The sequence below is a fragment of the Malus domestica genome, chromosome 02 (genome assembly GCF_042453785.1).
Source record: "Malus domestica chromosome 02, GDT2T_hap1".
In the NCBI taxonomy this organism is placed as follows: domain Eukaryota; kingdom Viridiplantae; phylum Streptophyta; class Magnoliopsida; order Rosales; family Rosaceae; genus Malus; species Malus domestica.
In genome coordinates this window covers 25,653,208-25,725,296 of record NC_091662.1, presented here as the reverse complement: position 1 = coordinate 25,725,296, position 72,089 = coordinate 25,653,208, and the positions used below count along the sequence as shown (strand labels likewise).

At 38.0% G+C, this 72,089-nt stretch overlaps 2 protein-coding genes and 1 long non-coding RNA gene across 5 annotated transcripts; 1 reads left to right on the top strand and 2 right to left on the bottom strand.

The window, feature by feature from the left end:
* Window positions 1-42,037: 42,037 nt before the first annotated feature.
* Window positions 42,038-45,307, bottom strand: LOC103406360 (UPF0481 protein At3g47200-like). 2 transcript variants are annotated; one of them, XM_008345356.3, is made up of 4 exons: window positions 45,081-45,307; window positions 44,447-44,577; window positions 44,123-44,176; window positions 42,038-43,736 (listed from the first exon to the last, which is right to left on the bottom strand). In XM_008345356.3, the coding sequence occupies exons 2-4, from the start codon at window positions 44,560-44,562 to the stop codon at window positions 42,278-42,280; spliced, it is 1,629 nt and encodes a 542-aa protein (XP_008343578.2). In that variant the 5' UTR covers window positions 44,563-44,577; window positions 45,081-45,307; the 3' UTR covers window positions 42,038-42,277. The 2 variants fall into 2 exon arrangements, with proteins under 2 accessions (XP_008343578.2, XP_070673273.1); XM_070817172.1 differs by lacking the exon at window positions 45,081-45,307 and having other exon boundaries at window positions 44,447-44,745.
* Window positions 45,308-46,214: 907 nt separating this feature from the next.
* On the top strand, window positions 46,215-48,556 carry LOC139193680 (uncharacterized). 2 transcript variants are annotated; one of them, XR_011578047.1, is made up of 2 exons: window positions 46,215-47,238; window positions 48,340-48,556. It is a non-coding gene; the product is annotated as an uncharacterized lncRNA (long non-coding RNA). The 2 variants fall into 2 exon arrangements; XR_011578049.1 differs by lacking the exon at window positions 48,340-48,556 and adding an exon at window positions 47,428-47,593.
* Window positions 48,557-50,082: 1,526 nt separating this feature from the next.
* Window positions 50,083-51,042, bottom strand: LOC103426877 (uncharacterized). The gene has a single exon (XM_070817167.1). It carries the CDS (start codon window positions 50,882-50,884, stop codon window positions 50,285-50,287), a length of 600 nt encoding a protein of 199 aa, XP_070673268.1. The 5' UTR covers window positions 50,885-51,042; the 3' UTR covers window positions 50,083-50,284.
* Window positions 51,043-72,089: the final 21,047 nt, after the last annotated feature.

Below are 72,089 nucleotides of genomic sequence, written 5' to 3'. Positions count from 1 at the left end.
AAAAGGGACGGTCAGAATTGATGCAAGAATAAAATCAAGAAGTACCTGCTTGGTTGTCGAGGTAGGCAGCTCGAGCTTCATTTTTGGTGGAGGGAGGAAAATAATAAAAGGAGGGAAAGAGGTCAGAAGACAGGGGGGTCTTGGAGCGGGAGAAGGGAGCTGCCCTTTGGGCAGCTCGCAGAAGGTCAGAAAGGAGAGTAGCTGCCTTGGCAGCTGGGGGGGAGAGACGTGGAGATACGGGGGAGATGTGAAAGAAGAGTTGCCATTTGGAAGCTGGAGCTGGAGGGCAAGTGAAAGCTGCTTGGCAGCGTGCAGCATGCCAGGAGAGAAGTGACGCAGGGAGAGGACCGAGAGGAGAGTGCTGCCATTGGGCAGCTTGAGGAAGGGAAGTCAGTGGCGAGGAGAAGAGAGTCCAGAGACGCAGGGTGAGGGGAGGTCACAAGCTGCCTTTGGCAGCGTGACTGGCAGAACACGGAGACTTGCGCGGAGACTTGCGGGGAGACTTGCGAGGAGCTGCCTTGCGCGAGAGGACAGAGAGAGAAGGCGGGAGCAGCGTGAGCCTCAACAGGGGTTCAAAGAGCACGGACAGAAACAGAAGCAGCAAGCTTCTCCTCTTTCGGTTAAAACTTTCCAACTTATATTTTACTTTTGGTTAAATGTTTTAATAATGTGTAATTAAATTTTATTTTGGCTAGAGGTTAATTCAAAGCCATGAATATATTTGTAATATGAATTGATTACCTTCGGTTGTGATTTCATAAGTTGTGATTTCAATTTACTTATCTGTTCGTATAAAAACTAATTTGTGTATGTTGGTTGAGAGTGCACGCTTAATTTACATGCATGAATTTGACGCTAGAATATAAGGGAATTTCACCTAATCGTTATGAACTTATATTCATAAGTAGTGAAGGTTGCTAGTCACAATCACGTTAAGTAAATTCTTGGCATAAGTTTCATGCAAATCATAGTAACGAGTGTCTCGTCAATGCTTATGTTTTTCATAGAACTTATTGATTCTTGCTTGTATCTCTATTATGCAACTCATGTAGGGAACTTGTAGGGAATGTTTTGGGTTGTCGTATGCAATCATCCAACCCAATAACTTGTGGAAAAACTGAGGGTTAATTTAAGCGTACCTAATTAACTTGGGGCATTGAAATTTACAATTTATTAAATGAACAACTGGAAATCATTTTGTATGCAAGTATAACATGTGTGGAGAAGAACCCTCTAGCTAGTCCGTCATTTATCATTTTACCTTAATTTTATGTTTTTGTCAATTCTGTAATTTAATTAAGTTTAATTTACTTTTCATCAAAACCAAACACCCATCCATTATTAAATTATATTATTTATTTAGTTTTCTTTATTGTTAGTCTTTTAATTTAATTTCCGTCCATTTCAGTTCCTAGTGTTTAATTTAATTGTTTTCATTATTTTGAGTCATTTTAAGTGTGTTTCGAGTTATTAGAGTTTTTAGCCTAGTTTTGTGTCCTTGAGTCTTATTTAATATTTTTAAGTTAATTTAATAGATTAGCAATCCCTCCTAATTCCCGGCCTAGAACGATACCCTACTTACATCTATACTACAATTGTCAAAAAGAGGGTTTAATTTGTGTGTCAAGTAATTCTCGCACCAAATTTTGGCGCCGTTGCCGGGGATTAGCAACTTTGCTAATCCTTTTATTTTTGTTTTTGTTTATGTTTATATTGGTGTTTGTGTATTTTACTTTTGATATTTGATTTATTTTTCTTTCTTTGATTTTAGGTTCAAATGGAGCCGAGGGAAATTTAAAGGAAAGATGCGTCCGGCTAAAGACGTTAAATCAAGCGCTTCTTGGGAGGCAACCCAAGCATTCAACGAAGGGAGACTTTGGAATCACTAACCCAATCAGCTTTGCATTCTTCCACCCTTATCTTTACTGCTTTCATTTTGTTTTGTTTAGTTAGTTGTGTTATTTGGTTGATTTCTGTGAGTTTGTGTTATTTAGTTTAAGTGTGGGGGAAGATTAACCAAAGTCTCTTTACATTAATTTACATTTAAAAAGAAAAAAAAAAAAAAAAAGATAAAATTTAAAATTAATGATAAAAAAAAAAATACATAAAAAAAAAAAAATTTAAAAATTTAAAAAAAAAAAAATTAAAAAAAAAAAAAAAAGTACAAATATTTTACAATAATGTAAACTAATAGTATTCATTGGTCGGGTGGTGCTTCGGTAGTAGGCGGGGCTTCAGCAGTCGGCGGGGCCACAGAAGGAGGAGGCAGCAGAGGTTGATCAGTTGGAGCTTCACTACGCGGTGCCGCTCCAGAAGACGAAGGCAGATGCGGTTGGAACAAACCCACAAACCTCCGATGATCAAGTAAAATTTGACCATCGGTGTCCTGCATCTGGTCAATCTTTCTTTTCATGCTGGTGGCATAATTGTGTGCAAGCTTGTGCAATTGTTTATTTTCATGCTTGAGTCCTCTAATCTCCTCTTTGAGACTCTGTATTTCAGCCACCAACGATTCAACGTGACGGGTTCGAGCAAATAGGCGTTGGGCCATGTTGGATACGGAACCGGCGCACTGCACGCTAAGTGCCAGAGACTCCTTAACCGCCAATTCATCAGACCGCCTAGCGAGCAGTCTGTTATCTCTGGGGGTGACAAGATTCCGGGCCACCACCGCAGCAGTCATGTCATTTTTCATCACCGAATCCCCCACGGTAAGAGGACCGGTAGGGGATATGAAGGATGGGCGCCATATATTGTCTGGTGAAGGCGGAGCTGCCTCTTCACCAATGTTCAAGTCAAAACGACGATCGGAAGGGCCAGACATTTTTCAGAGGTGGTGAAGAAAGAAGAGAGTCGGAATGATCAAGATTAAACAAGTGCAAGAAGGGAGTGTTTACAGGAGGGTGCTCAAGTGTGTTGTGGAACAAGCTTAACGCCTCTATAAAAAGAAGAAATCGGAGAGGCGCTCCTCAGAGAGGCGTCCTCTCGCAAATCGAAGAGTCGGGGCTCCGTTCTCAAAACGCCTGATTCTTTTCTCAAAAGAGGAGTCTCCTTTCTCAAAAGTCGGATTCTTTTCTCAAAAGAGGCGTTTCATTTCTTAAAAATTGGGCTTGCTCAGAAACCACGAGCCGAATCCCGGATTTCGAAGGATCACTTTGTCCAGACGTGTCGTCACTCGTCACATGCAACCGGTAACTTTGCGGAAATTACGGGCAGCTTTGTCAGAAAGCGCGTAATTTGTACTATTCATCCATCCACCGGCTGCCGACAATGAGTGAGAGAACAGTTCCGGTTGTGAAGAAAAGCCCTATAAGTATCTACCTTCGCCTTCCACAGCAAAGACACACCCTCTCCGCACTTCTTCATCTCCGAAAATGCATTCCCAAAGAATCCTCCTAAGTTACTCTGTGTTCCTCATTCCTTGGGATACTCCTGAAAACAACCCATTCAAAGCAAAAGTATTTCATATCATGAAGGTTGAAAGTAAGAGTATCTCATATCATGCTTTCTCCCTGTCCTTTCTCCAGCCAGCACTTGCTCTCGAGTACTCATCATCTTGTGTTTCCTCTTCGTCTCTTACGTATAAGGGAAGTGAAGATGATACCTCGAAGCATGTGGAGACAACGTGCTGATTCATCCTCAACTAGGGACAAGGAGAAAGAGAGCAAGAGGTGGGCACTTGGAAAGATTGAAGAAAGAAACAGACCAATACCTCTACCTCGTGCCTGCCCGCCATGCAGAGGAAACAAGCAGAGAAGAATGCAGCTTGCGCAATCATCCCAGCGGAAGGAGTCTGAGATGAAGAACAAGAGAAGCTGCCACATCTGCTTGGAGAACAAATAAGGAACTGCAACATTCCCAAAGAGCAAAGCCTTGCAGTACAATAGCATAAAATCATCACTTGCAAGTGAAAAGCTAAGTGTCACCCTGTTCAAGAGGAAAGCTGTGGAAAGTCAACAAGCACGACCAATAATTACTTATTAGTTTTATTCATTATCTTTTATCGTAATTTTCAATTTTTCGTTTGCAATTTTTTTTAATTAATTTTCTTGCGTTACTTAACTGAATTATTTCTTTTCTTTGCAGGAACTTTTGGTTATTTCCACCCTTGAAGTTGATTGCAGAATTTTAGCTTGGGGGTCATCGCTTGATTTTACTGCAAATTAGGGAAGTTTTCAGTCCACTTGTTTTATTTTGTTTCTTATTATTTATTTTATTTTATTTTTTTTTATTTGCATTATAGTGTTTTCTGACATTGGGGACAATGTCAAGTTTAAGTGTGGGGGTAGAAATCTCTAGAATTTCATTTGTTTCTGTGTTGTTAGTTTTTGTTTTCTTAAAAAAAAAAAAAAAAAAAAAAAAAAAAAAAAATCCAAAAATATTGTCTTGTTTCCCTTATTGTTTTGAATTAGATTTTTTGTTAGTTTCCCTACCCAATGATATAATTGGATCAAATTTGAACCATGATCATCAAGAACTTAGTTAACATGTGTTTTGTGAAATTCCTAATTCTCTTGTTAGTTTTGTACATGTTTGACCATCTTTGAAAAACCAAATGCACATAGCCTTGTTGATGTGAAACTAAAGTATGAATTAAAGCTTCATATGTGAATTTAGTGACCATATATAATTCCTATGTGAGTTTTTGAGCCTATTGAAAGTGTGTGCATTTTTCATACACTCCTATTATTTCATGTGTGATGAACTTATGTGAGATACATCTCTAGAACTTGCGTAACGATCTTTCGAAATGTTTGTCATTGATTGCATGAACTTGGAAATGATAGAGGCATTAGGTTTACCACTATGGCCCAAATAACCATGTTTCCCAAATAACCATGTTTCCCAAAGAAAAATGATATCATTAGATTGCCAATTTGAGCCATGTATGTTGAGCCTTTTATTTCTTATCACCAGATATGTCTACCCTTATACCTGAAACATTTTTCCTTACCCTTTCCAAGCAAGCTAGTGAGCAATGTGAGATTGTTTTATGAGAAACGTTTGTGAAGTACTGTGAAGATGTTTAGCAAAAGATTAAGTGTGGGGGTATTTCATGTTTGTATTTAAAAAAAAAAAAAAAAAAAAAAAAAGAGAGAAAAGAAAAAGAAAAAGAAAGATTGTATACGAAGAAAAAAAAAAAGGAAGAAAATAAAAAAAAAAAAAAAGTTTTTTTTAAAAGTTTCAGTTTAAGGGTATGGTTGGAGGTGCTAGAAGAATCGCTGGAAAAATTGAGTTCTTATAAATCTAAACAAAAGAATTGCTTGCAATATAGCTTGGAACTTGTGTTTTCCTATTCTTTCATTTCAATAACCCTATCCCTAAGCCTCATTACATCCAATAAAAGTCCTCTTGATTTAAGTTTTGCAATTATGACTGTGGAGAAGTGATCTTTATGCAAGCTTATGGTAGAAATTTCACATTTGTTTCTTTGAGCGAAACACATTAAAACTAAACACATGTGTGATTGAGTGCATATCCAGTGAGAAGGTCGCTAGTTTGCATATGATGATTTTAAAAATAAAAACTTGAAATTGCATTAGCATGGCTATCTCACACACTACACTTCAAGGATGATTTGAAGACTACTGCTAATATTTGAATAAGGAAGATGAACTTGGATTAGTTCCTTGATGCTAGCTATGGTTCTTGATGATTTGTTTTCTTAAATGAAATTCTATGAGGGTCAGATAGGGAGAAACTAATGTTTTTCTTGTTACTTCTTGTTCTTGTTTTCTTTGTTTTGCTCGAGGACTAGCAAAAGTTAAGTGTGGGGGTATTTGATCGGATGATATTTATATATATTTTTACTTCGAATTCACTCGTCTTTTCTTAGTTAGTTCCTTATATTTTTAATCTATTTACGTTATTTTTATGTTTTTAGGATTTGTTATGCAAAGAAAATAAAAATAGCACAAATGAGTTTTAAATAATAAACAGAAAGAATATTGGTTTTATTTTTGGATTGGGTTTTATTTTGGTTTATTTTGATTTATTGTGTTTGTAGGAGAAGAAAGTGGAAAGCACTGAGAAATTAAATAGAAAAACGTGGGACGGACAGACTGCAAAGGGAATAAGTGGCAGGTCCAAAGCTAGGCGTGAAAGCTGCTTTGCAGCTGGTCAGCAGATGGGATGGAATAAAAATATGAAGTGAAAAAAGGAAAGAAAAAGAGAAACAAATAAAATAAAGGAAAGAAAGATAGCAAGGCAGAAACGTGAAAGCAGGTGGGGGCTGACGTGGAGAAAAGGGACGGTCAGAATTGATGCAAGAATAAAATCAAGAAGTACCTGCTTGGTTGTCGAGGTAGGCAGCTCGAGCTTCATTTTTGGTGGAGGGAGGAAAATAATAAAAGGAGGGAAAGAGGTCAGAAGACAGGGGGGTCTTGGAGCGGGAGAAGGGAGCTGCCCTTTGGGCAGCTCGCAGAAGGTCAGAAAGGAGAGTAGCTGCCTTGGCAGCTGGGGGGGAGAGACGTGGAGATACGGGGGAGATGTGAAAGAAGAGTTGCCATTTGGAAGCTGGAGCTGGAGGGCAAGTGAAAGCTGCTTGGCAGCGTGCAGCATGCCAGGAGAGAAGTGACGCAGGGAGAGGACCGAGAGGAGAGTGCTGCCATTGGGCAGCTTGAGGAAGGGAAGTCAGTGGCGAGGAGAAGAGAGTCCAGAGACGCAGGGTGAGGGGAGGTCACAAGCTGCCTTTGGCAGCGTGACTGGCAGAACACGGAGACTTGCGCGGAGACTTGCGGGGAGACTTGCGAGGAGCTGCCTTGCGCGAGAGGACAGAGAGAGAAGGCGGGAGCAGCGTGAGCCTCAACAGGGGTTCAAAGAGCACGGACAGAAACAGAAGCAGCAAGCTTCTCCTCTTTCGGTTAAAACTTTCCAACTTATATTTTACTTTTGGTTAAATGTTTTAATAATGTGTAATTAAATTTTATTTTGGCTAGAGGTTAATTCAAAGCCATGAATATATTTGTAATATGAATTGATTACCTTCGGTTGTGATTTCATAAGTTGTGATTTCAATTTACTTATCTGTTCGTATAAAAACTAATTTGTGTATGTTGGTTGAGAGTGCACGCTTAATTTACATGCATGAATTTGACGCTAGAATATAAGGGAATTTCACCTAATCGTTATGAACTTATATTCATAAGTAGTGAAGGTTGCTAGTCACAATCACGTTAAGTAAATTCTTGGCATAAGTTTCATGCAAATCATAGTAACGAGTGTCTCGTCAATGCTTATGTTTTTCATAGAACTTATTGATTCTTGCTTGTATCTCTATTATGCAACTCATGTAGGGAACTTGTAGGGAATGTTTTGGGTTGTCGTATGCAATCATCCAACCCAATAACTTGTGGAAAAACTGAGGGTTAATTTAAGCGTACCTAATTAACTTGGGGCATTGAAATTTACAATTTATTAAATGAACAACTGGAAATCATTTTGTATGCAAGTATAACATGTGTGGAGAAGAACCCTCTAGCTAGTCCGTCATTTATCATTTTACCTTAATTTTATGTTTTTGTCAATTCTGTAATTTAATTAAGTTTAATTTACTTTTCATCAAAACCAAACACCCATCCATTATTAAATTATATTATTTATTTAGTTTTCTTTATTGTTAGTCTTTTAATTTAATTTCCGTCCATTTCAGTTCCTAGTGTTTAATTTAATTGTTTTCATTATTTTGAGTCATTTTAAGTGTGTTTCGAGTTATTAGAGTTTTTAGCCTAGTTTTGTGTCCTTGAGTCTTATTTAATATTTTTAAGTTAATTTAATAGATTAGCAATCCCTCCTAATTCCCGGCCTAGAACGATACCCTACTTACATCTATACTACAATTGTCAAAAAGAGGGTTTAATTTGTGTGTCAAGTAATTCTCGCACCAGTTCACCTCCCGCACCATATGCTAACCTTGAATTCAAGGTAGGTGCACATGCCTATCGTACATACCACTATAGGTGGTTCCGACTTGTAGGTGACACTTCACGTGATCGTATCACTTGAGCGTATTCATTTACACCCAGTCATGTTGTACAGACCACTACAGTGGTTCCAACTTGTGTGCAGGCATAGTGCCGTATAGGTCACTAGAGGTGACTCCGACTAGATTGAGATATGAGCTATAGACTTAGCCGTACTGGCCACAAGAGGTGGATCCGGCTGACATATCATTTGCATATGCAATGAGATACGAATATGTTGTACATGTCACTATAGGTGACTCCGACTTATATGCTAGCAATGATTAATGAGATATATGAGGAGATATGGATAAGTCGTATAGGTCACTAGAGGTGACTCTGACTGATAAGCTAGCATATGTGATGATTATGTGATAAGCTAGCATATGTGATGCACTAGCATAGCATATGTGATGAATATGTGATAAGCTAACATATGTGATGAATATGTGATGAGCTAGCATATGTGATGAAATATGTGATGAACTAGTATATGTGATGAGATATGGGTAAGTTGTACAGGTCACCATAGGTGACTCCGACTTGCGTACTAATATGAGTTATTAATTACATGATTATTTAATATTGCTGACGAGATGTTGTATTGTGGTATATTTATGATATTTTCTGGAAATTATACAGGTGTTGTAGAGAGGGATTATAATGTTATATATGGGCTTTATTAAAATTTTATTTACAGGGCCACTCACCTTTGTCTTGTCTTCACCCTCTAGGTCTTATTAGCTGAGCTTTTTTATTGTCGAAGACTCGTGGCGATTCTTAATATTGGAGATTATTTCGAGGGTACGGTTCTTAATTCACTCTTTTGTACTTGCTTAGCTCTAACGTCATGTGTGATGTGGGTTCATTCTCGCTCACCGGTGCACTTTGGTATTTAGGCACTCTTAGGTTTAAATTTATTCATTTTTTTCCACATCATGACACTTTATGGCTTCGTCACCTTCTAGGTGTCGGCCAACACAGCTCGATTCAGAGTCCTAGTGGACATTCCGGGTCGGGGTGTGTCAGTTTGTTATCAGAGCATAAGTTGGGCAGTATTGTGTTCATCACACGCGTGATGTGAGCATTCTTGGTTTGTATCTAATGTTCGAATTTGGTCACCTCGTAGAATACAGAAAAATATATATATATATATATATATATATATATATATATATATATATATATATATATTAGTTTTTCTTCAGTTTTGGGCTGTTTTGTGGTCTTGACGACATTTTAGAAAACCGATTTGGCATTTGATCTTAGAATCAAAACAAAATTCTTCATTGTGAAAGAAATGTGTAGATTTGAGGCAAGTTAATGGCCTAAGCTAATGTATTGGTAACTGTGTATCACCAGAGATTTTATCAACCAATTCCGTCATCATTCTTCCGTTGTTAGAATTGATCCTTTTGAAATTGGAAATCTCAACTAGTTTTAATTTCTTGGTAGTATTGTTAGAATATCGCCTAATAAAATTCTTGTGAAGTCTACTTTGTTAAGACTCTGGGAATGTCTCATATGGCAATGTGGTGTTAAAGTGGTAACACTTGGTGGAAGAACATTTTAGGAAATTACTTTTGGTCCCTGGTAGTTAATACTTTTGTGATGTTACCATTCGATCATCAAGAACCTTGTTAGCTCATTCTTAAATTTGATCTTGTTACTTTTGGCCTAAGACAACAATGGAGTTGCTTAGTCTTTCGGAATAATTCATTGTTTGTTTGACCCTTTGATATTCTAGTATGCCCCTGTTATGTTGATACCCCCAGTTTCACCTCTTGGTATTAAAGGTAATTGGGTTGATTTAGAGTCACCGGCCTTTTTCCCATATCATTTTGGATAGGGACACACTGTCCAGGAGGACCACTTAGACATTGAAATTGTACATTTAGTCCAGACATCTTGTACTCTAGATTTCATGAACTTGTTTTGACCCTTAAATTCTTGAGTGTTCATTTAACCTTCTCGACATAATTTTTTGCTCAATTAGTGAAGAATTCATGATAGGTCAAATTGGAGGGTGCGTGCGCCACTTTCATGTTGATGCTAACAGGAACCATTGAAATATAATCTTATAGCGATGGGTTAATTATTAGATTCACTAAGCCAGTAGGCAAGGCCGCTTATCTCCGGCAACATTTACTAGGAGCTATGGTTCGGACCCATTCTCGAAATTCATGAGACAACGAATGTTTGGTGAAGCTCATTTTCATTTTTGGCTCTGAGTTGGTTCATATAAATATTTTTCTGACTACATTATTTTATTTATACGGGTATTATATGTAACATCCCATATCGCCCAAGGGAGTGGATCCTGTAAGCCTTATATGTATATTCCCATCTCTACCCATGTTGGAGAAAAAAGAAAATGGTGGTGGAATCATGGTGTTGACAATGATAAGTGTGGCTAGAAATATAAAATGTTTGGCAAATGATAGTTGTGGTTGGAAATTTGGTATTTATTAAAGTCATTACAATTTATTGAATGAAAATATGGAATGGGATCTTGAGTTCACTTAATATAAACGTTTTCCGGCGAGTTTTTGTACTTGATGAGGAGAATCGACGAGAAAAGTTTACAATTATAAAATTGATTGGTTGGTTTGCCATCAATGAATTATGGCGTGAAATTCTAGTATTCTGTTAGCCACGATAGTCACGGCTTGAAATTTGATATTTGATTGTGCCAATATCGTTATGGCCATAATTTTTGGTATTCGTGTTGCTAAAAGTAATGGGAAGCGGCATTACCAATAATTACGATGTAAATTTTCCAAATAGCATGAATGAAATTTTATCGAGTGAGAATGGAATCATAAACTGAGGTTATGATTTGGTTATTATAATTTAAAATTATGGGAAGACCATGAAGTTTTCTCCATTTATTATTGTTGGATATGAATAAAGATTATGAAATGAAATTTTGAGTTTGCTTAATATAAACAAATTTTCAGTTGTGTGAGACATGAAATTTTATGATTATGGAAAGAAGTTATGGAGAAAGGGTATAATCATTAATAGGTTGTTTTGGTTGCCATGGGTCATGAGTGGTCATTGTTGGAAATTGATATTGCAAATAAAACTGATGACGAACATATTCGTTTAGCTATGTGGATAGTAAGAATTAACTCCGTTGACCATTAGGGTTGTAAAATTTGAATTTCTCATCCTTGGTTGGCAAAATGTCAATAGCACCCTAGAAGTGCAGCTCCCTAATTTATTCAAGCCGGGATGTGACATTATACTGCTATAATATCGAGGAAGGATGATAATATGAGCTTGGAGGCATGGAGGAGGGATAATTACATTCCGACCGCGTCAGGATGTCATTTTCTCTTTTGCACAAATATTCTAATATGATTTCTACTTTACATATTTATATTTTGTTTACTCCAGTCTTCGAGTGCTGTATAACAATAATTTTAAATTTTGGGGATGAAATTTCTTAAGGAGGGAAGATTGTGACAGCCCGTCCTTAAAAATGATAATTTTTATAATTTTTAAGGCGTGATTTGACGAAAATGCCCTTAGAGGCGAGGGTATTGACCTTCGTTGACCATCATATAGTGAGACGTACTAAATATATTTTTAGCGTATTCTTGAAGTACTCGATGATATGAACGAGTAAGCGCAAGCAGAAGTGAATTTGGAATTACGAACCGAAAGTATTTGGAAGAAATAACTATTCTATTTATATTATATTAATGTATGCTAAATTAGGAGGACAAGTGTGTGTGTGTGGGAGAGCAAGTGTGTGTGTGTGTATGTGACGGAAAAGGGGAAGAAAAAGAAGAGGAACGGGGGAAAGCAGGAGGGAGCAGGTGGAGGGAAGGGCTGTTGCCCAATTAGGAAGAGGAGAGAAGTGAAGGACCAATGGGAGGGAAAAGAAAGGAGGGAAAAGAAAAGAAGAGAAAGGAAAAGAAATCGGGTCCGTGCGACCCGTGGACTCCGGCGACCCAAATTCATCCCTCCGATGACATTTCCTGGTATATTTCTTCAAGCAACCAATTGGAAACCTCCCCATGACCTTCCCTCTTCCTATTACACCTAAAAATTCAAGGGTTTTGGCCTTGAAAATGGATGAACCCGCACGGTGGGGTGTGGCGGTGTTGTGTTCAAATCCCTTAAATTCTAAAACAAAACCCTCAAATTACTCCTATGAAACTTAGGAACAAAGCCCAAACAAGTTTGGAGGTGTCGGAGTTGCTATGGAGCCGAATTGAGGGCACCCAAAACTAGGGTTTCCGAAGGGTTTTAACAAAATTGGGGCTCTTCCAGGCCAAATTGGCCTTGGTCGCAGGCGACGATGGTTCGTGATGTCTCGATATGCTTACTAGGAAGTTGTAGCACGGACCTCATGTGAGTGGGTCTTTTCCTTTCTATTGTATATTATATGTGTGTGTGTGTGTGTGTGTGTATATAATTGATAATTCCATAAATGTTTATAAATTGATTATTGCTTAGGATTACTGTGAATGCTTTGAAATACTATTGTGAACTACGAATGGCTTGATCCCTGCTTAGGGTACGTAGGCAGTCTAACAAGACGTTAGATGCAGCCATATAATAAATGAGACTAAATAATTGAGACAATAGCCCTGTTTAGGGAATTGAGTAATGTGAGGAACATTGGTTGAAAATATAAGATTTAACCTTAAGACTTGGTGGTTAAATATTGGTCATAAATCAATGTGTGAAGAATCAAGAATCTGAAGTAAGGAAATGTAAATAATGATAGTTAATTAAACTAGTATCTAGTTGGGCTTATCATCGATAATTATTTCCGAAAATAAGTAGTTCGGGAGTACGTCGTTACGGATTATGCATTTTACGCCATATATATATATTTAGGAATATTATGTTATGGTTGAATTTTAATTGCATCATGGCATATTCATATGTATATTACTTGCATATAATTATTGTGAATGCTCTGAAGTGCAAAAGTGAACGCATGACAGACAGGTAAGTTCAGGTAAGTATACGGTATTAGTTGAACTGATGGGGTTATGGTATGACTACATTCATGTTTTAATCAACTCCTACATTGTCGTACAGGTTGCAATAGGAGGCAACTCCGGCATTTTCGTACATGTTGCTTATGAGTCGTACATGTTGTATTAAATGCATTTAAAGCTCATAAACATGTACGCCGGTGTTAGTTCTCCCGCCCGTGGCCAGGGCACAGTCCTTCACGTAATATTTACCTCCCGCACCATACGCTCACCTTGAATCCAAGGTAGGTGCACATGCCTGTCGTACAGACCACTATAGGTGGTTCCGACTCGTAGGTGACTCTTTACGTGATCGTAGCACTTGAGTGTAATCATTTACACCCAGTCTTGTCATACAGACCACTACAGTGGTTCTGACTCGTGTGTAGGCGTAGTGCCGTATAAGTCACTAGAGCTGACTCCGGCTAGATTGAGATATGAGCTATAGACTTAGCCGTATATGCCACAAGAGGTGGATCCGGCTAACATATCATTTGCATATGCGATGAGATACGAATATGTTGTACATGTCACTATAGGTGACTCCGACTTATATGCTTGCAATGATTAATGAGATATATGATGAGATATGGATAAGTTGTATAGGTCACTAGAGGTGACTCCGACTGATAAGCTAGCATATGTGATGAATATATGATGAGCTAGCATATGTGATGAGGTAGCATATGTGATGAATATGTGATAAGCTAGCATATGTGATGAATATGTCATGAGCTAGCATATGTGATGCAATACGTGATGAACTAGTATATGTGATGAGATATGGGTAAGTCGTACAGGTCACCATAGGTGACTCCGACTTGTGTACTAATATGAGTTATTAATTACATGATTATTTGATATTGCTGACGAGATGTTGTATTGTGGTATATTTATGATATTTTCTGGAAATTATATAGGTGTTGTAGTGAGGGATTATAATGTTTTATATGGGTTCTATTAAAATTTTATTTACAGGGCCACTCACCTTTGTCTTGTCTTCACCTTCGAGGTCTTATTAGCTGAGCTTTCTTATCGTCGAAGACTCGTGGCGATTCTTAGGATTGGATATTATTTCGAGGGTACGATTCTTAATTCACTCTTTTGTACTTGCTTATGCTTTAACATCACGTGTGATGTGGGTTCATTCCCGCTCACCGGTGCACTTTGGTATTTAGACACTCTTAGGTTTAAATTTATTCACTTTTTTCCTCATCATCACACTTTATGGCTTCCACCTTCCAGGTGTCGGCCAACACACTCGATTCGAAGTCTTAGTAGACATCCCGGGTTGGGGTGTGTCAGATGAACCCTAGACATGTGTATTTATATTGTGGGAAGATAGAAATTTTTAGGATAGAATCCTTGTTCTAAACTGGGAGAATCCTAGAGGATATCTACAAGTAGATATTACACCCTTTAAAGAGTTATGATTACTTGCAGTGCACATCAATTCCTAGATTATAAGAACTCTAAGACTTAAAGGATTTGATTGTGTCCATATCCAAATCAGATCGAGAATTTTGCAGAACAAGCATTGCCCAGAAATAGGGTGATGGTGGCACCATTACTCCGTCAGATCTAGCTCTACCTGGAGCCAATGAGTCTATGACCAGACTTCTAAGGTAATTATATTCGGATTAGTCTTACTGCAGCCCTAAAAATCATAGTCCCATATTTGGGTTTGGAAAACTTGTCCTTTGGCAAAGCCTTGGTGAATATGTTCGCAAATTGCTCCTTAGATTTGCAGTAAACAAGATTGATGATATTTGATTGCAGTGTTTCCCTTATATTACGATATTTGCTGACAATGTGTTTGGACTTTAGATGGAATATGAGATTTCTTGTCATTGCAATTGCAGAGGTATTGTCATAGTAAATTGGAGTTGATCAGTTTGTTCTTCTCCAAAATCCTGCAACACAAATCTCAGCCACATAGTTTGAGTTGTTGCTTCAGGTGCACTCATGTATTCAGCTTCAGGAATTGAAAGTGCAACGCTATGTTACTTTACAGAAGCCCACGAAAATATGCTACTAACAAATGAAAAAGCATAGCCTTAAGTGGTTTTCATATCACATTAATCCCCAATCCAGTCACTATCACATTATCCAATTAGTAATGCATGTTTCCCTTTCTTTTATTCAATTCAAAGTCCAGTGTATCTTGAATGTATTTGAGCACTCTTTTCTTTTTGCAGTTTCCAAAATGTTTCTTGGTTGGATTGTGCAGATATCTTGCTAACAAACTAGCTGCAAGCATGATATATGGTCTTGTTGCAGTAATGTATAATAGACTTCCGACAAGTTGCCTATACACAGTTTCATCAACAGGCTCACTTCCGTAATCCTTTTTCAGTTTTTCATTCTTCCAATGGGGTACACTCACTGGCTTGCTATCCTTCAATCCAAACTTTTCAAGTAAGGCTAGTGCATACTTTTTCTGATTTATAAAAATACCATTATGGGACTGCACAATTCTTATTCTCAAGAAGTGATATAGGAATCCCCAAATCAGTCATCTCATATCTCTTCATCATGTCAGCTTTGAACTTATTCAACAAATCAACATTATTGCTAGTATATGTTATGTCATCAACGTATATTGAAACAATGATTCACTTAGATTCACGTTTAGTTTTGATGTAGAGTGTTGCCTCACTTGGATTCGTTGTGAAACCACACTTGTGGCAATGTGTATCAATTTCTTCATACCAAGCTCTTTGTACTTGTTTAAGACTATAGAGAGCTTTCTTTAGTCTGTACACTTTGTCTTCAGCTCTAGCAACTTCGAAACCTTCAAGTTGATCAACATATACCTCTTCTTGCAGTACACCATTAAAAAATGCTGATTTAACATCTAACTGGTATATTTTCCAACTCTTTTATGCTACAAGTGCAATTAGAGTTCTAACTGTGTCTAACCTTGCCATTGGGCAAAGGTTTCATTGAAGTCAATTCCATGCTTCTGAGAATAGTCTTTAGCTATTAGTCTAGATTTGTGTTTTTGTATAGTGTCATCCAAGTTTAACTTGGTCTTAGTGGAACTAAATCCCATGTTTGATTTTTCTAGAGTGTTGATAGGAGCATATTTATGCGACTTAATTAGCTTGTTTCCTTGCATTTACGTTGGTAGTACTCAGTAATTTTAGTATTTTAAGCTATTTTCGTGCAATTTCAGGTTTTAAGGACAAAGTATGCAAACATGTGCATTTTGGAGCCTTTTGGAGCAGTTTTGGGCATGGAATGGATAGCTTATGCTCGGAGCAAGGTGGATGGATGAAATTGAAGATCAAAGAAGGCTAGGAATGAATAATGAGATGAAAGAAATGAAGAAATGAAAATGAAAAACAAAGAGTTCAGAATTGGAAGCCAAAGTGCCTAAAGTTGGAAGTTTCTATTCTTGGAGGTTTCCATTCTTGAAAGTTTCTATTCTTGGCTTGGAAGTTTCCTAATCCTTCCTCACCTATGTTCCAACCACAAAAGGATTCCAAAAATATGTTAGGACATTTAATTACATATTCTAGAAGCCCTAAACCTTCCCTAAAGTCCATGCCACACTAAATCTGCAAGGATCCTTCCTTGCCGCAATTCCCTTTCCCTTTCTCTTCCAAAATCTGCACATATCCCTCTTTCTTACCTATTTTTTGACCCAAAATTGCATTATCCTTTTGTCTCAGTCCTTGCCGCCCAAGGGGAGAGGATTCTTACCTATTTTATGCCTCAAAACACATTCCTAAATCTGTCCTACACTCTCTTTCGAATTTCCTTTCCTATTCTCTTTAATTCTTGCACCTTACTTGCCTATTTTTGAATGATTTCTGATTCCAAATTTAATAAATTTGTGGCCCTTCCTTCCCATATAAATAAGACCCCTTTCTGACCATTCTAAAGACTCCACCCTTCACCATAACCAACCTATATCCATCCACCACCACAAATCACCACAAAAACCTTCAACCATCCCTTGTGCTGCAGCAAAGAAGAAGGAAGGAGACCCTTGGACGTGCTTGCCATTCAAGACGTTGGATTGTTGGAGCGTTTCTAGGTGTTTTCATTCTTTGTTTTCAATGTCTAAATTTATGTATCTTTGTTTTGCGTTTATGAGGAACTAAGCCCTTCTTGGCTAGGGGGCTATTCAATACCATGATTATACTTGCATTATGAATTGATTACCTTCAGTTGCTATTTTATAAGTTGTGAATTCAATTTGCTTAATCGTTTGATTGATAACTTATTCTTGTATGTTTATTAAGAGTGCACACTTAGTTTTCATGCAAGGATTTGAAGCTAAAATATAAGGGAGTTTCACCTAATAGTTACAAACTTATATTTGCAAGTAGTGGAGGTCGCTTATAAACGATCGTGTTAAGTGAATTCTTGGCAAAAGTTTCATGCTTTTCATAGTTAAAATTGCCTTGTCAATGCTTATAGTTTTCATGAAACTTAATGATCTTTGATTGTACCTTTATTGTGCTTTTCACGTAGGGGACTTTTAGAGAATGCTTTGAATTGTTGTATGTGCTTTCCCATCCAATTCATTAACTTAAGGAGAACTTGAAGGTTAAAAAAGTGCTGTCACAGTTAACCTGGAGTATTGAGTTTCATGACTTATTGAGAGAAGCAATTGGAAATCAATTTGAATGCAAGTGTGTCATGTGTGGAGAAGAACTATCTAGTTAACCCATAACCCATCAATTCACCTAAATTTTTCTAAGAATCTGTTTAAATTGTTCTTGCTTTGTTTTCCTTATTTTCGTCCAAAACCAAACCCCATTTACTTTGTTAAGTCATATTAGTTAGAGCTTGTCGTAGATTGTGTTTTTAAGTGTTTTGAGCCATTAGAAAACCAAATTTTGTCCAAAATTGTGTTTAGAGCTCAAAACTGCCCAGTTTATGTTTTTAGGCAGTTTTGAGTGTTTTTAGCTTGTTTTGAGTCTTTTGAGTTTGTTTTAAGTCTTTTGAGTCTAGTTAAGTGTTTTAAAGCTTAGTTTTATGTATTTGAGTCAGTTTAGAGTGTTTAGCAATCCCTCATAATCCCCGGTTTAAGAACGATCCCTACTTATACATATACTACAATTGTCAACAAGAGGGTTTAATTTGTGTGTTTAGTTATTTTACGCATTAAGTGTAGCCATTTCTTCCTCCATTCCCATGTCAGATAGTGCCTCATTCAATGAACTTGGTGTGCTATCATTGGATATTTTTTGTACAAAAGCTTTGTCGGGTTTTGATAATTTCTATGATGACACATCGTTGACAATAGGGTATTTAGAGCCTTTCGTTGTATTTGATGAATATCGGTGGCTTTCCCCGGTTGTGCCTGAAAGGTAATTAATAATTCGAAGCAACGAATACATCAACAAGGATAGTAGAGCTTACTTAGGAATATTCTCAGGAGTATGGTCATCTAGTGGTATTATATTTGGAGACGAGGGGGAGTAGTATCAGTAGAAGTCTCAAAGTTGATATGTGGCAGCACTGTTACCGTGGGCGAGGACGACACTACCATGCCTGCCGTTGATTTTGTGGGTAGCACAACGACTGCTGTTGGTTGAGCTGACAACACAGCCACTATAAGCTCGGTTGTTGCCTAAGCTAATGGCAGCAAAAGATCAACAATATCATCCATGGTCCAATCCTTCTTGCCATGCCGTGTCTCCCCCTAAGAAGGAAGATTGGAAGAATCCGAAGGGTAATACATCTTGGAATCGGAAAAAGTAACATCCATAGTAACGTACATTCGACAGGAAGGAAAGTGGTAGCAACGGTACCCTTTCTGACGGAGTTCGTACCTCATAAAAATACAATGGAGAACATACGGTTCAAGTTTCGTTCGTTGCTTTGTTATGAAGATGAACAAATGCAACACATCCAAAAACCCGAGGTGGGAGTACCAAAATCGACGATAGATGCACGAATGTAGCAAGGACTTGTAAGGGGGTAAGAAAATCTAGGACTTTGGATGGCAGGCGATTAATAAGATAAGTGGCGGTCTGAAGAGCAACATCCTAAGACGAGCGAGGAACATGTGCCCCAATCAAGAGTGAGCGAGCCGTTTCTAAGAGATGGGCAATTTTTGCACTTAACCACCCCATTCTGTTGAGGTGTCTGAGGACAGGTAGTTTCGTGAAGAATTCTGTGATTAGTTAAATAATGTGAAAAATCATTATTAACATATTCATCGCCATTATCAGAGCATAAAATCCGTATTTTAGTAGAAAAATGTGTCTAAACGATGGTGTGGAAGGTCTTAAAAGCCGAAAAACATCACTTTTATGCTTAAGAAGATATAGCCATGTCATTTGTGTGCAATCATTTATGAACGTTACAAACCATCGAATTCAAGATGAATTTGTAATCGGAGATGGTCGCCAAACATTCGAATGAACAAGACGAAAAGGAATAACACTTTTATTAGAATTCAGCGGATAAGAAACACGGTGGCTCTTGGCAAGAATGCAAGTGTCACATTTAAAGTCTGAGACTGAACAACCAACAAATAAATCCGGAAACATATGCTGCAAATAACTGAAAGATGGATGACCTAAACAGTGATGCCATAACCATATCTGACGCAGCTTGTGATCAACGGCTCCTTAGGTGAGATTGACTTGTCATGTACTAACATTATCCACAAAATAGAGATCCCCTATTTTACTACCATGACCAATTATCTCATTCGTGAGAATATCCTGTATAAGATAAAACTTTGGATACATTAGCACACAACAGTTTAATTGTTCAGTAGCTTGGCCAGGAGACATCAATTTATGCTTTAGTGAAGGTACAAGTAATGTATGAGGCAAAAAGAGAGTGGACGTGAGGCGCACGGTACTAGTGCTAGTTACTGGTGAGGTGACTCCATTAGCATTAGTAATATTATGTAAAATTGGAACAGTATCACAAGCTAAATCAGTGGGATCATAAGTCTTATGGTATGTGGTACCAAAGTAAATGATCCATGCAGATGGAGTATCATCACTATTCATATTAAAAACATAACCACAGTTACCTGAGGACTCCGGAGGTATGTCAGAAGAACGCAAAATAGGAGGAGGATCATTTTGAGATATCAAACATAATTGGGACATGGAGGTGGCGAGATTAGCCTGCACAAGCTTGGCTTGCTCGTCTCGTTCCCATTGTTTCTGAAGCTTCAATGGTTCCCACCAGTCAGGATAGTAATGCAATTGGAAGCAATTATGGCGGCCATGCTTCTCACTACTACAGTAAGTACAACTACCAGTTGGGACGAGTGGTTTAGTACGAGGAAAGAGGGGACCCATGGTGGGCCATGAAGCCGTCTTACCAGCAAAGAGCAAGCCATATCTGGGCTTGAGGTAGTTGCCTGGGGTTACAGTCTTGGGCTCGGTGCAGGTGACTTCTCGGGGGCGTGGGGACGAGGTGGAGCTATGGCTCGTGCGGCAGGGCGAGCCACCATGGCTGGCCCACTTGGCAGCTGTCCTCCGGTATTCATCATAGCTTGTTGCATTCCCTCCTGGTGAACATAGGCAAAAGTTTGTTCAACGGAAAGAAGGGATCAGTTCGTAGAATATCACTACAAATTTTATCAAATATCTCATCCAATCTTGTAAGCAAAGTATACACACGATCTGTTTGAACAATTTTATTATAAATTTCAATATCAAACAATTTTATTATAAATTTCAATATCAGTACCACACTTCATCAGATTGGGTTGATGATAATCAATCTTTTGCCACAAAGATTGAAGATCACTATAGTATGTCTCCATCGATCGTCCATCTTGCCTTATGTGAGAGACCTTACAGATAAGATCATAGACTTGAGATATATCGTAGCCGTCATAATATGTGTGAGCCACCGTATCCCACAGTTCATTTCCCATCGGTAATTGAAGAAAGTACCCAATCAAATTGGGTTCCATAGAGTTGATGAGCCAACCCTTCACAATAGCGTTCTCCGTAAGCCATTTGGTGAAGGCCGGATCATCGGTAGGTCGTTGGGGATTACTCCCAAACAAGTAGCCTAACTTGTCTTTTCCAGTAACAAACATCTCAACAATTTGAGACCAAACTCCATAATTGGCACCGTTGAGTTTGATGCCAATCGAAGCAATAGACGAATCATGATGGACAATCTATGTAACAACTTGCGGTATAGATAGGGTAGGATTCATGGTAGGGTCGGTTAGGGTAGTAGTGTTTAGGGTAGAAGTAGAATCGGTTAGGATGAGGTTGTTTCCACCGTGGAGTGGTGGTCGGTGGGAGGGCCGAGTTTGCTTAAGGGAATGGGCAGAGCAGAAATCGTAGGATCTTTGCTCTAATACCATGCTAATTAGGGCTTATTTTGGGGTTTAATTTCCTGATATCATTCTTCTCACCAATGAGGAAAATATATAATGTACAGAGTGATTTACAAGGAAAGAAACATCAAATAACATCGTTCCTAATTACAATATGATTTTAAGGACCCAAATAGGTAACTAAACTAATTACAAAAGGTCAACTCTCCAACAAGAATTAGGTCCTAACATTGGTATCATCCACTGCTGATCCTAGTTGACTATCCGTGCATGCCCTCAACACCATAACCACTTATTTTTTCTGCTATTGATGCACATGTAGTTGCTCTCAAAACCTGTTTTGCTTCTTTGCAGACATCATTCTCTGACACTCTGGATGAGAAACTCACCGTCTATTTTGAACAGTTTCGACACCAGCTTTCTTATGATGGAGGGGGAAGTGGTTCTACCTACGATCCTGATAGTATTCCACCGCTGATCATTGCTGAGTCTGCCTATCTTCGTGAGGAGAGGTTAATCGTACACCTCATTGTGAGATTTGTGAAAGAGGTCAACCTCAATGTCATCAATGGTAGCATCACATTCAATTTCCTAGATTCAAGAATGAAGATGATCCTCTTGCTTGGATCTACAAGGTGGAACAATTTTTCATCTATTGTGGAACTGCTAAGCATAAAAAAGTAGTGACAGTCTATTTCCATCTGGAATGAGAGGCATTACAATGGTTCTAATGAATGGATTATTTACAAATAACTCCACAGTGGGAAAATTTCACCAAGGCATTCTGTAGAGAATTTGGTCCCTCATAATTCGAAGTTTGTGTTGAATCACTCTTTAAGCTATGCCAAACAAGTACTCTTAAGGATTATGTTACTGAGTTTCGTAGAACTACTAATTTGAGACACTTCATTAACATAATCCTTAAGAGTACTTGTTTGGCATAGCTTAAAACTGACCTTAAAACATAAAACTGGGCTTTAAACTTAACTAGACTCAAAGAACTCAAAATAAACTGAAAAACTCAAAACTAACTAGAATGACTCAAAACAGCTTAAAACAACTAAATAGACTCAAAACTAGACACTAGGAATGACTTGGACGAAAATTGATTGAAACTTGACTCAAAACACTTAAAAACATAAACTAAGACACATTCTAACTAATTAGACACTCTAAAGTAAAAGGGATTGGGTTTTTGATGAATTTTAAACAAACAAACAAATTGTAAAACTAAACAGATTGTAAAACAAATTTTGGGAAATAAGATGGTTGATGGATTAGCTAGAGGTCCATTCTTCACACATGACACACTTGTACATGAATCGATTTCCAATTGCTTTTTCAATAAATTATGAAGCTCAACACCCCAGATTAACCGTGATGCACTAATTAACCCTTAGATTTTCCTTTACTCATTGAATTGGATGAATGCATGCGACAACCCAAATCATTCTCCAAAGGTCCCCTACCTGAATGCATAATAGAGATACAATCAGAGATCATTACGTTCCATGAAAATCATAAGTGTTGACGAGACATTTGTAACTATGAATGCATGATACGTTTGCCAAGAATTCAATTAACGCGATTGTGACTAGCAACCTTCACTACTCATGAATATAAATTTGTAACGATTAGGTGAAACTCATTTATATTCTAGCATCAAATTCATGCATGAAAACTAAGTATGCATCCTTAATCAACATACAAGAATCAGTTTTGAAGAAAACAGTTAATTGAATTGCATTCACAACTTATCAAATCACAATTGGAAGAAATCAATTCATATTGCAAATATGTTCATGGCTTTGAAATTCCCCCTAGCCAAAAGGGGTTTAGCTCTTCATGTTCACAAAATAGAGATACATAAATTTAGACATTGAAAACAAAAGATTGAAAACACCTAAGAATGATCCAGCAATCCAAGCATGTACAATTTTACCCAGAATCAAGATATAAGCATATACATAATCAGATATGAAATATATCAACTCAATTCATACTTCACATAATCATAGTCATATGTATGCCATGCCAAGATATAACAGACTAAGCAATTTAGGTAATAATAATTTCATAGAAATGTAACATGTTAGCCGAAACCCCTGCGGTAGTCTGTACAGCTGAATTCATTGATTAAAAGTCACTCTAGCCGGAGTCACTACAATGACCTATACGGCAACATACTGCACAAGAGTTGGAACCAAATGAAAAGGTCTATACGACAATAATGGGTGTAATAAAATCATGCTTAATACTACTCTCACATAATAGCTGGGCGATAAATCGCTAGTCACCTACGAGTCGGAACCATAAATAAGGTCTGTATGACAAGACTGTGCACCTAAATTGGATCCAATATGAGCATATGGTGCGAGAGGTGACATAATAAACAGGCATGTGCCATATCTATGGCTAAATTACAATCACCCTAAGTGCAGTCTTATGAGCTCAACATTATTCAATCACATATCACGTATCACATCATCGATGATTCACATAACCAAACACAACTTACTTGAGCTTACCTAAGCGTCCATAGCACCACATTTATATATATAAAGCATGACATACCAATTCATATATGAATTATAAACTTATATGCATGGCATTTATGGCATATTATCATTTAAACATATATTTTTTTGGGAAAATATCAAGTATATAATATATACTGAAAACCAAAAGCCCACTCACTGGTAAGTCGAAGGGTTGTAGCCCCCGAGTCACCCTTGGATACGCTCGTCCTCGGGATAAGTCTCACCTATATGCGAAATAACTATAAAAATGTTATTTTAGAGCACATAGACAAAACTAGCTAATAACTTCTCATACAATGCTCAAAATGGGTATATGAATATAACACAGTGACCTACACAACCTCAGGATCATCCCTAAATTTTTAGATTAATTTTTGGACCCCTTACGTGTTGCCACGCGCAGGCCAAGGCAAGGCAATACGCGCCCCACTCGCGGCCAAGTGATAGGTATATACCGGGGAATATTCTGTTAAGTCCTAACGGAATCCATCCAAACTAACTGACGGCGTCGGAATATTCCATCAGACTTGACGGAATATTTCGTCGTCTCCTACCTCAGAACTCCGGCGACTATCGTCGGCGCCAGAAAACTGGGAAAATTTTAAGCCTTGATATCTTGACCATTTTTGCACCATTTTTCACGATCTTTATACCAAAATGAAGTGCATGAAGAATAAAACAAGATTATACCTCTTCCAAGCCTTAAAAACCACGGGATCTCGCCAGGAAAATTCGAGAAAAATCGGCCAAGGTTGTAACTTACTATCCCGACGTCCAAAACACTCCAACGACACACCCCGAGCTTCATGACAACCTTCTAAAGCTCCCTATGAGCTTGAAATTCCCTGAAACCAACATATTTACGTTTGCATGAATAGTGACAAAATCGGTGGTTCATGGTTCGACATGGAATCAAAGGTTTCCTTACCTAAAAATAGGACCAATCAAATCGTCTGAGCTTCACGAACACAATGGTGTGCTTCACACCCTCGATCTGTCAAGTTGCGAAAGGTTTTGGGTGTCGTTCGTACAAGAGAGAAGAGAGAGAGAGCAGGGGAATGAAAGAGAGAATGTGTGTGTGGCCTAGGATTGGTCAACAACCAAAATACACAATAAATTAATCCTAATTGGTTCCAAACAATTAGGATTTAAGGATATTGACCCAAAAATAACATTTAAACCACTTTACACAACTTAACGTCCATGGGCATTTTCGTCAATTTACGTCAACAAGCATTATTTTCCGGGACAGGTTGTGACAATCTACCCACCTTATAAAATTTCCTCCTCAAAATTATACACAACAAATACATCCACTAATAATCATAAAACAAGCGTGGATACATCTCTCTCATCCGATCCTCTGTCTCCCAAGTAGCTTTTTCCACTGAATGATTTTTCCATAATACTTTCACCAAGCGCACAGTTTTATTCCTTAGTTCCTTATCCTTCCAATCCAAAAGAGTCATTGGTTCCTCATCATAAGTCATATCCAGATTAATTTCCAAAGGTTGAGGAGGAATCACATGTAAAGGATCTGAAACATAATGTCGGATCATCGAAACATGAAATACATCGTGCACCTTGGACAACTCTGGAGGCAACTCAAGCCTGTAAGCAACCTCACTGACTCGCTCGGTGATCATATATGGTCCAATGTACCTAGGACTCAACTTTCCTATCTTTCCACATCGTACAACACCTTTCCAAGATGATAGCTTCAGAAATACCTAATCACCTTCATTATACTTTTGATCAGTGGCATGCTTGTCTACTAAGCTATTTTGTCGATCTTGGGCCGCTTTCAGGTTAGACTTAATTACCTAAACATTTTGAGTAGTCTCATCCACAATCTCAGGGCCCACTAAAACTCTTTCACCAACCTCTGACCAACATAGAGGCGTATGACAAGATTTCCCATAAAGTGCCTCAAATGGTGCCATACCAATACTCAAATGATAACTGTTGTTGTAGGCGAACTCCATCAAATCTAAACAATCATGTCAACTATCTCCAAACTGCAGCACTGAAGATCTCAACATATCCTTTAATGTCTGAATAGTCCTCTTAGATTGTCCATCTGTCTGAGGGTGATATGCTGTACTATAAAGTAATCTCGTACCAAGAGCTTCCTGGAATGCTATCCAGAACTTGGAAGTAAATCTAGGATCCCGATCCGAGATAATATTAATTGGCACACCATGGTACTTCACAATCTGTGATATAAATAACTTAGCTAATTGGCTTAATGAATACTTCTCCCTCACTGGAATAAAATATGTTGACTTCGTAAGCCGATCAACTACCACCCAAACGCTGTCATATCCATTATGTGTACGAGGAAGCTTGTACACAAAATCCATAGTAATATTTTCCCATTTCCACTGTGGAACGGGAAGTGGCTGCATCAACCCAAATGGCTTCTTCCTTTCAACTTTAACCTGTTGGCAAATGGCACACCTACTCACATATTCGGCAATTTCTCTTTTCATACCCAGCCAATAATAAAATGGTCTAATGGTATGATACATTTTAGTGCCTCCTGGATGCATTGCATATGCCGAAATATGTGCTTCATCCAAAATTTCTTTCTTTAACTTTGCATTATTTGGCACATACATTCTACTTTCCTGCATAAGCATACCATCCGTTTCTCGAATCCTGAAATCTTTCTTTTTGCCTTGATTCCTTGCTTGAATTATTTCCAGGGTCTCTTCATCATTCATCTGAGCCTTAAGCACACGATCAATTAAAATTGGCCTAACTTGAAAATTAGCAAGCAAGGCTTCTTCTCGATCTTCCACTCCTAACTCCACTCAAGTGGACCTCAAATCTACTAGAAGAGGAACATGACAATCATAAATGGCATTAGGTCTGGCTGGAGTCTTCCTAATAAGGGCATCCGCCACGGCATTTGCACGACCAGGATGATACTCAATTGTGTAATCATAGTCACTAAGTAACTCAATCCACCTCTGCTGTCAAAGATTAAGATCTCTCTGAGTAAAAAGATACTGAAGACTTTTATGATTTGTGAAGATCTTACATTTCTCACCATAAAGATAATGTCTCCAAATCTTCAAGGCAAAGATGATAGCTGCTAACTCCAAATCATGTGTAGGGTAATTCTTCTCATGAGGTTTCAACTGTCTCGAAGCATAAGCAATTACGCTACCATGTTGCATCAATACACAACCCAAACCATTCAAAGAAGAAGCATCACTATAAACCTCATAATTACCACTATCATCTGGAAGTGCTAGAACATGTGCATGAGTGAGATAGTACTTCACCTGCTGAAAACTTTGCTCACATTTATTATCCCACTCAAACTTAACATCCTTTCGAGTCAACCTCGTCAATGGCAAAGCAATCACTAAAAAAACCTTAACAAATCGTCTATAATAGCCCGCTAGGCCAACAAAACTCCGTACCTCAGTGACGGTTCGAGGTTACTCCCAATTCTCCACAACTGCCACTTTCTGATAATCCACTTGAATGCCTTGAGCAGAAATGACATGTCCCAAAAATGCCACTTGATTCAACCAAAGTTCACATTTGCTAAACTTAGCATATAGCTGGTGTTCCCTCAAACTGCTCAACACCAATTTCAGATGTCTAGCATGCTCAACCTTAGACTTAGAGTATACCAAAATATCGTCAATGAAGACAATAACAAACCTGTCCAAATATGGCTGGAATACTCGATTCATCAAATCCATAAAAGCTGGTGGTGTATTAGTTAACCCAAATGGCATCACAAGAAACTCATAATGACCATATTGAGTCCTGAATGCGGTTTTAGGAACATCTTCATTTTTAATCTTCAACTGGTAATAACCCAACCTCAAGTCAATCTTAGAAAATACACAGGCACATCTGAGTTGATCAAATAAATCATTTACACGAGGCAATGGATAATGGTTCTTAATGGTTACCCAATTCAATTGCTTATAATCAATGCACAACCTCAAAGTTCCATCTTTCTTCCTCACAAATAAAACTGGAGCTCCCCAAGGTGAAGTACTAGGCTAAATAAAACCTTTATCCACTAACTCTTGCAACTGGACTTTCAATTCCCTTAATTCAGCAGGCGCCATTCTATAAGGAGTCAAAGATATATGATTCGTACCTGGAAGTAGATTAATAACAAACTCCACCTCTCTATCTGGCGACAATCTAGGCAAATCCTCAGGGAATACATCTGGAAAATATCTGACCACGTGAACATCCTCCACACTACTAGGGGCATCATCATTCAGCACTACATGAGCCAAATATCTCTGACAACCTTTCGACAACAATCTTTTTGCTTTCATGGCTGAAATAATACCATACCTCACCCTACTAGGCTCTCCCACAAATGTAACTTCAGGTAATCCAGGACAATGAAATGTGACTATCTTTCCATAACAATCTATCTTGGCACGATTTTAGTGCAACCAATTAGTGCCCAAAATCACATCAAAATCCATAATATCCAACGACATAAGCTTAGTCGGCATAATAACATCCTCTACTATCACCGGACATCTTAGATATACCCGATCCATAAAACATCGATCCCCTCTAGGCATAGAAAACTCTAAATCATATCCTATAGGTGTAGGATGGGGTTGTGTCACTCGAGCAAATGTATGAGAAATAACAGAATGTGTAGCACCATAATCAATCAATACTCTAGCAAAATGACCAAGAATATTTAACGTACCCATGATTAAATCCGGATTGTTTTGGGCATCTTGCAGTGACATGTTGTGGATACGCCCCTGATTCTGCTGTCGTCTACCGCGACCTCTATTGGCATGAACACTATGTCATTGTCTCTGCTGACCAGACTGCCTCGAAGATCCTGCACTACTAGCAGCAATCTCTCCCTACTAGGGCTATCCCCATTGGTACCACTAAGATCCACCGGCTGAATGTGGCTGATAAGACATAGATCCTCCCTGATACTGAGAGTACCCACTCTGATACTGTCCTGAGGTGTAAGGAGCGGCGTCGCCCTGATAATGGTAGGCACCTCCTAGTCCATTCTGAGTATAACCACCAGATCTTGAAGCTTGCTGGGTCGGTGAAGGTGGTGGGAAGGAAGGCTGCTGGGGTCTCTGCTGACTCTGAGGGCATTAAACAGCCCTATGACCCATCTATCGACAAGTAAAACATCCACTGTTGCCTCTCCTACACTCCCCAAAATGCCTATTATTACACCTGCGGTATAAAGGAGCAACAGAACCACCTGAACCACCAAAATCTTTCTGCTCTGGAACCTAAGGCCTCCAGTCAATCTACCACCTCTCATCTGCATATTAGTACTCAATCATCCACTAAAAGAGCTGGAACTGCCACCGTTTCTCTTAAAATTATGGGTCTTGCGAAGTCCCTGAAATGCTTGCCCTTTTCCTTTATCATCTCGCCTCTATCCCCCATTCTTTCCTTCCTCATCCTCACTTTCACTGGGCATGCTTTCTGAGTCCTCAATCCACAATAGAACCTCTTAAAACTCCTGGCAAGTGGCACAGGGAGTCGATGTCGCTATGGAATGCCATTTCTTCTTAGTACCCAATCTGAAATGGCGGAGCATCTCAACCGGGTTAGTAGCAACGTCCGAATCATATCTCGATAGGTCAGTAAACATCCTATAATACTCATTAGCTAACATTTTCCTTGCTTCAAATGAGTAAACTCATGTTTCTTACGATCAATATAGTCAGAAGGAATGAACCTTTTTTGAAACAGCTCTTTAAATACTCCCCAGTCCGCAATCTCTGCTGGGGTTAACTGGTAAGACTCCTGTCTCCACCAGGATGCAGGCTACTCTCCCAAAAACCAGGTAGTCATCTCGACCCATCTATCAGGAAGAAGATTCCCCTGACTCTGCATCACTAGAAAGGTCTTCTCAATATGATTAAGCCATTTTTCTGCCCCCTCATGACCTTCATTCCCAATGAAGTGATTCAGCTTCAGGTTATAAACTGTCTCAAGAGGTGTCCTTTGGGGAGGACGGAATGCAGACTAAATGGTAATAACTATAGCTTCCCCTAATTGAGCAATATCGGGGAAACTAGGCTCAGTTGAGTGACGAGGCTCTCTACGAGGCGACATAGTTCTGACATAAGACATCACAAGGATTAGAATATTCAAGAATTATACAAGGTTGCTAAATGTAGGCTCTGATACCAAACTGACACACCACGAACGAGATCAAGACATGCTGGCCATCACGTGAGACTGACGTAGCCATGTGCACAGTGCGGAAGCAATAATGATAAGAAATATATGAATAATAAAACTGAATTACTAGAGTGCACTACTAAATAGGAAGTGTTATGAGTAATACACAGAAGTAAACACTCATAATCAGAGCATAGAAAGTCTAGGTGCAGTCCAGTAGGATAAGTACTAGTTATACAGTACCATAAGATGTCTTACAATTATTTAGATGGTCAGAACTGCCGCAGTCCTTGCACTCAGCAACTGCAAACTTACCTAAAACCTGGAGGGGCATAAAACAAAAAACGTGAGTGGGCAAAAACAAATATTTTACAAAACCATTTCATTTATCAACATATCTAACCCCTCGCTGTAAAACATGTATAATTTTTCCCAAAATCAAGATATAAACATATACATAATCAGATATGAAATATATCAACTCAATTCATACTTCACATAATCATAGTCATATATATGCCATGCCAAGATATAACAAACTAAGCAATTCAGGTAAGAATAATTTCATAGAAATGTAACATGTTAGCCGGAGCCCCTGCGGTAGTCTGTACGGCTGAATTCATAGCTCAAAATTCACTCTAGCCGGAGTCACTACAATGACCTATACGGCAACATACTGCACAAGAGTCGGAACCAAATGAAAAGGTCTATATGACAATAATGGGTGTAATATAATCATGCTCAATACTACTCTCACATAATAGTTGGGCGATAAATCGCTAGTCATGTTGGAAATGTGCCATAAAACCAATCATATGATGATACTTTACGGACATTTCACATGTTAAACTAATCTAGTTTAATATCAAGGGCAAAGATTATTGTTTTAAGCCGTCTCATATAAATGTTATATGCTTAAATGATAAGTCCAAGGAATATGTAATTAGGAGAATGTAATTTAAACAAGTTAGATTTATGAGACCATTCTCTTTCTTATACATATCCTAAACGTTCCTGATCATAGGATTGCCAATTGGGCATTGACAGTCCGTTAAGATCAGTACGTGCTGTGTCTTCTCTCATGGAGAGTGACTGGTCTCGAGTCATTGGTGTGATTGACACCAAGACAAGCATGTAGGTGCTCAATAGCGAATGAGTCCACTGAACATGATCAACGAGGAGTTCTCATACTCATGTCACATGAGAACTCATGGTTGGGATAATGGAAAGTAGTCCTTTGACCTGAGGCATCATAGTTGTCTTGTGGTTAAGTCCTTGATCTTTGATTATGTCAAAGTCACTCCATTCAAGGGTGTCCGTGGCATAGTTGGGGTTAAGCCACTTAGCCATGGAGGCGAGTGAATGCGCAACAAGGGATCTCTAACCTTCAAACTGTTTGAGGGAGAATACTCTATGATATGATTAAGAATCTCTGGCCAGAGTATGAATGAGATTTAGTAAGTCATTCCAAATCACATTCAAGGTAATCATAGAAGTAAATGAATCACATTGGATAGTAGACATGAATAAACTATCAAACCAAACAATGTGGTTAAGAGTATTGTATTAAAGAAATACCGTATTGCATTGTAATCCTAAACTGAATAGGTTCTCCACCTCTTCTGATTAGCTTGGGTAACCATGACATACTGCTAGGTGTCACTCATGGTTTATGGAAGCCCTAAACGTGTATAATCACTAAAGGGAGAATTTAAAGTAAGTTTCAATTCACAATTGATTTGAAAGAGTTCTAATCGCCCACTGCCTCGCTAAAAGGAACCTAATGGATCGTACACCGTGTAAGGCAGAGATTGAAGAAACAACGGAGATGAGTAAGGATAATTAAATGGTTTAATTATTTATGGCAAGGATTAATTAATATGTTAATTAATCAAACGAATAAAGTTTCCGGACTTGGTACCACAATCCCAAAGATTGTCTTAAATGGATTGTATATGTACCTAAATAGTCTAATCCTCACAATCTTCCTATTGATAATGTATCATTGGAAGAACATGTTAGATAAGTCTATCATAAAGAGGACAACACTTTTAATGTCATAGTTCTTCACTTACAAATCGTTGTATGAAGAAATAAGAGTTGCTTTGAACAACCCTTAGCTAATGCAAACACTAGTGCTTGTTTCTTTGTTAAATGAACAAAGAACTTGAGAAGAAAGCACAAGGGCATGGACACTTTATGTGCCATGATTCTTCACTTACAAATTGTTGTATGAAGAAATGAGAGTTGCCTTGAACAACTCTTGAAAGTTTGTAATTATGTTTAGAACATAATGGTTGGTTGACAAAAAATAGTCCATCAACATGGACTTATGATGATTTTGGATCATTGAGTGTTGAAGTGTTAAACCACTTCTAGAGACGGAAACTCGGCAAGGACTTCACCTTGGTGTCCCTATCCAAATGGTTCACTAAGTTTATTGTAAACTATATAGTGAACAATAACCACACACTCTCCAAATCGTTGGATGTGTATAACACAATTGAAATAAGTTTCAAGAGAGATAGTGGGAGTTTAGGGACCATGACTATTGTAGTCAAAGGAGAAGTCAAATGAAGAAAGCGAAATAAACTCCAAAGGAACAAACTTTCTTTATGAAAGGATGGACATTGGAAGGGGTATTTGCAAGAAATGTCTTGCAAGTGTCAAGAACACACCTTTCGAAGGTGTTGTAAATTGTTCTTGAAAAGTTCAAAATAGTTGGTTCTTCTACTTGAATGCTTGATTCCGTATTAGTAACTATGTTTTACAATAGTTGTAAAAGTGTGGCTAATAAAAGGTAGAAGATTAATGAGAGAAGAGAAAGTACTTCACATTCGGAACGTGAATCAAATGTAGATCTCTGTGAAAGCAGATGGTACTTACTTCCTCATATGAACTACCAAAGAAATTGGAAAAACCAAAGATTGTCTTTACATTCCAATTTTAAGGAACTTAATTCCATCACTATAAGGGATGGATGAATGTTTTGTTTGACAAAACATTGTTCTTTATTAATGAATGATTAGATTATTGTAATCTAATTGATTGTCTCTATAGTAGAGATGATATGGTAGTGTTAACTGTTTAGAAAATAACGATGCTTAAAACCCAAAAGGTTGCAAGGAAGTGACTAATCCCAACTGAGTTGTGATACCTCTAAAACATAAATTACGAGTTGGTCATAGATGGATGCTTTGGATCGTTAGATCCAGATCCAATACCTTCTTATTAAAATTGTATAGAGGCGAAATGTTCGAATCTTTATTCTTTTGGAAAGGAAGAAAGAATCACAAAGTTGTTGAGGTTAATTCACTTAGATGTTAGTGGCACTTGTCCACAACATAATACTACTCATGTTATATGACATTCACCGAAGATCGCTCTCGGTTGGACTATCATTTATTTTGAATAAACACAAGTCCGAATACTTTGCAAAAGGTTTCAAAGAATTCAAGAAATGTAAGTTGATGAGTAAGATGTCTAAAGTATTTACCTCCTTAGATTTGATCCAAGGAAAGGTAACACTTTAGAACAATTTTCTTGAAAGATATCAAGGAAAGAAGCATCATATGATACTGGATTTCTCCATTAAGAGAAGAACGAACTTGAATGAGATTTAGTTCGTTGGATGTTATCAATTGCCCATATATAGGATATATACTTCTAAGACAATATAATTGTCAATTAGAAGATCTTCCAAAATTTTCATGACTCCATAAGATGTAGTTGGAAAGAAAGACAAATCTTAATCATGTTAAGATTTGGGGTTGTGTGCTAATAAGCAATATTTGTTTGAGAATTATCTTGTGGATATCCTTAAATTAACATTTGGATATCACTTCTATAAACCAACTAACAAATGTTGTTTGTTGGGTAGTTCATTGTAATCCTACACTAGGATTTGCCTAAGATAGCGCAAATGAACAAGAGATAGAACTCAAAGAATGGGTTCTTTGAGAGACAAGATGATAATCAACAAATATAACAACCTAGTTCCTATACCATAAGCTCCAAGGTAGTCGAGAAGGATTTATAAACCGTCTCAGTTGAATGGTTTGAACGTTATGACTATGTCATAGAGTTGCACCTCTTAATTCGAAAGAAATAAGAATGAAAATCCTTATGACTACATTGAGTGTATATACGATATATACTCAAGGAAATGGTAAAGTACCATTTGACCCAAAATAATGAAACCTCCATAGCTAATTGGTAGCTTAAGACGACTACAATTAAAGAGATTGGTTGACTTGGAAGAAACCATCTTTGACGTAGTCTTGGTTTCAATTAATTCGAAGATTGCTAGCTACAACTAAATGGTGATTCAATGTTTGGACATAATATGGGTTTCCGAAACCATTATTAAGATAGTCTTGATAATATATGTCTAAAACTATGAATCACAAGACATGTAAGTTGTAGAGATCCATCCATCATGGATCTTAGCAAGCTAGTGGGAGCTATAAGCGTCTTATGAGAGAAAGATCAAATTGTTTGATTTCTCATAAAGATGTAAATGAATCTTTTGTTTACTAGGTTTACAAAAGATTAGTGGGAGTTAATCATGTTCCTAAATTTGAATATATATATACACATATATGATATATTAATTTTGGAAATGAAAAGAATACTTCTTCGTTAAAGTTATGACTTTAAACATTCTATAACGATAGAATGTATATGGGAGACATAGTCTATAAACATGGGATGTAAATCTATAATGATAGATTTCAAGATATAATTTGATTATATCAATCCCTAATAATAGACAAAAGATGCTAGGAAGTTTCTCATATGATGATAAACTTCAATTAGAAGGACGACTCTAGTGAGACTAGCAAGTTGCCCTTCTCAAAGGGAACGTACCCTTTGACTCCCAAAAAAATAATGCATAAATAAAATCCTTTATGCATACGTAGAAAGGTGATTTATGTATTTCATATTGTATGAAAACATTGATATCAGTTGTACCTAGAAAGGTACAAGACGATATCAGTGCAAGCCTAGGATCAGAACCACGGCAACTGTCAAGTGAGTCCTTAAGTATTTAAGAAATACTAAAGGATATATTCCTCAAAGAATGAGGAAGAATTAGAGTAACGTAAAGGAAGCGTAAATGTATTAGATTATGAATCTAATCCATCATTGGATGTTTCTTCATTATGAATGAAGAGATAATCAGATATCTCTTTATTATGACTAAAGAGATATTTGGATGGAAACATTAAAAGTAATGACTTTAGTGTGTTCCATTATGAATGCAAAATATATTGCCATATAGAAGCTTACAATAATGTTGTTTGGATGGGAAAGTTCATTTATGAACTCTCTATTCGGTTCCAACCAGAAAGTGTCTCTAGTGTACCGACACTACGACACTAATGGGGCGATAGCTCAAACCAAGGAATCAAGGTCTCATCAAGATCCGAACTCAATTGAGAGACTGAACCACATGATTGAGAATCATGTATAATGGTGACGTCGTGATTCTTAAGGTTGCTTCTATGGATAACATATAGATATCCATTGTCTAGGCCTACTACTCAGCCATTTTTGAAATGACTAAAGAAGAGGTATCATCACTGATAACCAAGCTGATTGGCTCTAGTGCAAGTGGGAGATTGTTGGAAATGTGCCCTAAAACCAATCATATGATGATACTTTACGGACATTTCACATGTTAAACTAATCTAGTTTAATATCAAGGGAAAAGATTATTGTTTTAAGCCGTCTCATATAAATGTTATATGCTTAAATGATAAGTCCAAGGAATATGTAATTAGGAGAATGTAATTTAAACAAGTTAGATTTATGAGACCATTCTCTTTCTTATACATATCCTAAACGTTCCTGATCATAGGATTGCCAATTGGGCATTGACAGTCCGTTAAGATCAGTACGTGTTGTGTCTTCTCTCATGGAGAGTGACTGGTCTCGAGTCATTGGTGTGATTGACACCAAGACAAGCATGTAGGTGCTCAATAGCGAATGAGTCCACTGAACACGATCAACGAGGAGTTCTCATACTCATGTCACATGAGAACTCATGGTTAGGATAATGCAAAGTAGTCCTTTGACCTGAGGCATCATAGTTGTCTTGTGGTTAAGTCTTTGATCTTTGATTATGTCAAAGTCACTCCATTCGAGGGTGTCCACGACATAGTTGGGGTTAAGCCACTTAGCCATGGAGGCGAGTGAATGCGCAACAAGAGGTCTCTAACCTTCAAACTGTTTGAGGGAGAATACTCTATGATATGATTAAGAATCTCTGGCCAGAGTATGAATGAGATTTAGGAAGTCATTCCAAATCACATTCAAGGTAATCATATAAGTAAATGAATCACATTGGATAGTAGACATGAATAAACTATCAAACCAAACAATGTGATCAAGAGTATTGTATTAGAGAAAGACCGTATTGCATTTGAATCCTAAACTGAATAGGTTCTTCACCTCTTCTAATTAGCTTGGGTAACCATGACATACTACTAGGTGTCACTCATGGTTTGTGGAAGCCCTAAACGTGTATAATCACTAAAGGGAGAATTTAAAGTAAGTTTCAATTCACAATTGATTTGAAAGAGTTCTAATCGCCCACTGCCTCGCTAAAAGGAACCTAATGGATCGTACACCGTGTAAGGCAGAGATTGAAGAAACAACGGAGATGAGTAAGGATAATTAAATGGTTTAATTATTTATGGCAAGGATTAATTAATATGTTAATTAATCAAACAAATAAAGTTCGTTAAAAGACCACGGGTTAGTTTTGGGCCTCAAGGCCCAATGGGCTTCGAACATCAAGCCCATTGACCTAAGTTGTATGACAACTTAATGACAAATAATTCACAAAGGCCTTAAAAGCCCAATGAAACCCTATGGCCGGCCATTTATTTAAAGGAATGGGTTTTGGACTTAATTACAAGTTTGCCACTTAAATGAATGTAGGTATAAATATGACTTTATAGCCAAAATTCATTTAGGGTTTTCTTTTGGGGAAAGGATGAGAACACAAAGCTCCCCTTTCTCTCTAAAGAGGCTGGCCACCCTTGGAGGGATTAGCTAGTAATCTTTCTCCTCCAAGGTCACTCATCTCTTCTTCACATCTTACCTTGGCGTGGAAACTTAGAGGTTCTCAATTTTGGGAACTTGGAGAAACCTATTCTTCCATCCAAATCCATGGATCTAAGAAGCAAGGAATGAAGGCCCTATCTCTTGGGTGATTATCCTTTGCTTATGCAAAGAGGAATCAACAAAGGTATAATTTCTCAACTCACCTTGTTTTGAGTTGAGTCTTGGTTCACCCAACTACTAGGCTTTGAATTTCATGGTTAATGTTTTGTTTTAAGTGCATACAAGCATGATTCCGCCTTTAATTAGTTAATTGCATGCTATAGATGTTGCTTAAATGAACATGTTTTTCACAAAATTTCCTTCAAGTCACTTGCGACTCGGAACCATAAATAAGGTCTGTACGACAAGACTTTGCACCTAAATTGGATCCAATATAAGCATATGGTGCAGGAGGTGACATAATAAACAGGCATGTGCCATATCTATGGCTAAATCACAATCACCCTAAGTGCAGTCTTATGAGCTCAACATTATTCAATCACATATCACGTATCACATCATCGATGATTCACATAACCAAACACAACTTACCTGAGCTTACTTGAGCGTCCATAACACCACATTTATATATATAAAGCATCACTTACCAATTCATAGATGAATTATAAACTTATATGCATGGCATTTATGGCATACTATCATTTAAACATATATTTTTTTGGGAAAATATCGAGTATATAATATATACTGAAAACCAAAAGCCCACTCACTGGTAAGTTGAAGGGTCGTAGCCCCCGAGTCACCCTTGGATACGCTCGTCCTTGGGATAAGTCTCACCTATATGCGAAATAACTATAAAAACATTATTTTAGAGCACATAGACAAAACTAGCTAATAACTTCTCATACAATGCTCAAAATGGGTATATGAATATACCACAGTGACCTACACAACCTCAAGATCATCCCCAAATTTTTAGATTAATTTTTGGACCCTTCACACCCCGCCACGCACCGGCCAAGGCACGTTAATACGCGCCCCCACGCGCAGCCACGTGACAGGCATACTGACAGTGTCAGTCAACGCTGTCAGGTATATACTAGGGAATATTCAATTAAGTCCTAACGGAATCCATCCAAACTAACTGACGGCGTCGGAATATTCTATCAGACTTGATGAAATATTCTGTCATCTCCTACCTTAGAACTCCGACGACCGTCGCTGGCACCAGAATACTAGGAACATTTGAAACCTTGATATCTCGGCCATTTTTGCACCATTTTTCACGATCTTTATACCAAAATGAAGTGCATGAAGAATAGAACAAGATTATACCTCTTCCAAGCCTAAAAAACCATGGGATCTTGCAGGGAAAATTCGAGAAAAACTGGCCAAGGTTGTAACTCACTATCCTGACGTCCAAAACACTCCAACGATAAACCCTGAGCTTCGTGACAACCTTCTAAAGCTCCCTATGAGCTTGAAATTCCCTGAAACCAACATATTTACGTTTGCATGAACAATGACAAAATCGGTGGTTCATGGTTCGACATGGAATCGAAGGTTTCCTTACCTGAAAATAGTACCAATCGAATCGTCTGAGCTTCATGAACACAATGGTGTGCTTCACACCCTCGATCTGTCACGTTTCGAAGGGTTTTGGGTGTCGTCCGTACAAGAGAGAAGAGAGAGAGAGAGAGCACGAGAATGAGAGAGAGAATGTGTGTGTGGCCTAGGATTGGTCAACAACCAAAATACACAATAACTTAATCCTAATTGGTTCCAAACAATTAGGATTTAAGGATATTGACCCAAAAACAACATTTAAACCACATTACATAACTTAACGTCCATGGGCATTTTCATCAATTTACATCAACAAGCATTATTTTCCAGGACGGGCTGTGAATAATGACCCGTTCCCAATTTTAGGATATTTTTTTTAATTTTAATAAGTGAATTTACAAAAATGCCCTTTGAGGCACATGCGTTGACTTTCGTTGATTGTCGTGCCGTGTCACGTACAACTCATTTTCTTGGCGTATCCTCGTAGTACTCGTCACTCTGAACACGTAGGCCCAAACAGAACGTAAATTGAAGTTATAATGAAGATTCTACAAACTTTTATATGTTGAGGGCATTTTGGTAAATTGACAATTGAACATGTGAAATTGGTTGTGCCACATGGGACCCACATTTGGTCCCCATTTTTCTGGATTATTCTTTTACTCATCTCATTCTTTCTCCAATGACTCTCTTCTTATCTCACATATCTTTTTCGCCCTCAACTCCCTCCCCGTGACACTTAAACACCAATCCACCTTCCCGACGAATTAACGACTTGAAAATCACCATATTCTTACTCTCCTCGGACCAACCACATTCTTACTAATGAGCTAACTACGTCATTCGGTTGTGTGTGAGGCGTGCCAACTCGACGGCCGAGCTCGTCGGTGAGTAATATTTGTTGATGTTGTGTCGAGCACACTACTGACTTCTTAATCTTACGACTGCGGCCAAGGAAGGAACACGTCTCGGTTTTCTGGTTCTAGAGCCTGAAGATAAGGCTACTAGTTCTGCGAAGTTCACAAATCATCGGCGTCGGATTTGGTCACAATAATTATATTCGTAAGAGCATAAGCACGCCGAATCAATACCAGACTATATGGGCACAAGTACTCAAAGCAGATGTACGTCTTAATCGTAAATGTGGTTTGGCCATCAGAATGTCGAACTATAAATCCCACTTGTGAGTATCCAATCATAAAACACCTCGGCGTTCAATGTGCCGAGCCTGAAAAATTGTAACACCTCACTTCACCAAAAAGGCTAATGAGATGACCTCTGCCAATAAGGATTCTAAAATCCTTCTCGACCGAGACTTGGATAGATAACTAGTCGGCCTCGACGCAGTGCTGTTATCCAAACTGAAGGTGCTCTGCGGTCGGCTGATTCTACGGCAAAAGTGTTGTTTATCCAAACTGAAGAAATTCGTCGGTTGCCTTCATAGTGTTGTTTATCCAAATTGAAGATATGTTGGTGAAAAAGGAAAACAAAAATCTCAAGGTTGTTGAGAGGTTTTGCGTAGAGCAAGGGTTTGCGCAAGGCAGTTGTGTGTTGAATTGGAGAGCTGAATGATGCACTCCTCCATCTATTTATAGTAGCAAACCTACTTCTGATCGAATCAAAACTATATTCGGATTAGGACTCCTTACCCCAATCCAATCTTATCTCAACCAGTCCTACTCCTATTAGGACTTTGAACTTAAACCCTTATCAGGCCACATTCAGTTCCCTCATCTTAGCATCCTGATTCCATCTGGACTCCTTATCATAATTAGACTCGACCCACTCGCTTTTATCCAAATCAATCCTTATTGTAATAAGACTCGACCACCCTAACTGGGTAGCCCATGAACCCTGGTCGGCCTATAGTATTTCCGGAAAAGCTCTGGACCAAACATCAACCTATACTCGACCCAATAGTATTATTTTGGGCCCAAATATTGCCCCCTCACTTCTAAGGTTTAGGCCTAAAACTTCTTGACCGAGTTTCAACCTTGAAGAAGTGAAAATTTTCAAATATTCCATCCAAAAGAAAACGGTTTTTGAAAATTAAATTGTAAATGCACTAAGGTTCCACCATCACCTTAACAATCTTACGTAGTTCTTCCAATTACTTATGATTTACACATGCATATTTTGAAAGTTAGGTTTTCCTAAAATATGCCCTACTTGGAATCTCCAACATAGAACGTATATCTAACATGCAACTTGTCCGTAGTGTCCAGATCGAATGTGAACATGCCAGACTCATTAAGTTTTGTGAAAACGTTTTGAAAAACCATGGAATCATTTTGACGTTTTGTCCATCCTAAGAAGTTACACATATTAACCACAAGAAGCCTTAGTCAATTTCAGAGACAACCCTCCGCCAAAATTGCATCAAATTATTTTTTTAAATATCCTAATGGTGATCAATCATCAAGACAATTAGATAGATTAAACTGATGATTAACAATTCAAACATGCATGCAAAATAAGTAAATTGAAATGAAACTACATATTCTTGCAGCAAACGAAATTAGTTACTAACAATCATAAAACAAAATATCATTAAGAACTTGGATCGCAAACACCTTGAAAATAAACTTGAATCGTCGAATTGTCCAAAGTAGTGCGTTCTTCTCCCCTTTCTTTCTCTAATGGCTAAATAGTCTTATTTATATTACTAGAAAATAAAATTCTACCTAGAAAAGGTCGTCTAAAAACTAGGAAACATAATAACTTAAAGAGAAACTAGGAAACATAATACTAATCAAATATGGGAAATCTGCCCAGCCATAAATCAGCCACGTTTTTGGACTTTCAGGGCTCTAAAACAGGCCCAAAATGGCTAGAAATAAAGCTTGAGATGTCCCGAACATAATTGCAGAAGGCTTCAAACCCAAAAGACACCATCTTGGATGCCAAAAAGCCCAAATAAACTTAAAACCTCACTTTGACAGCAATGTGTGCTTCTTTTTTATTTCACCGCCATAAATTATCCGCTTAGTAGAAAAATCTGAAACTTTGATACGAACAAGTCCATAGACTTGCGAACATCCTCCAATTGGAATCAGTCCAAAATTCGTCCATTTGATCACTTGAGGAAGTCGAATGTCCTACATTGAAAATATAATTCAAAGTATCAAAATCTCACCAAAATAACCAACAAAATATATAGTATAATATCGACTCCTCAATCAGAACTATGAGAATCTGGCAACCATGATGCAAATTTATTTCAGGGATCTTTGAACAGCTAGTTCAACTTTGGTTGCACTTCTTATCCTGTTTTACACAACCTTTGGACACATTAAGTCCATCACACAGTAATTAGCTCTCAGCTAGATCTGTTGTGAAATTTTTCGCAAATATAGCATCTATCTTTCCTTGGTAATTTAGGGATAGTATTTAGTAATTTGAATAGCTTAATGACATATTCTATACTGTTCACAATTTGAAGAAACCCCGATAATACGAGGGATATTATATGAATTAGGAAAAGAGAAGTTACATCCAATTATGTGACATGAACCTTATTCCTCAGAGAACAATTAAAACAAAAAGGTCAAGAAAAGAGGGAAGACGTCGAACCCAACCTCTCTAAGACAAATCTGAAAAAGGTATGGTAAGCGCCTCTGTGCACTATTTAAAAGTCAATTTATTCTGCCTATTAAGAACTACAGAGCTCAAGGCTTATGATTTGAGCGACTTTATGCTTCCAATGATGGAGAAAACGAGGACGAAAAGTCCCAGTATAGTCGAACTGCCTGTCCAAAGGTCCTTGAAGTAAACTCGTTTCAGGGTCGCCACATGACGATTCCAAAAATTCTCATAGTGCCTGTTAAGCTGTTTACAGATGTCAGCATAGCAGGATTTATCCTCCATAATCTGCTCGCAAAGTCTATTAACCAGCTTTGCCACTGCTTCGTTGCTGCCCAGCATGTTAACAATAACTTTGTTCTCAACCAGCAAATCAACATCTTCTACAGTGTCCACAAGTTGATCCATGAGCATAAAGTAATTGCAGATATAAGGCTTGTCCGGGTACAAAAACTGCTCCAAGGCCATGATGTTTCGAATAACGCACTCTGTCTCATCCTTGACACAAAACTGTGCAAGCTTCAAGTTCATATTTCGAAAACATGCCAAGTTCAACTTGCATTTAGTAGGCTTGTCTCCTTTTATGATAAAGTATCCGTCTTCTCGAAGTGGCGTAAACTTCACCCCTGCTGCCCTCAGCTTCCTTACAGCATATATATTTTTTATAGGACAAGTATTATGTTCAAATGTCATTTCTTCTTGGGGACATAGAAAATGTCTTACCAAATCAGTGAAGTGTTTTGGTTTTACCCCATTCACGGATTTTCCCTTGCTGTAATCTTTGAAGAACTCGCAGGTAAGCTTAAGAAAGGGATGATCAGGGACAGGTTCGGCTTTTGGAACATCTATACAATCAGGGACAGGTTCGGCTTTTGGAACATCTATACAAAGATCACCGAAGCGGACCAGAGGGTAGCATGGCAAGCAGTCCTGCTGGTCATGATTGGCACTGCTGTTTCTATGAGCCTGTTCATGTTCCTGTGCTTCTTTGGAATGAGGGGAACAGGAGGCAGGCACCGCAAAGTCATATAGCTCTTGAAGAAGAGAATACGGAAGCTGGTTTTCAAACAGTATTAGTTCCTGCTCTACAGCTTTCCTCAGCCACGGTGATCTTAAAATGTAATCGTTTTCATGATTTTCTGTTTCTTCAGAGTTCATCAAAAAGAGCTCAATGATGAAGCAGGCATCGACCACAATTATGTCAACAGGATCTTTGTCAAGCTCAATGGCCCCTGCATAACAACGAAGAATGTGTTCTTGACGAGCCTTGATGAATTTTTTTAGTGCAACGTCCTTCTTCAAACAACGCGCGGAAAAATTCTTGTAGTACATATTTTTGTGGGTCTCCATGTCCTTGAGTTCCGGCTTGCCATGGTGGAAAAGGCCGATTGATAGTAACTGAGGAGTGTATGCTGCTTCGTTTACTTTGCGAAGTTTGCTGGGGACCCTGTAGATACACCACTTGTCTGGCTGGTCCAAGACTAGTACATGGTCATGGAAATCTTGTTCGCGATCATTTGTCTCCGCAATTTGTGGTGTTGTCTTTATCCTTCTGAAAATGACAATCAGTAAGGTAACAACAATTAGTACTTCTGGACATAATTTCCGTGGTAACTCTACTACAACAGCATTCGCTGTAAGAAATCATTTATTACTTTCTTTTTATATGCTTGATATTTTTCTATTGGTTTTTTTATTCATATTCATACTATAATTGGCAGGCATGAAAACGGAGGACATGACACAAAACCGAGCGCAATGGCGTTCTAGGATTCATATAGCCGACCCCACTTAGTGGGAAAATGCTTTGTTGTTGTTGTTGTTGTTGTATTCATACTATAATTGGCAGGCATGAAAACATTTGATGAAGAGATGAAAACCATATTACACGAAAATAATTTGTCACGGTATAAAAAAAAATAAAAAATTCTTGCAAACCTTAGGTTCTTCCGGCGATAATTCGTGCTTGCACCCCTGATGAAAATTTTGGGCCTGGCAGGATAAAAAGAAGTTTAGTGGTAAGTAGATGACATGCATTCTACTAACTATTGATTAAAACTTGGTAATTACCTTATTAAATTTTAACTCACGAGTGTTGCCCTAAATACATTTTTGGTACCTGCTCAAATCTACTAACACACTTGCTGACACTCTCTATTATTTAGAGTAGCATTACCCTCCGAAAATTGCTTGAACAATCCCAGGATTGTATAAAGTATTGACATTTACGATTTATACACCTGAAAAATGATTGTACGGTACCTGGGGAGACTGAGAGACTTAGAGGTGTTGAAGGTGGGAGGATGTGGTGGAGGGTTAGGCTTTGGACTACTGTACTCCGCAGTCTCCTCCCTTGTTTTTTTCCCTTTTCTGACCATTGTTCTCTTGGGTCCCTGTAAGTGAAAAGCAACTCCATATTTCATGAAAAATTAATAGCTTTTTACAAGTGACACAAATTTAATTAACCACACATCAATATCCTTGTATATGGATTCTTACAAATTCAGACCATGCCTTACAACATTTGTTTTATAAAAATGCAATCTAATTGTGATTTTTTGTTTATTTATAAATTTAGTAACTAGTTAACATTGAAAAAATAACGCGGACGCGAACATTGGGTAGGCCACTTGGCCTAAACAATGTACTCGCCATCTTTCACCCAAGTCGAATTCCCTCCCTTAAAGATCTCCGAAAAATACTAGTTTCCATTGAACTATGTATCAGTAGTTCAGATTTCTATATATACTATCCATGTTTATCATTGCATGAATGATTTAAAACTGATAAATATTAATTTGCAAGCAATGATCTCTCACTAAACGCTGTAAAAAATGTGTAAACAGAAATATATTTTATATAATTTAGCAAAAAATGAAAACTGTGATTGAAGAACCTGCAAGTTTATCCCGAAGTAGTGCGAAGTTCTCCAGCCGACCACGATGAAGTTGACTTGTAAGTGGTCTTCGTATTATTGTTAAATCAAGAAACTGGTGTGGTTCTACTAACCAGATCCAAGACTTTGGCTACATTGACCTGACCATACCAGACTTTCAATCACAGCCATCCGAAGTATCCAACTGTCGGAGTGACACCACGTCACGACTTTATTTTTCTTCATCCTTTTGGCTTTCAGTTCAATTTTATTCAGTTGACGATCTGAGATTCTTAATGGTGAAAGATTATGATTGCAGACGAGTCCTTATCATTATTGGTTGCCCTGTCACTGTTTAGGGATTTTTATTGGAGATTGCACTGAGATACCCTTTTGTGAAAGAGTAATGTTTAGGGGACTAAATTTACAAACAAAATTTAGTAAACTAAATAATATGAGAGTTGATGATTAAATTATTACTTAAATCATTGATAAACGTGCTCATTATCTATTAGTAACATGTTATTTAGTTTGCAAAATTTATTTATAAAATTAATCTCTATAATATTACTCTTTGTGAAGTAATGTATTCAAGAGAAACCCTAGTACTTAAGCAAACACTTGATGTTAGGTCAACCACCTCCTAGTCAATTAATTAAACTGTGACAAAGACTAGTAATAATATGCATAAATTCAACTAGCAGTGCCAACTGAAATTAAATCCGTGTATTAAACGGAGAAGGCGAAGCCAAGTTGTTTAATGCATAGTTTTGCCTTCTCACGGTACTTAAAGTTATTAAAATATATATTAGCATATGGGCACATACAAAGTATGTGAGAAAATTTTTTGTTTTTGTTTTTGAAATAGAAAGAGAGGAAGAAAGTGATATAGAAGATGGGAGTGGGAAGTTTTTTTATTTTTTTTAATTAGATATATGTTAGGATTACATGTAGGTGAGGCTTTGAAAAAAAATAGCAAAATTTGGTTGTGTGAAATTACATTTCTACCCCATATTTCTTATTCATACTCTGTTTTAATTAGAGTGTTAAACTGGTAATTTCATAGGATTTTGGTTGACAATGAGTGTTTTATTAATTAGTAGATATATTATATATATATATATATATGGGAAGGAATCCCTATTTTTGAGAATGGAGATTAGTTGTGGACCCACACAACATCGAACTTCAATGATCCGAACAGTCTATTTTTTAAGTTACACCTCATAGATTATCTTTTTAAATTGGTATCAGAGCATGTTTGATCCTTTGGGGTTTAATCTACTTGATTTGTCTATCGTTCTTTGCCTCTCCGACTTCTCCTTTGATTGTTTGTCTAGTTTGGATCAATATATGTTTAGTTGTCGTTCATACAAGTTGAATGGATGAAGTGAAATAGTGGATCAGATATATTGTAGGACTGATGTATGTCACTAAAGCTCAAGAATTTTTTTTATAGAACGACAATAATGCCAACAACGGTTTATGGCACACATTGTTGGGCGGTTAAGCATTAACATGTGCAAAAAATGAATGTAACATAATGGTTTGTTAGATGTATGGGCATAAAAGAAAGGAAATGGTTAGAATATTTGAGTTAAAATAGGAATGACCGCAATTGAAGATAAGATGACAAAAAATTAGTTTAAGTGGTTTGAATATGTGCACCAAAGACCTAGAAATGCTCAAGTTAGTAGATGCAATTATGAGATAGAGGCTCAAGGCAAAATGAACATAGAAAAACCTAGGAAGACTTGGAAAGAGACACTAAGAAAATATATGGAGTACTTGGAGCTAACGAAAAACTTGACACAAATCTGAGTGAGTGGCGTGTTTAGGATTGATACAGAGATAACCCTAGAACAGTGAATTTAGACCAATCGAGGAGATGACCTTTTATTATAGCGAAGTCCATATTAAACCGGGGGAACCCTAGACGATATCTAGGAAGTAGATATTGCATTCTCATAGGAGTGTAATTACTTGCGACGCACACTAGTCCTTAGATTGTAAGGACTCCAATATTATAGGAAACATGTTAACTCCTTGCTGGATTAGGTTTCCGTATCTTCCGGAACAAGCATGGTCACTCTCAGCGAAGTCGTTGGACTTTGCCCGCAGATTCCTAAACATGATGATTGTGGCATCGTTGCTCCGTTTATTCAACTTCGCAATAGAGGTTGTTGAGTTCATAACCAAACTTTTGAAGCATGTGTATTTGATTTGCCCTACTTCGACCCTGGAAAATCATGGTTTGACATTTAATTATTTGAGTTTGCTTGTTAGTTTAGGATTTGAGCCATCCGAATTAGAGTTTCTTAGGTTTTGCACCCTAGAAATATAACTTATAATTTAGCATGAATAATAGGCTGTTGAGTTCATAACCAAACTTTTGAAGCATCTCGGCAATCTCGTTTAGTTGTTTTCTGTTAATAATATAATGTTCATAGTTATATATCATTTATTTGTACGTTCGTTTATTTTCAACTTATATAATTATATATAAGGCTTTTTAGCCAAAATAGTCCTTGAAATTTGCATAACTCCTCACTTTGGTCCTTGAGATTTGAAATCGATAGAATTGTTTAAAATTAACAAGAGGTCCTTTTGTTCAAAAAGAAAAAGAAAAAAACAAAAAACAAAGAGAGGTCCCGAGTATAAATTTATATTTTTTACTTTCCAATGATTATTCTTTCTAATATTTACAAATTTCCATTTAGTTGTTAATGTCTTTTTAATTACTAGCTAGTAACTATGTGGGTTTAAGTTTTAAATGTTCATTCCAATTCAACTCTAACTTTCAACAAAGAGTAATGCGTAGACCAACTTTTTAGACCAAATTTGCAAATCATATGACTTGTCACAAATAGATTTAATTTAGTGCTCATTCATTACTTACAAATATCAATTAAAGACTCGAAAATATGATTATTTTTTTAGTCTTATACTAACAAGGTTAGTAAACAAGAAAAAAAACGTCTCACAATTTATATAGAAACACTTTAAAAGTTTTGATAGAGGGGAAACAAGACTCTTAATCTATCTGCTTGTAAGCTGAGGCTTTTTTAGTACATACTAAATTAGTTGTTTCGTGTTTCTAAATAATTGAGTTTGAAGTACTTTACTAAATATAGTTTTATATAAATCTTACATGTGAAAACAAATAATTTTTCATATATAAAGTTATGACATTTTTTGGCTCGCCCTGGGCCTCAAAAATTCCAAGATCGGCACTGTCCAAACTTGCACTCATCCTCTCTCTTGAATCCTAATTTCGCAGACCATCAAAACCATGGCCGCTATTTACAATAGATCCATTAATTGCCTCGCGCCGTTGCTGGTTGCCCAGCCATGAAACGGGCAGTTTCAGATTTGGTGGAGGAATCCTCTGGTGGGCACCTACCTAATCCTTCATAAACCCTGCAGTTTTGTTAGCTTCTACATTCCTGGTCCTTCATAAACTTACAGTTTTATGGAAATAAAACCCTTACAAGCAACTATTATTTACTCTTAAAGATGTAATATCTGTTTAAGACACTTTAAAACGACATCATGTCATGCAAATATTTCACCGAAAAAGATCATCTCTCTTAACCAAGTAGCAATGCTAGCAACAAACACTACAACACTGGCTGCCTCACTCGCTGGTCGTGAGGTAGACACCTACAATGGTCGCAGGGTGTATACAAGCAGTGACTGCGGCAGCAAGTGTTGCAGCGTTTATTGCTACAATTTGTTCCTTAAGAAGTTCCACATTTAACAACCTCCGTAGAAGCTAACCAAGATAAGGGAAATCAAGGACAGACCATATACTCGAATACAAAAGTTCAAGAAATTCAACAAGAACTTCAGAAAACAAACTTCGTAACAGAAAAATGAATATAGCAGTATGAAACATGACAAATGTAGTATATATAAAGGGAAGTGTTATTTGCACACCAAAAATCTCATTCTACACTCCTCATAAGTATATTTTTCTTTCCAAATATAGAGAGTTTGGAGTGTAGAATGAGATTTTTGGAGTGCTGGTAACAATTCCCTACATAAAAATGTATATAGATACCATCTCTATCTGTTGCTTGAGCAATAGACGGTTTCTTTCAAGTGAAATTTGTCCACGACAAAGTTGCATGATGCAAACAAGCGGAGAACACACACTGATAAGGCAATAAATCCAATATCAAGCTACTACACTCTAACCATAGATCAAGCAACACAAAGTTGACGTAATAGCTTTCTATAACAATGCTTCTTGGAGTTTTATTTGATAATCCAAAATTTTCATCACATGAGTTAATCAAATATGAATATGCGAGATTGACACCCTCAACTGAACTAATGAATAAAACTGTTCTGCAGACAAGCTCTCAAAATATTTGAACATACAAAAGGGCGACATAAACAGGATTAGGAAAAAGAAAAACTACAAAAACAGGCATATGCAACTTATTTCAACTCGAAAACGATTTTTGAAGCAAGAATCTGCACTTGGGAGTTCTTTTTACTGAGACAAATACCTAAAAACACTACGGAGAGAAAGGGGTAAAGAATGAACATCAACGAAAATGCATGTCATTTCTTGAATCCATACAGTTTTAGACCTATCGAGATACAAGTCTATGCATTATAATAGAGAATTGGTAACTTTATGAAGAGGTGTTTGGCTTTGCCGCACTAAGTTAAGAACAGTAGGAGGTTTATATCATCCCGTCGACAGCACAAAGAGGGCACAAGAACAATAAAAAGCCAAAACAGAAGCTAATTCTGAGTCAACTAGGTCACCCATATCTGTAACCAAGTGAAAATGAAGCCTTTGAAACAGGTCGAAACAAACCGACACTGCTTGCTCGAATAAATAAAAGATTTTTTTAACACCTTAACCAACTATTACTAACAGGATAACAGCGATTAACGCCGGCAATATGGATACAATCTACAAACAAAATACATGTATTGTGCAAATAGTTTGAAGTATCGAAACGAAACACCAATCTATCAACACCATCATACAACTCACAATCAGTAACTTAATCTTTGTCTTCCATTCCATTCTACGAATAAATATCAACCATAAGTAATTCATAACTGCAAAATTCGAGCAAGCAAAAGATTTCGCATACGAAAGAAACTATATTAGAACATAACAACTCTGAAAACAAACACAAAGGATCAAAATTGAATCTAACCCTAAACATAAAAACCGAAAAGCAAACGAACTGACTAGCCTATTCGTCGTCGTTGTTGTTCCTCTTCCTCCTGTTCTTGTTGATCAAATGCTCCGGAACCGGCTGGAGGAGCTTCCGATCCTTCGTCTTTGCAATCTTCTTGATTGTCTTCGGGTTCGAAATCACCTGCAGCTTAGTCCCAGACCTCAAGATATTCTCCTTCTTCTTCTTCTCCCTCTCCTCCCTCTTCCTCCTCTTCCCCTCCTTGTTCTTCTTGATCTCGTCCTTCAGCTCCGTCATTCTCTCTCTGTAAGCCCTCTTTATCTCCTTCGCCTTTGCCCTCTCCTCGAACGTCGTCCCCTTTCGGCTAACTTGTGCCGCCGACGCCCTCTGCTTCCTCGGCTGCTTCCACTTCCGGCCGGAGACTTTTCCCGCGATGACGCCGTCGTAGCTCGGCTTCCCGAAGCTGGGCTTGTCAGGATTGTCAGACGAGGGTACCGCCGACCGCTTCGCTGGAGGTGGATACGAGTCATCGATTTCCATTGCAGAGCCGCCAAAGACAGAGGCATCTTCGTCGGAGGCTTGGGGGTTTCTCTTGCGCTTGTAGGTTTTGCCGCCGAAGCCTTCGTCTAGGCGGCGGAAATCGATTGTGCAGGCCATGGATGAAGGGGCTTGTTTGCTTTACAGACCTAGGTCTTTTACTCGTGTACCGCCACAAACTCTGGATTTTGCTATTTATATGCAAATAATAAGAATTAAAACATTTTATTTTCTTACGGAATACTGCAATTACAAAAAAAATGTGTGTTTTTTTACTTTTTATACAACTCTTGATAATAAATTAATTGATTTAGAGTTTAAATGAAAATTAAAAAAAACGCTATCCGTTGTGAAACAATGTCTGTCATATGTGTCATATGATATGACTCTTTTAGTGAGTGTATGGGTTTGAAAGCGGTATTTATTCACGTATCTTTTCAGATACAAATTATAAACATAAAACATATGTTTTAAGCCGCGCGTATCACCTTTACAAAAATAAAGAACTATCGCATGCACGGAGGGTGTGGACTATATTCCCTCTATATATTTTTCTTTCTTATTTTTTTTACGTGGTTTGGTAATTGCAAATATTATTTCGTCATTTTTTAAAATATGTATGATCAATGAGTTAACGAAAATAACGTTAAGTTTAATCGTACGATGTAGATCAAGCTATCATGACTAAATGATGGTATGTTTTGATACATTGATCCAAACACAAAAGTTGAACAAGATGTACATACAATCATTTGTTCATGACAACTTGAAAAAATGTGACATACACCACACAATTAGATATTAACGTCATTTAAGTTTACACATTTAACTAAAATCACCCAACCTCACTCAAGAGAACACAAAAGACGAATCCTGCAAAGAAGAACTCTTGACAAGAACAAGTGAAAAGTTATCATGGTTAAAACAATTGCAAGTAAATAAATTGTTTAGAATTGTACATGGTTGCAACACAACACAAATTTTCAAATTTTAATTGTCTCCTCCATTTTGTCATGGCAAAGACAAAGGATGAAAAATGAATGATATGCCATTTTCATTAAACGAAAGAAATTGATATGTCAATTGAGTTCAACAAAGAAATATCCAACAGCAAATGAAGTATATAAGAACCAACAACGAAGACATCAAAGAAGTTTAAGCACAAGGTACAATTCTCGATACCAAAATATTAAAAGCATGTTGATGAGTCGATTTTATACTATATATTATTCCCTATTCTTGGTATATTTTGGTTATTATTTTGGTGAGATTTTGATGTTTTGCTATGTATGTTTAATGTAGGACATGCAAACTGGTTATCAGCATAAAGTAATCAAACGGTGGAATTTTTGAGTGATTCTAATTGAAGCGGGTTTGTGAATTTGTCAAGAAGGTTGTATCAAAATTTCATAATTTTATCCCGAAGCATCTTATCGTGGCGAATTAATTTATGCCCAGCGCGCAGTTTTGGCAGATTGGTCTGCAAAGCTTATTTGCGACTTTTGGGCTAGAAGATAATGGATGTTAGACTTGGACTCTTCTTGGAACTTGAAGAGGAGGTCCTAATCTTTACTACAAGTCATTTTGGACCTGGAGCCTTGAAGGTCCAGAGTCATAGCTATTTCTTTGCTAGGCAGATTTCCTTGTCAGAATAGGAATGTAATTCTTAGTTATCCTTTTATTATTTTATGTCCTAGTTTTTAGAAAGCCTTTTCTATGAGGGTTTTAATTTGACGTAATATAAATAAGGTTTTTTAGCCATTAGGGTTCTCTACGCATCATTGAGAGAACGTAGCAAAGCTTTGGAGAATTTCAGATTTTTTACCTACGAGGTCTTTCCAATCTTTTTTCTAGTTAATGATGTTTTCTTTGATTTTTATTATGAGTATGCGTAACTTATTCTTTTTGCTAGGGTTATGTAACATCCCACATCACCCAGGGGAGTGGATCCTGTAAGCCTTATATGTATATTCTCATCTCTACCTAGCACGAGGCCTTTTGGGAGCTCATTGGCTTCGGGTTTCGTCGGAACTCTGAAGTAAAGCGAGTTCGCACGAGAGCAATCCCATGATGGGTGATCCACTGGGAAGTTCTCGTGTGAGTTTCCAAAAACAAAACCGTGAGGGCGTAGTCGAGGCCCAAAGCGGACAATATCGTGCTACGGTGGAGTCAAGCCCGGAATGTGGTGGGGGCTCGGGCCGGGATGTGACAATTTGGTATCAGAGCCAATCCCTGCCCAGAAGTGTGCCAACAAGGACGTTGGGCCTCTAAGGGGGGTGGATTGTAACAACCCACATCGCCCAGGAGAGTGGATCCTGTAAGCCTTATATGTATATTCCCATCTCTACCTAGCACGAGGCTGTTTGAGAGCTCACTGGCTTCGGGTTCCGTCGAAAATCTGAAGTTAAGCGAGTTCGGGCGAAAGCATTCCCAAGATGGGTGACCCACTGGGAAGTTCTCGTGTGAGTTCCTAGAAACAAAATCGTGAAGGCGTGGTAAGGGCCCAAAGCGGACAATATCATGCTACGGTGGAGTCCAGCCCGGGATGTGGTAGAGGCCCAGGTCGGGATGTGACAAGTTAGCCATGAGCCTTAGCATGAATATATGATTTTATTAATTTGTTTATGAATGGATGCATGCTTGCTTTGAATTATTAATCACCGCAATTAAAACTATTGTAGACATGTAAATTTCGTTGCATACAAATGATGCATCACAAAGCTCCACGTGGCATATGAATCATCACAAGTGGACAAGTCATCAATGACATGTGGCGCAAATCAAGCAAAGCAAGCTCAAAAGCATTCCTAACATTCGGCAAAAGGGAGGAAATCTCCTTAAAATCGGCAAGGGGTCCAAAATCTCCACAAACCGGAAAGAAAGCTAAAGCATCTTCACAAAACATGCAAGAATTGAAGATTGCTCACAAAATAGGCAACACGCCTTATAGATTTTGGCCAAGCAAGGGAAAATGGCTGAAAACAAGACACAAAACATGCCTAAATTTTCCCATGGATGAATCAAGACACAAATCAAAGCCAAATCCACCCAAAGGCATGGCTTTGGAAGTCTATAAATACAAGGTCCCAGGACAAACAAATGGTTGACAATTTCTACATTAAAGGGTCGAAATTCTCACAAAATGAGAACCTCTACCAAATCTTTGAAGACTAATAAGCTACCAAAGCTCTATTCGAAGAAGGTACACCCAAACCCAAAGCTTTCTTTTGACCAAAGCTGAGGCATTCCCTTGAAGAATCAACAAGCACTTGTGACAATTCCTTCAAGACTTTGTTACAAGCTCAAAACTTGTAACGACATTTGATTCAAGATCAAGTCGCCAAGACCCTTGAATCAACGAAGTCCTATATCTGCTGCAACCCTAAACCTAAGGTGAAGACTGTCCACGCATTGTTTCAAGCTAAAAACTTGAAGCAACTATTCAATCGTTCATCCAAGATCAAGTCATTACGACCATTAGATCAACAACCTATGCCATCTACATTAAATTTGAAGACTGAATCAGAGACAAAATTGTAAACAGAGATTGTAACCCTACAAATTCAATCAAATTAAATCTACTTTGTAAACGTGTTCTTGTTTCATTTAATACAGAATTTGCGTGTTTACAAATTTGGCATGCCTAGTGGGACATCTTTGCCTCTCATCTTTGTCTTTAAATCCACAAGAAACATGCATGGCATCAAGAAATGATCAAGCTGTTCCCACAATTAACGTAAATAACAAAAACATCCTTGCCGCAAGTGGTGGCACTTTGGGCATCACAACTCGAAGCAATGTAAGAGCTCTCTCTGCTTGCCTTCCACCCCTACATTAACTCTATCAAAGGAGCAAGAGCACCTAAGGCACGAGCCCATGATCACCCTGGCCTCACAAAAAGCGCCAAGGGAAGAAAGCCTGAGGAGGTACTCCGAGTCATTGACTTCTAAATCCGACTCAAGCAATAACTCGTATCTTGTAGCTATGCAAGTCATAATTGCTGGTGCGACGTCCATAGAAGGGCAACTGGCCCAAATGAACGAATGCAAATCTGACAAAAATCGTGGAGGAAAATAACTTGTAGATTGCTACACTCATAAACCATCTGGAGGCGTAACACGACGAAAAAGTCGACCCAAAGGTTGATCCGCCAAAGGAGGAAATTGACGTAAAAGATGAGCCTTTGGTGGAGAAAGTTGAGGAAAAGCTAGAGGTGGACCGAGTTGCAATGCTCATGAAATTTCTCTCTATCCAACATCTGCAAGAGATAATCACAAGTACCATTAAGGCACAATACGAAGGAAGCTCAAATGACTCCGTAAGCCTTACTCTAAAAAGATTGACGCCTTGAGGATGCTAATGGGTTATCAATCGCTAGAATTCATGCAATTCGATGGAAAAGGCAATCCCAAACAACATATTGCCCATTTCATCGAAACTTGCAACAATGCTAGGATGGAAGGAGTCTACCTTGTCAAGCAGTTCATGCGCTTGCTAAAAGGTAACACTTTTGACTGGTATATTGACCTAGAGCCCGAGTCCATCAATAGCTGGGATCAGCTTGAAAGAGAATTCTTCAACTACTTTTACAACATTTGTCGCACCATAAGCATGTTGGAGCTGACAAGTACAAAGTAATGGAAGGACGAATTTGTTATCGACTACATCAATAGATGGCGTTCATTAAGTTTGGATTGCAAAGATCAACTTTCTGAAACCTCCATCATTGAGATGTGTGTTTAAGGCATGCACTAGAGGTTACATTACATCATCCAAGGCATAAAACCGAGAACATTTAAAGAGCTGGCTACTCGTTTCCACGACATGCAGTTGAGTATCGCCAATCATGGGAAGAATGAGCTGATCACCGACTTCAAGAAGGATAAGGTGTTCGCCCTAAAGGTAGACAAGACTGGGAAGAAGCTCACTAAGAAATCTTTTACCGTCACTACTATCCCCATCAAGACCTTATATGCGCCCATCAAGATCTCATTCAAGAACAAAGTGAATGAGATAAAGAGAAGTGAGCCTTCTCGCACCCAAGACAGGTATAAAAACACCTTGAGGGAATTGGAGCAGAAGACATACCCTTTTTCGGACTCTGACGTGGCCGCAATGCTAAACGACCTGTTGGAGAAGAAAGTAATCGAGATGCCTGAATGCAAGCCCTGAAGAGATGAATCGCATTAACGATCCTAGGTACTGTAAATACCATCATATCGTGAGTCATCCAGTTGGCAAATGGTTTGTCCTCAAGGGGTTCATTATGAAGCTGGCATAACAAGGGAAAATTGAGCTTGACCTTGAAAGCACAGCTGCAACACACATTATTACGATCGTGTTTGGATCTTTTGATCCCGTGCCTCTCCAATTGACTCATGCCCACTCTCATCCATGCTCAAGTTACACGACACCTTCTGCATAACCATCAGTGAGGGTAAGTAACCAAAATGCACCTATCGATGATGAAGAATGGTGGACATTGATGATATACAAAAAGACAAGGAAGCCAAAACCATAAGGCCAAAGGTGGAACAAAGGAGAAAACACCTCTGCTGCAACAATAGGAAGCCCAAAAGGAACATAAGAGCTGCCAAGCCAACATGCGTAGGGGAACCTATGGAGCAAGAACCGTGCATTCTGGTCTCCTTGCACGAGTACTTACCAAATGACTTCTTCCAACAGTGCTTTACTGCTGCCTGTCATATGGTTGAAGCAGAGATAAAAAAGCCCTCAATAGCCAAAGTTATCGCCGTCAAGGAAGAGAAAACTCTCAAGCCTAAAGAAAGTCTGCCGGCACTCTCACGCCCAAAGGAGGCGTTGCAATTGCCCAAGGAGATGCAAAAAGCACTAGTAACGGTCTTGGCAAGTCCTGATGACTACAAAGTGCAAGAAAGCAAGGACGAAGCCTTAAAGATTCACCCATATGAATATACCACCTGCTATGCCACCCATGATGCAATCGACTTCACCGACAAAGACTTGTTGTTGGGATTGTAAGAGAGCATAAATTCAATCGCATGCTTGTGGATGATGGATCGGCCATAAACATCTTGCCAAAGTCAACAATGACCACAATCGGCATCAAGGTGGATGAACTATCCCGAAGTCGCCTTGTAATCCAAGGTTTTAACCAAGAAGGACAAAGAGCAATGGGTATGATTTGAGTCGAGATGACCATTGGTGAACTCAAATCAAGCACGTTATTCCACATGAATAATGCAAGAACTTCCTACAGTTTGCTTTTGGGAAAGCCTTGCATCCACGAGAATGGAGTAGTGTCGTCCACCCTTCAACAATGCTTGAAGTTCTACCGAGAATGAGTAAAGGTGATACAAAGCGACACCAATCCATTCACCAAAGCCGAATCACACTTCACGGATGCCAAGTTCTACATGGATGAAGAAATGGTGCCCAAAGCTATTCCAAAAAAGATCAAAACCATAGGAAAAGCTACACCTAAAAAGAAGAAATGGCAAGCCGTTCCCAAGAAGCAAGAAGGGGAAACCGTGCCATCTTCAAGCAAAAACGATGATGAGCCTGCTAAACCTACACAACCAAAAGAAGTGTGATGCCCTCAAAATGACCAAACACACCCATCTTCTGATATATCCCAATGTTGAGAAGAATGGGCAATCCCTATTTGAAAATGGAATAAGCAAAGCTGACACATAGCTGCACAAGGACAACGTAAAGCTGCTCAAGACAAATGCAGTTTTACCTCTGACACAGCTAGGTAACACTAAAGTTTCAAAACCACCATAAGGTTTTGTAAAACCCCTGCGAAAATGGGCGGAACCAAGCTCTCTTCCAACCAAGAGGACCAAAGAAGGTTTCGACCCAAACACCTACAAACTCATGTCAAAGGCTGGGTATGATTTTGACTCCGCTTCAAATCTTGGAAAGAATAATGCAAACACCGTCAACGACAAAGAACGTAACCTCACCAAGACTCAAAAGAAGTTGAAGGAACATGTTTATGGAGTTGATAACATCAAAGTTGGGCTTGGCTTCATACCAAATACACTCGTGAAGATTTCAAGCAAAGCAAAAAGCACTAGCGCTCAATATATCAGCATGAGTGTTGAACATATCAGCATGAGCGTTGAACAAGATCAAGAGAAGCCTAAACCCACCCCTCAAACGACAGTCTTCGATAGGCTGAATCGTTGAATACCCAGAATTTCGACACTTGATCGTATTGGTGGTCAAGACCAAACTTCCGTCTTTAAGTGGCTTAACATGCCAACACCCTAAAGCTCTGTTTTTGAAAGGTTGTCAAAACCTAAGAAACAAAGCAACACATCTAGCTCTCCTCTACAACGGTCGGCCTTGGAAAGACTTGACGAAACCAAGAAGCCTTTTAGAAAGAGGAAGACAACGCCGAAGGAAGAAAAGCCAAATGGTTTAGCAGAAAAAGATGATGTTGGAAGCATGATTCTTTCAAGGATGAAACGCCAAGCAACCTTGGAAGTTGACACAAAAAGACAACTAAAGGTAAAGAGGCGTACCATAATTCACACTGGCTAATTTTTATGCCAACAAACCCAAGGGGACGACATTGAAGAGGAGGTCCAAGACGTCTTCCACATCACGATCCAAGAAGACAAAGAAGACGAAGTCCCCGAAGAGGACATCATTGTTGCACCACCACAACTTAAAGATAGGGGTAAGCCATGGTTGATGACCTCAAGGAGCTCAACTTAAGCACAAGCAAGGAGCCAAAGCCTATCTTCGTAAGCGCACTATTAAGTACAGATGAGATTGAGGAGTACTACCAACTGTTATTAGAGTACAAAGACATCTTTGCTTGGACCTACAACGAAATGCCCGGCCTGGACCCTACCATTGACGTGCACCGTATGGCAGTCAAACCCGGAATGAGACCGATAAAGCAAACTCAAAGACGTTATCGATCCGAGCTCATCCCACAAATTGAGGCCGAGATTGACAAGCTAATCGAAGTAGGCTTCATTAGGATTTTATTTTGTAGTATTATAAACAAGGCTTATTAGCCATTAGGGAGGTACGCATCAATTTGGAGAACTTAGCTAGGCTTTGACGATTTGTATTTCAAGGTGTTTTCTATTCTTTTTCTATTTCAATAAAATTCCTTTTGTTTTATGGTTGTTCGTAACTAATTTCCGTTTGCTAGGGCAATGCCTTGAGCCTTAGCATGAATATGTAGTCTTTATTTAATTTCTTATGATATTTTGCATGCATGCTTGAATTATTAATCATTGTGTTTAAACTGTCTCTATATCTTAATGCTTAGCTACCGTTAGGATGTTAAGATAAGTAATCAGATGCAATTCGGTCGGATAACCACCAGAGGATTGAGTATTGCTTCTTGTGATTGATAGTTGTAATTTCACCTAGGGCGAATACCACTTTTTAGGGGTTGCATGGTTTTTCAAAGGATTTTCACAAAGCGTAATGAGTTATGCATGTTTATATTTGATCTGAATACCACAGAAGGATTACATGTTTGATATACGTTCTAACTTGAATACCACAAGTAGAATATGCATTAGGAAAACCTAACCTTCAAAGTTGCATGAGTAATTCATAATTAATTTGTAAATCTACATAGGATTGTTAAGGGGATGGCGGAACCCTAGGCTTTTATAATTTGGTTTTCAAAAACATTTTCTTTTGTTTTCTTCACTTTGCTAATTTCTTTAATCATTTTAATTAAATTCGTTTTTATTATTTTTAAATTCAAAAACATCCTCTTCCAATCTTTGTTTTCAAATAATTAACTAAGATTTTGATTTTGTATAAATTGTTTTAAATAATCATGTGGAAACGACCTTACTTGAGCCATTTATACTAACAAGGTTTTAACGAGGCAACTGATGTCGATATGTGGATAGAGTGTTGTAAAAGTTGTGGGAATTGAATGCCACATGATTTAGTCAAAAGTTAAAAAGTAAGAACTAAAAATAGTGGTATTGTCAAATTTTGGGATAATACTTGATCCTTTTCCTAGGGATCCCGTGATCGTAACTGTTTATCATATATCGTGTGGTCAGTTTTCATTAGGTGCTATTTATATTTAATTTTAAATTTTAAATTTTAAAATGATTCTAACCGCACAATATACGATGAACAGTTGCAATCACGGGATCCCAGAAAAAGGATCCGACGAGGATCTTTTTCCCACTAGGAGTACCTAATTTACTCACTCTCATAAGTGGCCCGACCAAATCATGACATGTGTAATATAAAATTTTACTCAAGTCCATACTATTCTACCATCCAAACATACACTCCTCCCTTTAAACCCTATAATCAAACACATCTCTTCCATATAAACATATAAAAATCTCCTTCCTCCCCAATTTGGTGCTGCCACGACAAATACACCATGGCTGCCGTCAATCCCACCCTATCCCCTCTCTAGGCTCTTGCCTCACTTGCTTCCTCTTCAATCCATGTCTTGTCTGATGTACCTACCCCAAATCCTTGTCTTATTCGTCGAGCCAACCTTTAATCCCATTCTCTGCGTTAATCTCGTTGACAATCACTTTCTTCACCGCGCGAGCCCAACCCTCACTCATTTCTTCTTCGGCGAGCCCAATCCCAACCCACTCTTCTCCAATGAGCCCACCCCCAAAGTATCTATTCTCCTGCGACGCCATCTGAAATTGTTCTCTTCGAGCATGACGTCGGTTCGAAGATGAATGGTCATGGGAGAGAACGACAGAAGGATTAGAGAAATAAGAGTCGGATGTTTGGTTACGTGGTTAAGAATGTTTGGGTACAAGATTAGTGTGTATATCAAATTGTTTTAAATTGACACATGTTGTATCTGATTGAGCCACTTAAGAGAGTGAGTAAAATAGGTACTCCACAGTGAGTACCCAAGTATTATCCCACATTTTGTTATTGTTGAATGACATGGTTTTCAACTTGTATGGTATGGTTTTCAACATGCCTTAATTTCCCTTGCTGACTTCTGCACATAAATGGCTTTAAATAAAGCTCATGTAATGTATGATCAAACAATAATACTACATCGCTCCCCTCTCTTTACAAGATCAAAAGTGAAAACAATAATACTATATCACTCCACTCTCTTTACGTGCATTATTTGTGTGATAACTTGCTCCTATTCCACTTATATTTCTAGTAAAGATTATTTCTCTCAACTTTGCCTATATATAACACTGTTTGATTTTTTGATTGTTAATGTAAACATGTTATTATCTATTCTAAAGTTGGAAGGGAATTTGCATTGTTCATGGCTACAGTCAATTGTTTGCCCCTTGAATTCATCTCATTTACAATAAAACCATGAGATTTGGGCTACACGACCCTTGTTTTCTTGAACCTGATTACCTTGGCTCTGCTGGGGTGGAATTGCCTGTCTGCCTGAACCTCCACTGCTAGACGATACGTCTAGGGTTCTGATACTGCCCTCCAGTATACATCTGTGCTCCGCTGCCTTGATACGATGTATAATCTCCCTAGAACTGTGGATAACCTCCCTGAGTCTGCTGATAGCCTTCTTAGTAGTAGGGAACCTTAGGTGTATACTGGTACGGTCCTCCCTGATTCGGGACTACACCCCCTTGGTAGTGGAAGGCTCTACCGTGGCCTAACTGCTAACGGTTACCAGGTGCTGGAAGCTGCTATAGGGGGACTGCCGATGGTAGATTAGTAGGCTGATTCTTTTGATTCTGAGGACAATTATAAGCCATATGCCCTGTTTGTCCGCAAGTGAAACACCCTCTGCTTCCCTTCTTACTCTCGCCATAGTGACAGGTGTTACACCTGCGACAAAACTGAACACCTGAACTGCTGGAGTTCCTTGGTTCTGAAAATGAGAATCACCAGTGGACCCGCTTCCTCTCTAAGGTGTACCGAAGTTAGAACCCCCGCTTGAGGATCCAAAGCTATTTCCACTCTTTTTAAAATTCTGAGCCATTCTCGGGCCAAGTGATGATCGCCCCCTGTTATTGTACCTCTGGACATTCCTGCAAACACCCTTATCCTCATCATCAGGAGCATTATCCGAATCTTCAATTCGAAGCAAGACCTCGAAGAACTCCTGGTAAGTAGCACAGGGAGTATCGGTTGCTATAGTGTGCCATTTCTTGCAAGTTCCCCTCTTAAACAAACGAAGCATCTCCCAGGGATTAGCAGCAGTCTCGGGGCAATAACGAGATAAGTCAGTAAACCTTCGATGATACACAGTGGCTGACATATTGCCCTGCCTCAGGTTTATGAACTCATTCTTCTTACTATCCACATACTCAGAAGGAATAAATTTGGTCTGAAATAACTGTTTGAAAACATCTCAATCTATAGCATCTGCATCAAATAAGGATCTCATCTCATGATCCCACCAAGATTCTGCTCTCAATCGAAAGAACCAGGTCGCGGTCTCGACCCATCTCTCTAGGGAAAGATTACGCTGCTTGTGCATAACTCGAAAAGTCTTCTCCACGTGATTGAACCATATCTCTGACTTCTTCGGTCCCTCATTACCATAGAAATCATTAATCTTCAGGCAAGATACAATATCCAGAGTATTCCTTGGGGTAGGACGGAGTGAAGACTAAATAGCAGCGGCGATAGCCTCACCAAATTGCCCAAAGTCCGAGAAGTTATTCTCCGCTGGAGAACGTGGCTCTCTACGAGGTAGCATGGTTCTGATGTAAGAAAACAAGAGTTAAAACACACTAGGAAGTGCAAGACTATCTAAACCTATGCTCTGATTCCAAGCTGACACACCCCGACCTGGAAAGGTCAAAGCATGCTGGCCATCACTGTGAGGTGACATAACCATAAGGGTAAGTGATGCAAAAAGTGAATAAAATTAAAACTAATTAAAACTAAACAGTGAAAGAGTGCGCAATTCGTGGGTTGAACCCACTACAATTATTCAGAGCGTAATAGACATGGAGACTATGAAAGAGTAGTCAAAGCAACCAAAGTACACTTATTACATAATAGTGATAAGTTCGTACGTTTAAACAGAAGGAAATGTTAGAAATGCCGTGATTCCTCGAGTGCCACAGAAAGTATAGCTATCTAGGTCCTGGAGGGGCGAAAAACAAAGTTGAGTGGGTCAGTAAAACAAGGCTTATAAGAAAACCTTTATCTTTGAATATACTAACCCCTCGCCGTAAAACAAGTATAATTTCTTCAAAACATACTATGTAAGTATGAAATCCAATATATCAGCCATATAACCAGAAATATGCTAAGTAAATGATGTATCATATGCCACAATAATAATCATGTGATAATCAATATAACTAAGTGCTCATCCATCTAAGCTGACACAAGTTCGAATAGATGGTTTCTGACATGAACAGGACTGGGTGTAATCAATATGCTTTAGTACTACGATCATGTGAATACTGGTGCAAAAGCACATCACGTACAAGTCGGATCGCCTAATGTAATCTACCCGACAAGACTGGCACCTAAACTTGGATCCAAGGTGAACAAACGGTGCGAATGTGAACATACACGTGAAGGACTGGCCCTGGCCCTCGGGCGAGTACTAACACCGGGTGCAGCAAGATAAGCATGTACACAAGTATGTATGAATGCCATGACAATAATATCACAACCATATAGCAGCATTTATCATAATTTATATCACAATAATGATACTAGGCAAGTTAGGTGTAATTGTGAAGTAAATATGCATTTATGGAAACTATAAATATATATAGGTATAAAACAACTGCCCACTCACAAGTACGTCGCTGGGTCGTAGCCCCCGAGCCTAGCTTGGCCTCGAAAATCCTCGAAATAAGTTTCCCCTATATGTGAAATAACTAAATAACATTAATTAAAGCACATAACGGAAACCTAAATAAAACCCCTATAGTTTGCTCAAACCTACGGTGTAAATATAGGAAATCGATCTACTCGACGACACGAACGCACACGTGTCAACCATGCGCCGGCCGAAGGCCGGATGCGTCTCCACGCGCCGCCCAAAGTGGCTATCTACGCGCCCCTATGCACCCCCGTGAGTACACTGTACTCACCTTCTTCGCGAAAATCTGCAGTTTTGCAGATTTTTGGGCCAACTTCCAGAGCCCCTAACGAGCTTGATTCTCAACCAAATTCACTTCTACAAAAGCCAAATTAAAGCTAGGAATGTGATCTACCAATCTCAATTTATAGAAAGTTTGAATATAGTCCGTGTTGTTTAGAAATTTGGCCTGAAAGTGGCCAAATGACCACGGCTGAAATTTTCCATAAAATTATGTATTTTCTTCCCAACTTCCAGAGTTGATTTCTAACTCGTTACTTAACCAAACTCAGTGATTCAAAAGCCATTTTGAAGTTAGGAATGTAGAGAATAAGTTTGTACCTAGAAGAAGTCCAGTTGTGGTTGAGGTTGACCAGAAAAACGGTTTGAAAGTGACTAAATGGCCACAGTTCTTGAGTGAAAAATGGTAGGTTCTCCTTCTTCTTGAGTTTCTGGGTAAAACCACACGTTCAAAACACAAGCAAAGGATCAATAACAACCCATAGAAGTGAAATGAAGGTTCTAAGGGTTTCTCAAGGCTTACCTAAGCCATACATGGCTTGAAAATCGATATGTCGAACTCGCCGAGTCGACCTTCCGAGTTGGTGAGTCAAAACTTGTCTACATCAAATTTCAAAGACATGGTTGTAATCGTGGGACTGAGATGATCACTATGGTGTAGTTGGTTTGTCATGTTTGAGTGTTTTGATGTGTTTTGTGGTTGTTGCAGAGACGAAGAAGAAGAAGAAGAAGAAGTGTGGCGTGGGAGAGGGAGAAGAGAGAAAGATGCTTGCTTTTTTGATAGGGGGACAGAAAATAAAGAGGGGATGGGATAGCTAAGAGTGGAATAATGTAAAGAAGTGCACGGGATGGGTTTAAAAGGAATCCAAGGATAGGTTTTTAGATTTCCTACAGTAAAAGGAAATCAAAATCTATCCGAAGTAGATATTTTTATAGTTTAAAATTTACGCCTACTCGTACTAGCGTGTACAATTTAAATGTGATAGCGAGAAATAAAAAGGAAAGCGATAAGAATAAGTCCACGTCACTTGCCAATAAGAGCATAATCGTCAATACACATACTCGGGGAGAAATTTCATAGGAAAATTAGGGACGGATTGTCACAGTTTGGTTTCGGTTTTGACTTTTGAAAATTGCACCGAAACCGAACCGCACCGTAAATATTAATAAACATTTAATTAAATGTCCATATTAAAGTTTTCATGTTTTAATTAGTTGTTTGTTAGAATCCGTGCACTTAGTATGGACTCAACCACACTAGAATATCATCATTCATCACTTTCTTTCGTTCATTAACTTGAAGGACCTTTGTTATTTTATACCATCACACACACACACACACACACACACACATATGTACAAGGGTGGACTAATTTTGTTATCAAGAGTCGAACAATGATCTAATGAAGTCCACTCATTTGAAGCATGATATCACATATTCTAGTATAAAAGTTTTGCTCATGTTTTATGAATTCAAAGTTATTTAATTTGTATTATGTTATACCTTGTACGAGACACCCTTTTGTTGCACAAACATGTTTTAACATCACAACTGTATGCAACATGCTAATTGTTTATATAACAAATGTCTTTTTCCTATTGCTAATGGGAAATGCTTATTAATATATTAAATTGCAAATTGTACATTTTTTTCTTAAAAACCAAACCGAAATCTTTTGAAACTGCACCGAACCGAACCAAATAGTTTGGTTTCATTTCGGTTTTGGCTTCAAAACCGCACCGAACCAAACCGCAAAAAATTTCGGTTTCGATTTTGGTTTCACTCAAAATCGCACCGAACCAAATCGTGCCTATCCCTAGTTGGGTTGGGTTGGAAGGGTAATTTTGTCCTTTTCGGAGGTTGCCGTGTAGGTTTTCTTCATCACTCTCTTGCTCTCTCCCTCAGTTTTAGGGGGGGTGTATTCAATTGGGAATTTGAGAGATTTTAATGGATTTATAAATTCATGGATTTTTACAGAGTTTAACTGATTTATAGAGATTCTATGTAAAATTTTGATTCAATTCCCTCGAAATCTCATGGGAAGAGGTGAGATTTATGGATGCTTAAAGTACACTACAAAATCTCTCTAATTCCCTCTAATTCCTTAACTTTTCCAAATTCTCTAAATTCTAATTCTAATTGAATACACCTAGAATGTTATAAATTTCTTTAAAATTCTAATTGAATACACTTGGATTTCTAAGGATTTTAATAAACTATCTTAAAATCCTAATTGAATACACATTGAATTTCAGAAAATCACTTAAAATTCTGATTGAATACCCTAAATTCATTAAAAAACTTAAAATCCCTTAAAATTTCAATTGAATACACCCCCTTAATCTGCTCACCTAAAATCCCCAGATCGAACATCATCCATCTCAAAATCAAAAAACCTCCCCCCTTTAGAACCTATAGAATTAGCACTCATGGAATAATCATTGATTTTTGTTGATGTAATTTGATTGTTTCCTCTTCTGTAATTTGTTTCTGTTAGTTTATTGTTCTTGAATTTTAATTTTTGTTTTCTGACTTGGAAGAGTCGACCTTCAAGTGTTAAAATCGTGATGTGACCATTGTATTCTCTCTCACAGCTCACAACGATGAAATCGCACAGGGCTTCGTTGATTTCTGTCACCTCCGACCACGACCAGTGTCGGGTAAGCTATCGACTACCCCCTCTTCATCTTCTTTTTCTTCTTCCGCTTCTCCTTGCGCATTCCAGTTTGACTGTCTGTGTTTTGGATGCATCTTGATTTCCTTAGTATGATTAGAAGGTTTGGATGCGCCTAATAAACAAACCTAATTTGCCTCGCGCGTTCAGTCATCACCTTCCTTTGTCTAAAAACTCACGCAGAGCCAGAGCTTCCCCAAAACCTTAATCGCCCAAAGGTAATTTTGTTTAATTTTTCAATTAGTTTTAATTATTTGAGGAATCCCTAGCATAAATTCACTCTCTCTCTACTCTACATGCGTATAATTTTTTTGTTTTAGTTTTTTGCAGCATTAATCACAAAGCTACGGAGCTGAAATTACAAACGTTATCCATGGCTCACTTAAAAAATGTGAGCTTGAAATTTTTAGGTTCTGTTTGGTTGTTGAGAAAACTGAATCAAAGAGGGTTTTGTTTTGTTTTGTTTTGTTAATTTTCTGGAAACGTAGTTGATTGTTGTGTTTCTGAAAATTTGAAAACAGAAGAAGAAGGTGTTTATAAAGTCGATTTCAACGAAGAAGCAGGCAAATATGGACCATATCACAGGGGATAAAATCCCAAGGAGCTTAACGAAATGTATGTCTCTGTTGGTGGCTTCTGTATCGAATTTGTTGTTGGTTTGTTTTCTTAAAGGTTGATCTGGATGAATGAATGCCTTGGCTCAACTCATGACCTGGAAGACTGCTGTGGCTGACATTCCATATGGTGGAGCTAAGGGTGGAATCGGATGCACCCCCAGGGACTTAAGTTTGAGCAAGTTGGAGCGTCTGACTCGCGTCTTCGCTCAGAAAATCCATGACCTCATTGGAACTCATACTGATGTTCCCGCACCCGATATGGGCACCAATGTTCAGACCATGGCATGGATGTTGGATGAGTACTCCAAATTTCATGGTCACTCACCAGCTGTTGTCACTGGAAAACCCATTATTAGTATTCGACACTAAGAAAATGAAGCCAAAAATTGGTTTCCTGGAGTTGAAAATTAAGCCAAAAATCGATTTCCGAAATTAGCTTCTGTCTCTCGAATTATCCTCGGGCAGAGAACAGTGAGTTTAAAACTCCACTACCAATAACTAATCAATATTGTTGTGTTTCAACTCAGTAATTATGCGTTTTAGTCTATAATTATGAACCATTATTGTGTCCTACTCGACGTATGTGGTTCAAAAATTTGGTTAAAACCGAGGATCGCTATTTTTATTTTTTTACATTATTGTTATCGTTCAAGCTAAAAATGTCTATATATATAGTTTAGGGGTGCTTACAATATAGAATGGCTATAAATGTTATTGTAATAGGTTGCTATTACATTTTGTGGTTAAATCAGATTGGTTGTCTAAACCGTGCTATGTGTTTCGTAACTCTTTGTATTTCTTATTTGTATCAGTGGAGTTTATATTTTTGTTTTGCAAATTTGTATCATTTTGAGATTCTGGTATAATTAGGTTTGAACATTCTGCTCCTCTGCTTTTTTATTTGTATATATCTCGAATTTCTCTCAATTGCTAATGGATTTATTTTCTTGGGAAATTTCAGAAAGTCAAGTCGTGGGAGGAAGAAGCTAGTTTGTTGCTATTTTTAGGTATATAATCATGTGCCCTGATAGCATAGCCTATTTAGTTATATGGATTTTTTATTTATCTTTCTAAAGCTTTTGTGCCTGGATTTTAAATGTGGTTGATAATTACTTAGCACAATAATTGTCAAGCATATGATCGTTATTCATGAATACAAAACCTTCATTCACAAATCACAAGTATATGATGAGCTATTTAGAAATTCAGCATTTTCGTCATCCAATTCAATAGCATATGGGACACTATGCTAGAATTCTATTACAGCTCCAGTTTAGAGATGTAAAGCATGAAGAATATCTCTTTAGGAAGTGTTAGCTAATCCAGTTAATTGGTCAACCAAATTAGCCATTTTTATCATTTAGATTGGATAACCTAGGAAGAATGTTAGAATAATTGATCATATTCGTTAGCCCTATGTTTTTTTTATTGCATAATGATGGAATTGACGCATCATTTAGTCATAGTAATTGATGTAATAATTACATATCAACTACCGCATTCGCTCATCTATCCCTCTCTTTATTCAGGTAAAATATATCTTATTCATGTAGTTCAAGGTGATGCATTCAAGTCTTGTAGCAGCGCGGGCACGTTTTCTAGTTCCTATACTAAAACCCAAACCAACGCGCACTGTTCACGGACTGTCTGCAGACGAAAATGACCTCCGTTTGATTTTCCATCATGCGTGCTTTCTCTTTGTTGCACAGGAATTGCCCTTATTTGCCACGCGTCCATCATCACTGGCCATTCTGTTCGACTTCTTCTAGATTTCACTTCTCTCTCTCGCCATTCTCAGCTTTTAGGTATTTTGGAACCTCCGTTTTTCTCTCCCACATCGCCGTTCTCCTCGCTGTCCAGCCTTGCCTTCTTTCTTGTGCCGCTGATCGACGCCGTTTTTTCTTGCCGAAAAACTGTTCAACGCCTGCGAATTTTTTTCGTTGGAAACCATTAAGCTGCTAGAACTTTTTGCCCTTTCTAAATTCGATCGAAACCCATTTTTACCCACATAATCTGGCTTTTCGTGGTGAGTTTTGCGTCTTTCTTAGTGTGCTTGATTTAATTTTTGTGTTGTTGTGGTTTTCTATTTACAGATGAATTTTGTGTTTAACTTTTCTTTTTGTAATTTTGCGGCTTTGTCTGTGCGCTCGGATGATGTGTGTTTGATTCTTCTTTGCTTTCAGGGGGTGATATCTAGACGATAGAGGCAAAGCTTTCTCCAGGACCATCTTTATGCAATATTCGTCGACATGGGTATTTATATTTAATTAATTAATTAATATCTAATTTTAATTACTTTTTGTTTGTTGCTAATTTTAATTTATTTACATTTGTGACCATTATTAAATTTTGATGATTTTTTAATTATTGAAATTTGAATCAAAACCGCAAAATCTTCAATGGGGTTTTGATTTTTGAGAGGTATCTGAAATGCTGTTCTCTACCCTGCCTTTTGCGATTTGCTCCACCGTGGCAATAACTTGTGTTATCTTCCAGGCGTAGAATCCACTCGATTTATTGTCTGAGTCCTGCAATGTTGTGATAATCTTCCAAGGTAATGACTTTTGTTCGTCTCGGTTGGTCTGAGTTTCAAATTTTCAGTTGGATTGTTTGTTTTGGTTTCATTTGCTGCGCATGATATGAGCTTCAAATGAGATAATTTTAATTTTTACTTAAATGTGTTAATACTTTTATGCAGGCATTTCCTATGTTTTGGGTGAGTCTTAATTGCCCAGTGTTGGAAATGTGCCCTAAAACCAATCATATGATGATACTTTAAGAACATTTCACATGTTAAACTAATCTAGTTTAATATCAAGGGCAAAGATTATTGTTTAAGCCGTCTCATATAAAAGTTATATGCTTAAACGATAAGTCCAAGGAATATGTGATTAGGAGAATGTGATTTAAACAAGTTAGATTACTGAGACCATTCTCTTTCGTATACATATCCTAAACGTTCCTAATCATAGGATTGCCAATTGGGCATTAACAGTCCGTTAGGATCAGTACATGCTATGTCTTCTCTTAGTGAGAGTGACTAGTCTCGAGTCATTGGTGTGATTGACACCAAGACAAGCATGTAGGTGCTCAATAACGAATGAGTCTACTGAACATGATCAACGAGGAGTTCTCATACTCATGTCACATGAGAACTCATGGTTGGGATAATGCAAAGTAGTTCTTTGACCTGAGGCATCATAGTTGTCTTGTGGTTAAGTCCTTGATCTTTGATTATGTCAATGTCACTCCATCAGGAGGATGTCCATGACATAGTTGGGGTTAAGCCATTTAGCCATGAAGGCAAGTGAATGCTCAACAAGGGATCTCTAACCTTCAAACTGTTTGAGAAAGAATACTCTATGATATGATTAAGAATCTCTGGCCAGAGTATGAATGAGATTTAGGAAGTCATTCCAAATCACATTCAAGGTAATCATATAAGTAAATGAATCACATTGGATAGTAGACATGATTAAACTATCAAACCAAACAATGTGGTCAAGAGTATTGTATTAGAGAAAGACCGTATTGCATTGTAATTCTAAACTGAATAGGTTCTCCACCTTTTCTGATTAGCTTGGGTAACCATGACATACTGCTAGGTGTCACTCATGGTTTGTGGAAGCCCTAAACGTGTATAAACACTAAAGGGAGAATTGAAAGTAAGTTTCAATTCACAATCGATTTGAAAGAGTTCTAATCGTCCACTGCCTCGCTAAAAGGAACCTAATGGATCGTACACCGTGTAAGGTAGAGATTGAAGAAACAACGGAGATGAGTAAGAATAATTAAATGGTTTAATTATTTATGGCAAGGATTAATTAATATGTTAATTAATCAAACGAATAAGTTCGTTAAAGACCACGGGATAGTATTGGACCTTAAGGCCCAATGGGCTTTGAACGTCAAGTCCATTGACTTAAATTGTATGACAACTTAATGAATAATGATTCACAAAGGCCCAAATAGCAAAATAATACCCTAAGGCCGGCCATTTAGAGGAAGGGTAGTGAACTTGCTTTAATTACAAGTTTGCCACTTCAATGAATAAAGGTATAAATATGACTTTATAGCCAAAATTCATTTAGGGTTTCTTTTGACAAAATTGGAGAGAACACAAAGCTCTCCTTTCTCTCTAAAGAGGCCGGCCACCCTTGGAGGGATTAGCTAGTAATCTTTCTCCTCCAAGGTCACTCATCTCTTCTTCACATCTTACGTTGGTGTGGAGACTTAGAGGTTCTCTTTTTTGAGAACTTGGAGAAACATATTCTTCCATCCAAATCCATGGATCTAAGAAGCAAGGAATGAAGGCCCTCTCCTTGGGTGATTAGACTTTGCTTATGCAAAGAGGAATCTACAAAGGTATAAATTTCTCAACTCACTTTGATTTGAGTTGAGTCTTGGTTCACCTAACTACTAGGCTTTGAATTTAATGGGTAATGTTTTGTTTTGAGTGCATGCAAGCATGATTCCGCCTTTAATTTGTTAATTGCATGCTATAGATGTTGCTCAAATGAACATGTTTTTACAAAATTTCCTTCAAGTGGTATCAGAGCCTAGGTCTAGTAGTTGGTGAATCCTTTTGGGTTTTGTAGTTCATAGTCTTTGATTTAAATGTTGTAATATGTTACAAGCTTTATTTTTGCTTCTTTGAATGTAAATTTTGTTAGAAAATTTGCCATCTCAAATGTTGTAGATGTAGTTCATATGAGTATAAATATTGGAGCTAAAATTTGGTGCCATGTTTTTGGGAATTTTCGGCCAAATCCAAAGGGTGGATTTTTGGGTTCTTGTTTGACTTGTTAAAAGTGTTTTCAAGTAACTTTTGGAACCCCTATGTACCCTAGTTTGGTTATATGTTATTTCGCTTAAGTTTGAGTGGTTTTGGGATGTCTTTGGGTGAAAAATGTTCATGGAAATTTTTTGAGTTTTTCATGAGTGTTCTTCATTGTTCTTGACATTTTTGCCAAGAACAAAAAGTTTGGTGTTTTGATTCAAAGTTTTGA

Bases quoted from the DNA above. Each gene is read 5' to 3' on its own strand.
- LOC103406360 (XM_070817172.1), bottom strand. From the start codon at position 44,607: ATGAAATATGGAGTTGCTTTTCACTTACAGGGACCCAAGAGAACAATG. The intron at 44,177-44,446 runs GTACCGTACAAT...TTATCCTGCCAG, and splicing joins AAGTCTCTCAGTCTCCCCAG to GCCCAAAATTTTCATCAGGG. The intron at 43,737-44,122 runs GTTTGCAAGAAT...TGTCATTTTCAG, and splicing joins TATCGCCGGAAGAACCTAAG to AAGGATAAAGACAACACCAC.
- LOC103426877 (XM_070817167.1), bottom strand. From the start codon at position 50,884: ATGGCCTGCACAATCGATTTCCGCCGCCTAGACGAAGGCTTCGGCGGC.